General features: G+C 47.5%; 1 pseudogene; it reads left to right on the top strand.

Annotated features, from left to right (window-relative positions):
* The first annotated feature begins 32,779 nt into the window (after positions 1–32,779).
* On the top strand, positions 32,780–58,349 carry LOC138297143 (eyes absent homolog 3 pseudogene; annotated as a pseudogene).
* The last annotated feature ends 13,740 nt before the right edge of the window (positions 58,350–72,089 follow it).

The raw sequence follows: 72,089 nt of genomic DNA, 5'->3' as shown, positions 1-72,089 counted from the left end.
CCTCAAAGTTTGGCTAACCTGGCCCCTTTCACTCACTGATTCCAACCCTAGAGGAACAGGCACTGTATCTTCAAGAGCACTTGGATCTTTGTGTATATGGCTCACATGAACCCAATTCAGAAAACTAGCACACTTCACAGCTGTTGTAGTCACCAAGATAACCTGGAATGGCCCTTTCCAGTGCAGCTCTAAATATGACTTTGTAATGTGTTTTTTCACCAGAACCCAATCACCTGGAATCAAGTAATGACACTGTTCTTGTTCTGGCTGAACAGTTCCTTCTTCAACCTGGCGAGACAAAGAGTGAGCACAGCAGCTAGTCATTTGCAGTAGCCCGTTGCAATAATCCAGCACAAAGTCATCTGAAATGTTTGCAAGTGCATTTGCAGGCACAGCTGGCAACCTCATAGTACAACCCATGAGTATCTTGTGGTGGGAGAGTCCTGCCTTCCTGTCAGGTTGATACACATGCTCATCAGAACAAGTGGCAATGCATCCGGCCATTTCAAAGTTGTAGATGCACACACTGTAGCCATTCAAGACTTTAGAGTTCCATTCATCTGCTTGACCAATCCAGATGCTTCTGGTCTGTAACTGCAATGCAATCTTTGCACAATTTGTAATGCCACACACAACAATTTTATGATCTCATTATTAAAATGAGATCCTTGCCCTGATTCCAAAGAAGCCAGAAATCCAAACTGCTGTCTAAACTCCCTTAAAAGCAGCTTTGCAATGGTGAGTCTATCATTCCTGTGGGTTGGGTATGCTTCTACCCTATGTGAAAAAACACACACCTCCACCAACACATATCTCAATCGATTGCACACAGGCATCTCAATGAAATCAAGTTGCATTCTGCTGAAAGGACCTCCTGATTAACCTATGTGGCTTAAGTTAACCACAGTGTGTTTCCCTACATTCATTTATCAACATGTTACACATCTTTGACACACAGCTTCTGCAATCATTCTGAACCTGGCATTGTCCCAGGTTTGTCTGAAAGTCCTAATCTTGGCATCTCTGCCAAAGTGTGCTTGCCCATAGTAATACCTTTCTATTGACAGTAACAAACTATTTGGCAACATTGCTTTTCCTTCACTGGAAACCCAAACATCTTCTTCATCTCCTTGAACATAGCCTGCTCTACTCCAACCTCTGTGTTCCACTTGAGTCACCTCTTCCTGCAATCTCTTAACCTCTTTCCAGGTATCAATTGCTGCTATCAAGAAACTTTGGTTTGTCTCACTGGTGCTATTTCCGTTGCTCCATTCCTCAATAAAGAGTGTGCTATGGAGTGCATAGTATCTGGCCATTTGGTCAGCACAACCATTGCCTAACGGTATGTAATCACTTGATCTTTGGTGTGCTGCACATTTCACAACTGCAATTTTCATAGGCAACTGTATTGCTTTCAACAACTGATATACTCTGTCACCATTTCACATAGGTGATCAAGAAGAGGTTCTAAAACTTCGCTGGGACCATAACTGTATGGAATCATGAACGATACCAAAACCATATTGACTATCTGTGAAAATGGTCACTTTGAGCTGTTCAGAAACACAGCATGCAGTAGTAAGAGCCACCAATTCAAAGACATAGGGGGTCATTACGACCCTGGCGGACGGTGTAAAAGGTGCGGTAATACCGCAAACAGGCCGACGGACAAAAAAAGGGAATTATGACCCTGGCGGAAACCGCCAACAAAGACAGGCACTTTAACACACCGCCCGCCATGGCGGTACAGACAAGCAGCGCGGCGGACACCGCCAACAGACAGACGGGAGACAATGTACCGCCTACACAATTACAACCCGCCAATCCGCCACCTTTTCCGGGGCGGAATTACCGTGGATAAAAACACAGCGGAAACAGCTTTTGCTATGGGAAAACGCTCACCTTAACATATCCCACGAGGAACGACGACTCCATGGACCCCGAATCCAAATACTACCAGCCCTTGTCTTTCTGCTCCTTTACGACCAACAGCGAAGTAGGCGCAGAAGATACCGGTGAGTACTGCAACTACGACACGGGGAGGGGGGAGGAAAAAGTTAGGGGGACACCCACCAAACACCCCCACCCTCGCATATTACAACATACACACCAATGCAGTCAAAAATATCACAATAACAACCCACAATCCCCCCGGAAGAATCCAAAGACAAAGCGAATTTTGGTCAAACATTGTAATGTGCCAATATACATGTCATACAAAAATATACAGATATATATGTCTAAATCACTCATAATTATATATACAATACAAGAAGTAGTGCAGATATGTACACAACAATGTCCGTGCACCAACAGTCCAAAAATGCATGGGCGAGGCCCACAATAGATACCTGACCAAAATCGGAGAGAACACTGCCGGGGCATCAGATAGAAATAAAACAGGCACCTCAGGGGGAAGGGAAGGGGGGGCACCTCAGCCAGATGAATGAGAAGCCAGATCCACGACAGGGCTCCATGCCCATTGATGTATCCTGGGGAGTGCAAAGCCACAGTCTCTGAAGTCTCTACAGTGGGTGGGTTGCCCACTGTGCCATCCTGGGGAGTGCAAAGCCACAGTCTCTCAAGTCTGTACAGTGGGTGGCTTGCCCACTGTGCCCACTGTGCCATCCTGGGGAGTGCAAAGCCACAGTCTCTCAAGTCTCTACAGTGGGTGGGTTGCCCACTGTGCCATCCTGGGGAGTGCAAAGCCACAGTCTCTCAAGTCTGTACAGTGGGTGGCTTGCCCACTGTGCCCACTGTGCCATCCTGGGGAGTGCAAAGCCACAGTCTCTCAAGTCTAACAAGTGGGTGGGTTGCCCACTCGGCCATCCTAGGGAGTGCAAAGCCACAGTCTCTCAAGTAGATGCAGGTCTCCACTTGTTCTGGAGGGGGACTGGTGCCCAGACTGGATGCGTCTCCCCGTGAAAGTTCCTGTCCTGTCACTGTCCCAGCTGCACATGGGATAAGGATGCCTGAATGTGGCGGTCCATTCATTCCTACACGGTCCATGCCCTGTTCAGCGGTGCTTTACCATGGCGGTCTTTGCCCTGTTCAGCGGTGCTTTGCCATTGAGGCTCATGACTGTTCAGCGGTGCCTTGCCATGGCGGTCTTTGCCCTGTTCCGCGGTGCTTTACCATGGCGGTCTTTGCCCTGTTCAGCGGTGCTTTACCATGGCGGTCTTTGCCCTGTTCAGCGGTGCTTTACCATTGAGGTTCATGAATGTTCAGCAATGCTTTGCCATTGAGGATCATGACTGTTCAGCGGTGCTTTACCATGGCAGTCTTTGCCCTGTTCAGCGGTGCTTTACCATGGCGGTCTTTGCCCTGTTCAGCGGTGCTTTGCCATTGAGGTTCATGACTGTTCAGCGGTGCCTTGCCATGGCGGTCTTTGCCCTGTTCAGCGGTGCTTTACCATGGCGGTCTTTGCCCTGTTCAGCAGTGTTTTGCCATTGAGGTTCATGACTGTTCAGCGGTGCTTTACCATGGCGGTCTTTGCCCTCTTCAGCGGTGCTTTGCCATTGAGGATCATGACTGTTCAGCGGTGCTTTGCCATTGAGGTTCATGACTGTTCAGCGGTGCTTTACCATGGCGGTCTTTGCCCTGTTCAGCGGTGCTTTGCCATTGAGGATCATGACTGTTCAGCGGTGCTTTACCATGGCGGTCTTTGCCCTCTTCAGCGGTGCTTTGCCATTGAGGATCTTGACTGTTCAGCAGTGCTTTGCCATTGAGGTTCATGACTGTTCAGCGGTGCTTTACCATGGCGGTCCTGATACTGACATTGGTGTGTGGCATGACGATCTCTACACTGGGCATTGGTGTGTGGCATGACGATCTTCACACTGGACATTGGTGTGTGGCATGACGTTCCATCATTGGCCAGCGGGGCTGTGGCATCCTGTCCCCTCCTGGGCTGTGACTCTGGCGGTGGTCTCTGGACTAGTGACGATACTGGTGTCCTCCTGGGCTGTGACTCTGGCGGTGGTCTCTGAGCCAGTGACGATACTGGTGCCCTCCTGGGCTGTGACTCTGGCGGTGGTCTCTGGACCAGTGACGATAGTGGTGCCCTCCTGGGCTGTGACTCTGGCGGTGGTCTCTGGACCAGTGACGATACTTGTGCCCTCCTGGGCTGTGACTCTGGCGGTGGTCTCTGGACCAGTGACGATAGTGGTGCCCTCCTGGGCTGTGACTCTGGCGATGGTCTCTGGACCAGTGACGATAGTGGTGCCCTCTTGGGTGTGACTCTGGTGGTGGTCTCTGGACCAGTGACGACGGTGCTGGCGGTTGTGTCTGGACCGCCGGAAAAGATGGCACACTTCTCCGCCGTGACACTCACAACAGGCTGGGCATACTTCCTCTGGACCTTCCCCACCTTTTTTGGAGTTACAGCTGACTCACCAATCGCCTTCGATCCCCTTTCACTTGTTGTCCCACCAGGAGTCTTGACACGGTCCCGTCGTCCACTCTCCAATTTTGGAGCCTTTACAGGGGGTGGGCTGCCAGTGCCTTGGCTCCAGGTTCTACTGCCTGCCCTGGTGGACGGTGCACTCCAAAAACCTGGAAAACGCACGACTGGTACTGGAGGCTTTTTGGCTGAGGCGCTACGACGGGACTGATGAATTGGGGGTGGGGGCAAAAAGGTCAATTTGACAGAGGGACAGTTTCTGACGAACACGGGGAATGGTAGCTGGAGGGGGTCTGGGAGTGGAGGAAGAGGAGGTGGTTGTAGGAGGTGTCACTTTAGCTGTTTTGGGTGCAGGTGCAGGTACTGGAGGCTGTCGTGAGGTGGATGGATGTTGGGTGAGTGATTGCCGGTGTTTGGGTACTTTGGGAGGGGGCGTTACAGACACACTGGGAGAGGACACAGGGGACGTGTAAATGGCAGTGGAGGTGGTGAGTGCAGGTGAGCGGCTTGTGGTGCTGGGTGTCCTAGTGCGAGTCCTAGTGCCTGTAGATGTGGTGCATGCAGGTGTGTGTGTAGACGAGACTGGGAGGGAGGAGGGAGAAGAAGAGGAGGGGAACACAGTGGAGACAGTGGACGTTGCTGTATCCGTATGTGTGTGATGTTTGTGTGAGTGCCTGTGGTGTGTGTGGTGCCTATGTTTGCTTGAGCTACTTGTGTGTGTTGACTTGTGTGCATGCTGGTCTATAGGTGTGCTTGGGATGGGCTGGGGCACAGGGGATTGGGTCTGGGTGGAGGAAGTTGGAGGGGGGAGGCTAGACACAGGGACAATGGCTGCCATCAGTGCTGAGGCCAGAGATTGCAGGGTTCGCTGAAGGACAGCCTGACCAGAATGAATGCCCTCCAGGAATGCATTACTGTGTTGCAACTCTCGTTCTACACCCTGGATGGCATTCACAATGGTAGACTGCCCAACAGTGAGTGACCTGAGGAGGTCAATGGCCTCCTCACTGAGGGCAGCAGGGGTGACTGGGGCAGGGCCTGAGGTGCCTGGGGCGAAGGTGATGCCCACCCTCCTGGGTGAGCGGGCACGGGGCGAACGCTGAGGGGCTGCTGGGAGGGCGGTGCTGGTAGGGGAGGTGGCGGCTGTACCTGTAGAAGTGGGGGGCACAGATGGTGCCGCTACCACAAGGGAGCTCCCATCGTCGGACGAGTCCGTGTCGCTGGTTGCTGACCGGGTGGCCGACTTGAAGCTCCCCTCGCCCTCCGTCCCACTGGTGCATTCAGAGTCTGTGGTGTGGCCCTCCATGGCCATGTGGGATGCAGCTCCCTCGTGCTCCGGTGCCACTGTACCTCCACCTGATGATGCTGATGTACAAAAGGACAGGGAGAGCAGAAAAAGGGGGGGAGACAGAAGTAAGAGAGTTTTAGTGCATGGCATACCGCTACCGTTGGCGGACAAGACAGACGCAGCAGGCCCATGCATTACACCGTGCTCCTCGCCTCTGCACATGCAATTTCTGGAATATGGCCTACATGGCAATGGTGGACATCTCCGCACATGGATGCCACAGGGGCAACTATACCTCAACTTGGCACTCTTCTGAGGTGGGGTAGAGTGCCACATGGCCTACATTACGGAGGGGCCTTGCCTACCGATTTCGCCCTGGCCTAGGGACACCCACAGCCCACCTCCCCCACCCAGACACCTCCACTGCACGCAAAGTCCGCAGAATGAGGTGGTACTCACCCCCTTGTGCCTGCTGTGATGTCCTCAAGCGCCCATCCAACACCGGGTAGGCCACCGCCAGGATCCGGAACATCAGGGGGGTCATGCTGCGACGGGCACCCCTCCCACGTTGGGAGGCCATCCCCAGCTGAGCCTCCGCCGTCTTCTTGCTGCAGCGGCGAATGTCCTCCCATCTCTTCCGGCAGTGGGTGCCCCTTCTCTGGTGGGCCCCCAGGGTCCGGACCTCCTTGGCGATGGCACGCCAAATGTCCCTCTTCTGGTGGGCACTGACCTACATGACATGCACAAGGGAAGAGGAACAGTCATTACCAACTGCACCATCAATCTGAGTGCCCCCCTCCCTACTCTGACCATGTGGCCCATTTATTCCCATTCTTTACTGTGGTATGGACTCTGCCCCCTTCACTCTTCCCCCCCAGCCCTGTCCACCCAGGCCTAGCCCATACAACGTGCTCCCTGTGTACTAACCTGTTGGTCTGGAGGACCGTAGAGTAGCATGTACTGGGGGAGGACCCCATCCACAAGTTTCACCAACTCCTGTGCAGTGAAGGCAGGGGCCCTTTCCCCAGACGCAGCAGCCATCGTCGCTTCCAGACCGAGGTCACAGCAGCACTAGCAGTGTAGGTCCTCTCCTGTCGAAGGTCAGGTATCTAGTGATTTAACAGATAGAAAATGGCGGTGACGTCCGCGGAGGTGACGTCCGCAGCGGTGCGCATCATCACCGCCAGCGCACCTGTTCATTGGCTCCTGGGACCCATAGGTTCCAATGTTAACCAATGCAGCATTGTGCCGTGGTCTACGACCGCCTACCGAGACGGTGTGCAACGCCAGCGCTGTTACCCCACAATCCCATTGTCCCAGTTTAGAGGTCAGACAGCCGCCATTTCAGAGGCCCACATGGATTCATTTTCAACTGCGTCACACATACCGAGGCCAACACTCAACACACATACAGGAAGGGTTCATCGTCTGGTGTAGTCTTGTGTGTGACTTTGGGTACATACCTGGAGGAATATTGACTGGTTATTCGCTGTTGTCCTTCATAGGCACCGTCAGCTGGGACATGTGAGAAGATGGCGGAATCCTCCGGTGTACCGACTGCTGGTGGACCTGTTGACAATGGAAGAGAGACATTTAATCGTCACCTACAGGTTTGACCGTGCAACAATCCAGGAACTATGTACCCATTTGGAGCCAGACCTGATGTCACCAATCCGACGGGAATCCCCCCTGACGTGCAGGTGCTGTCAGTGCTCTATTTCCTTGCAAGTGGGTCATTTCAGACAACAGTGGCAATGGCATCAGGGATGTCCCAGCCTATGTTTTCCAACGTGTTGTCCAGAGTGTTGTCTGCCCTGCTGAAACACGTAAGGAGATACATAATTTTCCCTGAGGTAGAAGATTTGCCTACAGTGAAAGGTGACTTCTATGCCCTTGGACATATCCCCAACGTCATAGGTGCCATTGATGGGACCCATGTAGCTCTGCACCCCCCCATGGAGAATGTCCATGGCAGAGTCCAGTCTATTAGTCTCACAGGTACATTGCACATCTGGCCATTGGAAGTGGAGCTGGGGCAGTTCCGAATTGGACAGGGTAACAAAGTGGGACAGTGGGGGGACAATCAGGGTGGTCTTATTTCCTGGCGGGGGTCTTGCCATCTTGCTCTGTCCTGTTCCTGGATCTCAGGGCCCGCTTGCGTGGTGGTTGTCCGTCTGCAGGGTATGGGGTGCTGGTGTGGTGGTCCTGTGGCGGGGCGTCCTGTCCACTAGCGCCAGAGGAGGTGGTAGCCAGTTCATCGTCGTGGCTAGTGTCAGGGGCCCCTTGGAGTGCCACGGTGTCCCTCAAGGTCTTTTGAATGTCCGTCAGCACCCCTACGATGGTGCCCAGGGCGGAGCCTATGGTTCTGAGCTCCTCCCTGAACCCCAAATACTGCTCCTCCTGACCCTCTGGTGTGGTGACGTTCCTTCGGGTTCCTGCGGGGGTATAAGTATATGATTATTGCATGTGTGTGTGTAATGGTGTGCAATGGTTGGGTGTGCGTCAACCCCAGTGCAGGCATTCCTGTGTGTGGGGTTGTGTGCTGATGGTTGGGGGGTGTTCTGGGTATGTGCAGTCGGCATGCTTTAGTGATGAGTGTCCATGGTTAGTTGTGTCATGCAGGTCTTGGGGTTGGGATGTGTAGTTGGTGTTCTTAGTACATTAGTGAGGAGTTTGGGTGATAGGGGAGGGTGTGAGGGTGGGGGTGTGTGATAGCATGCAGGTAGGGTGGGGGATGTGATAGTTAAGATTTGACTTACCAGTGTCTGTTCCTCCGACGACTCCTCCGAGGCCCTCAGGATGCAAGATGGTCAAGACTTGCTCCTCCCATGTTGTTAATTGAGGGGGAGGAGGTGGGTGTCCGCCGCCAGTCCGCTGTACCGCGATGTGGTGCCTGGATACCGTTGAACGCACCTTCCCCCGTAGGTCGTTCCACCTCTTCCTGATGTCCTCCCTATTTCTTGGGTGCTGTCCCATTGCATTGACCCTGTCCACTATTCTTTGCCATAGCTCCATCTTCCTTGCAATTGATGTGTGCTGTACCTGTGAGCCAAATAGCTGTGGCTCTACCCGTAGGATTTCCTCCACCATGACCCTGAGCTCCTCCTCGGAGAAGCGGGGGTGTCTTTGGCGTGACATGGGGTGTTGTGTGTGATGTGTGGGGCGGTGTATGTGTTGATGAGTGTGGTGAGTGTAGTGGTATGTGGTGTTTTGTGCTTGGATGTTGTGTGGGTGATGGTGTTGTGTGCCTCTGTGTGATGGGGTTGTCTATTCTGTGCTCTCTCTCTCGCCTTCTCTCAGAATTTCTGGTTGTAGGGGTTTGTGGGTGATGTGGGTGTGTGTTTTATATTGTGTTGGGTATGTGGGAGTGGTGTGTGTATGTGTCTCAGGTGTGTGTATTTAGAAATGTCCAATGTGGCGGTGTTTTGGAGATGTGTGTGAATTTTGAGCGCAGCGGTGTGTACCGCCAATGGAATACCGCGGCTGAAATACCGCTGCGTGGATTCGTGGGTCGTAATAGCATGGGCGTGTTTCTGTTGGCGTGGATGTAGAGGATGTGTTTCCGCCAGTTTATCGCTGACCTTTGGTGTGCCGGTATTGTGTGGGTGTCTGAATTTCGGCGGATTCCGTGATGTGTGTCATAATAGCTGTGGCGGTCTACCGCCGCCGCCGCGGTGTATTGGCGGTCTTCTGCACGGCGGTAAGCGCCTTATACCGACACGGTCGTAATGACCCCCATAATCTTTCCAGGATTTAACGCTGTGCATCACTTAATGTTTACATTTGCTGATCTGAGGATTTGTTGCTCATATCATGTCAGACACGCATTAGTCAGATGTTGGGTCTTGGTTCGTGTCAAAAGGACTTCGACTGAGTGAGGGACAAATACGTTCAGGGGGTGGCCCATAACAGTACTTTTGCACTGGACTTCAAAAGTCCAGTGTTTTTGCACTTTTGCACTGCACTGACACCTGCATCTGCAACTGCTTTTAAACAGCCTGGCAAAGCAGCAGCTACGGGATCCAGTGAGGCAGAAAAGTGGGCCACTGCTCTGTCGACCCCTCTGTGTAACTACATCAAAACAGAGAGTGCACAACTATCGTGCTCATGACAAAACAAAGAAAAACTTCTATTGTAATCAGGCATTCCTAGAGCTGCGGCTCGGCACAGGCTTTCTCTCAGCTCGGAGAAGGCTTTCATGCAAAATCAGACACCTTTTTGTGTGTCAATTTCAACAATGGCTGGGACAACAATGAAAATGTTGAAATCCACTGGCGGCAGTAGCCAACCGTTCCCAGAAACATTCTGACTTCTCTTTTTGTTACAGGATTCATTTGCATGATTGTTGACATTCTCTCTTGGGACAACTTTCTTGTACCTTTCTCTAGGTGGTGAAGTATGTACTTCACCTCTCTCTCACAATACTGTTGTTTTGAAGGAGACACCTAATGGCCATTCTCACCAAGGTGGTTCAACAGGGCAATGGTATCTCTTCTACAGGCTTTACGTGTATTTGATGCGACCATCAAATCATCAATGTACTGAACTTGGACTGAATGAAATGGTATGTTCTTCTCAGGAACCAAATAAAATGGATGGTGACTCAGTATACCCCTGTAGAGTATGACCCAGGAATATACACAGCTTCCAAATTTAAAAGCAAAAAGATACTGGCTTTTTTCAAGAAGCCAAACAGAAAATAATGCTTGACACATGTCAATGACAGAGAACCATTCTGCTTCATCTGGGAAAAAATCACTGTAAGATTCGGTACAACTGGACAACATAGACCAACAATTTTGTTCACCTTACTCAATTCCTGGACTACGCAGTATTTTCTATCGGGCTTCCTCAGTCCTAAAATGGGGAACATACAGGGACTTCCCATGATCTCTTTCAGGACACCTTGTTCAACAAAATTTTCAATTAAGGGAGTAATCCCTGCAATCACTTTTGGGTACATATTATATTTGGTATCCATGGGAACACTGCATTTGGCTTCACTGTGATATTAACTGGCTCAACTTCTCTGATGAGTCCAATGTCTTATCCTGAAAAATCACAAACACTTACCATAACTGCCTCCTGTAACTCTTTGGGCAAATCCCTAACTGTTATAGTTGGGATTAAGGAAATTAGAGGATTCATTTCATCAATTTTGCTCGATGTCTCATCATCACTATTTGAATGGCTATTCCACTGTGGCTGCAACTAATAGAACAATTTAATTTACACAATATGTCATGCCGTAACAAGCTCACAGGACTTGAATTGCAAACCCCAAATTGGTGAAAAACATCAAATTACCCTATTTTAACTGGGATATGCTTGGTGATTGGATTACTTAACTGCCTACTTGCTACTCCTACAACCTGACCTCTCTTTTCCAATGGGGGCACATTGGGTACTTCTGAGGTTCTGACAGTGGAACGCGCTGCTCCAGTGTCAACCAGGAATGAAACTTCTTTTCCCATAACATTGGCATTTACATAGGGACCACACTGATCCACCTCTAAGGATGCACATTCTTAGTGGGGGAAACCGGCACCCTGTTGCAATACCTCCCACTTTTTGTCTGGTTTCTGGAGTCAACTTGGATTGTGGTGCACCGGGATCCTGCTAACCAGGTCCCCGTTGCCAGTGTTCTTTCCCGAAAATTGCATAGGTATTGATACAATTTGCAACACCTCAAGCTGCCACTATATGTCCCTAGTAAATGGTACGTAGGTGCCCAGGGCATGGGGTACTAAGGTTAGGCCCCTGAGAGCAGTAGCACATATTGCACAATCCTGATGGGCCATGCATCCAGATGCATCCAGCACTTCCATTGCAGGCTGAGTGTCCTGGTGCAATCCTAAAATGAAAACTCGACATGGCATACAGCCTGTGTACCCTGTCTACTACACACTGCATGCAATAGAGGTAAGTCACCCCTCTGGCAGGCCTTCCAGTCGTAAGGCAGGGTGCACTATACTATATTTGTGGGCATAGATGCATGTGCAATATGACTCTACTGTGTCCATGCCAAACCTGGGACATAGTAAGTGAACAGAGCAGCCATTTTAAATTCCTGTGCTGGACACTGGTCAGTATGAGTTTCACAGCTCCATGATGGCTACTCTGAACCCTGGGTTGTTTGGTATCAAACAACTCAGAATGATACATCCAATCTGGTACCAGTATTGGATTTTTTGCAAAATGTGCCCAGGGGCCACTTTAGAGATGACTCCTGCAAAGCTAACTAACACTGGCAAGGTTGCTGGCTGGTAACAACCAGCCTGCCACTACCAGACAAGATTATGGAACCCTGAAGTGAGAGCTCCTGTTCTCTGGGTCCCAGTGCAAAGCCCTATTCTGGGTGGAGGTGTCACACCTCCCTCCTCAGGAATGTGCACTGCCTGCTAGTGAGCTTCAAAGGGCCTACCGCCTTTGAGAACTCGACCCCAGGCCTGATGCTAGCAGGAGATGGCTGCCCCCATGGAAAACCCCCCCTTTTGGTGGGAGCAACGGTGGGAGAACACACAAAGGATAGGAGGAATGGCCACCACCAGCTTGCACCACCCCAAAGGTGTTGCATGCAAGGTGACACCTCAATTTCATTTTCCTCCATCTTGCATGGTAGGAAAAAAGACTATCAGGGATAGGGAAGTGACCTCTGCCCACAGGAAGTGGTCACATAGTGGGTGTAGCCACCCTAAGGTTAATGACCCATTGGTCACTACTGGGTACTCCCCTGAACGCTCAGTAAATACAGCATTTAGTGGGCACCCCTAGACCAGAGATTCAGATTCCAAGGATACAAGAAGACCAGCAACAAAGAAGACTCAAGGCTTGAGAACTGAAGTCCTGCTGCTTCAAGAAAAAAGCACCAAACTCTGCGTACTGCACCACCCAAGATTCAACAATCACCACTGAAGGGTTGCTCAGACATCAGACTGACTCTAAAAACCCCCAGAGGGCCTCCACACTTCTAAAGGCATCACTCTTATGCATCAAAGACCCAAAAGCAAGTGAAGTCCAGTTTACTGACTGGCTGCTGACCAAGGAACTGGACCAGACCAAATTTCACCCTGTGGACCCGGAGAATGACCCTGAAAGTGTACCAAGTTTGGTGGCACTGCAACCTTCAGGGGCTGAACCGTACAATAGCCAGCGATACTGGACCCCCAACATCGGACACCCAGAAGGCCAGATCACTCCAGACTGCAAAAGGACCAGGAGGAAGCCACAGGTGAGGGACTTCAGAACACAACAGGACCTCCCACCAGAGTGACCCTGCTGACCTGCAAGTACCCTCAAAGTGACCTGCCTCTGCACTGAAGATCTAACTGTGTCCTAAGGGTCCCGCACGCCTTGCAACTTTGACACTCCAAGGGGACCCGCTGGACTCACCTTCAAGTCCACCTCTGTAGTGCTTTTCCAAGGGGTCCCCCACAGTGACCTTGCACCAGTTCCAAAGTCTTTCTGCAGCTGCTCCCATCGAATTTGGAAGCCTCCCAAACTGTTCGACCAAGTTACCATAAAAAGTAGAGCATTAGGTGGTCTAGTTTTTACCTCTGTAAACCAACATGTGGTTGCCCTGACCCTCTGCACTATGTGCAATGTTTTGCACACTACATATAAGGCCAGCCTCCTACGCTTCCTCTTAAGGAACTGTCACTGTTATATGTTTCAGGGACTTCATCATTACTGAAATCAATTAACGGATATTGTGTGATTAACTGATTCCCATTTGTGTTTGCTCTCTCATTCATGTTTTGCTGAAGAACCATCACTTGCTGCTGTTGCACTGGGGCTTGAGGAACCTGTACTTGCTGAGGGACTTGAATATGTTAGAGGACCTGCATGTGTTGTAATCCTATAGGAACAGTCACCTTTTGAATCCAGGGTCTTTGGACTCTCTGCATTTGAACTTGACCATTGTCCACAGTCTGAGCAACACCATCATTTTGCACCAAATTATTAACATTACTATACGAACACTCCTGCTTCCAGTGCCCAAAACTACCGCAAGCATGACATGGACTCAGCTTCTTTATTGACTAAACATCATCCACATTACCACTCTGATCTATACAAACACCACGTCCTCTACCTCCAAACTGAGGCACATTGGTAACCTGCTGTTGCACACCTTGCATCCCACTAGTGTTCATCATCACTTGCAGACTCTGGGGTCGTGTCTGGGTACAATTAATTTGTATCACCATCATTTTCCCCTTCATCTTTTTCTGCTTCAATTTTATTGCATCATTACAGTACCAAGCATACTGCAGCACTTTATCAATTGGTTTATTTTGCCAGCAAATCAAATTATTCTGGATCATGCTGCTAATCTCAGGTTTTCATCTTTGCACAAATCTAAACATAAAATGACTCATGTCTTTCAGCTCAATAACTTCTGAGCCACTATGCTGTTTGAAAGCTTGCAACAATCTCTCATAATAAGCATGAATTGACTCCTTTGTGCCCTGTGCTATCCTGTCAATCTTTTGACAATCAACAACTTTTTGAGAAATGCTGGGCCTCATTTACTAGGGAATAGCACAGCGTAGTGCCGCAAGCAATTTTGCTGTGCTGAGCTGTGTCATTTCCAGAACGTAGGGATGCATAGTATTTACTAGAATACAACACATCCCTGATTTCTCCCCTGCACCGGTGCTAAACTAGCTGTCTAGTGCCAATGCAGGCAGTCTTGCACCAAGGTACAAGGGTGCCTGCATTGTGGGGATGACTATTTTTGTGCAAGAAGGAACAACTTTCTGAACAAAAACAATCAAGAGGTGTTTTCCTCTGTCCATTTGTGCTGCAGATTGCAGCACACATAGGAAGAGGAACAAACGCGGAGAAATAAAGATATTTCTCCCCGTTGTGTCACAACTACACCACCTCTGAGGTGGTGTAGGAATCTGACGCATTCCCAGACTTGTAAATCTGGGAATGCATCAAATATCCTAGTATTTTATGGGTTTTGCGTGGGAACACCCAAAGTAACAACCATGGAACACCCCTTTCACACAGTTTTATGCGTGAAAGGGGCCCACTATTTAAAAGGCCATTAAAAGCCATGCAAGATGGCTTTGCGCTGCCTTGTATATGTGGAATGGCACAAACAAGTATTCAAATCTTCCCATATGCATTTTGAAAGTTTCACAAACCTCTCTGTTTGCTTATACCACTCTACTGGTTTCTCCCTCAATCTTGGGTAATCATTTGTGAATGACAACATGTCACTTCTGTTCCATGGGACATGTACATACCCTCCACCTGGCTTCTCCCTCATTGGCAGCATCTTTACACTCTCCCCAGCTTGATTTGCTCCAGCCAGATATAAATTCTGCTTTGCTTTCTTCTGATCTTGTTTCTTTGCTCATCTACCTTCCCATTTATCTAATGCTCCCCATCTTTGAATATTCATGAATAATTATTTAATGTGCATTCTCATGGCAGGTGATATAATGCTTGCAATGTCCTTGGAAATAAATTCTAATCTGTAATTTTTCCTTAAGGGTTTTGATTTCTCTAAATCCACATCATATTTTTCAGCCAATTCCACTTTCTCATATGTCTATCCTGCACGATTTGTAGCAGCTCTGCACACGAAGGGCAATTCTTCTTCATTGTATGTATCCAATAATTACAGTTCAAGTGTTCCCTCAATGAATTTGTTCAATTCAAATTTTAATCTGGGCACATTCACTGTCCTGTCTCTCTCTGAAGTCTCTTCTGTTCTGACACTGATGTTTACCATACCAGTTGCCCCACTCAGACTGTCTAACCACTCAGTCAACTTCTGTGCTGAGAATCCCTGCAAACTGATGTTGTTGCTCTGTGCCATGTTCTGCTGGGTATTGCATGGTACTCTTATAATCTGTTCTGACAGGAACATGTGTATGACTGGAATTCCTGAAGGACATCTCACATCTACTATTGGACCTGCTCGATTTAACATCTGAATGGGATCTGCAATTTGCAGGGGGGTGAAAGCTGGGACAGACCTAGCTAGATTTTCCATTTCTGAATTAGTTGAATACACTGATCTTTGCATATTACACGGTCAAAGCCTTGCAGGCACAGGATTTGAAGTCTGGAAGCTACTCCCAGACTTACCTGGAACATACAGTGGGACAACTAGGCCTATGGTTATGGGGAGTGTCAATGCTTTGGGTCCTGTTAGATAAGCTTGATTTCATTGAATCATCATCCCTGCACTTTGACCTATTAATACTGTACTGAAAGTCTGCCCTGATTGATTTGAGGGAATATTTAGGGTTGTCGGTACTAGAGAATACATGTGCATTGTCCGTCTCTGATTAAAATTTTGCACGGGTACTGTCACATTCGATGTTGATTCCATCTGAATAATTTTTGTACTTAGCATTACCTAATACACAACTGGGCTCATAATTTGCTGTGCTGTGCTAACAACAGGAACTGCTGGATGAATTGCGGGTACCTGCATCACTGGACTGACAGGTGTAGTCAGAACTACCTGAATTGGACTCTGTGAAACTGGAGCTGTTGGCACACTCGAGGCTACATTCTGAATTACTTTCTCAACTAAATGATATGGCGGGGGACGATTCATAAAAGCTGATTTATACACTCATCTTCTGATTCACTGTCATGTGCCCCATTCCACATGGACCACAGCAGCTCTGTTATCACCTTCACACAGGTCATGTTTGTCCTGTACAGGCTTATTGTATAAAGGACAGTCCTACAGTGCAGGTGATTTGTTGATTCCTCGAAGGCCATGATATGTGACTCAGTAGCTTTGTCAGATAGCAGAAACTGTAAAATGCATGCATTCGTATTTTGGTTGCCATCTCTGTAGTATAGACACAAATGTCCAAAGAACTGTTATGTGGTACAGGTACATACCACAGAACCCAGCCCTAAAGTGGCATGAGTCTGCATGTGTTATTCCACATGTCCACAAATGTACAAGAAAGACACTTTCTGTACCCACCATGCCAGCCTCTTCATTGTTACTCATGTGTAATGGTGAAGTGTGTTCTATGGCAGTTGCCTATAGGGACTGTGTGCAGTGAGTCAGTCTCACAAACTGTGAATATTTTGGTCCAGCCAGGCTTAAGGAGTTTACCCTTCAGAAGCCACATAGGTGTATAGTGTTTAATTGTGGCTCACATCACAGTACAGGCTGCTGGAGCAAGGGCTACCTCATGTCAGTAAGCTTGCTTATTCATTGTAGGCCATGAGCAGAGTAGTGGGTTAGTCTGCAGATGCAAATACATATGTTTGTAGTCATGTCCCTGTACTTCTGGGCTTGTGTGTTTCACACTTGTGAAGTGTTAACAAATTGAAAAGTCCTAGCTTGGGGTTTCTGACAAGTATGTGACTCAACCATTTGTGAGAAAAAGTGTGGAAATAATCTGTTGTTTTGTCTTTTTTTTCCATGCCAGTCAGCGCCCATCAGAAAAAGGATCTATGGAGAGCCATCGCCAAGAAGGTGCGGACCCTGGGGGTCCATGGCCGGCGGAGTGTCCACTGTCCCAAGAGGTGGAGGACGTGAAACACTGGACCGGGAAAATCTCTGACGTCCAGCTGGGGATGTCCTCCCAACATAGGTGGGGTGCCCATTGGACCACAATCTCCCTAATGGCCTGCATTCTGGAGGTGGCCTATGTGGTAGAATGTCAACAATAGAATGTGAGGGAACTCATCTCTGGGACTGATGTCATATTTGACATCAGATTAGAGTGTTAGAGTTAGAGGTTCCAAGGGAGCTTTTGATGAGCTGACTGTGTTGTGTCCTCTCCTTTTGCTGTGGCTAAGATACTCCTATTAAAAGAACTTGCTTCCAGGAACATCAGGATATGCCTCTTTGTTACAGGCGTTTGAGGACAGCACAGTAGCCACAGAGGGTGAGTATAGAACAGCAGAAGTTCCCGCTCCACCACCGTGTAATTCTGCTCTGCGGGTAGAAATGTCTTTGAGAAATAAGCTACTGGATGGAAATGCCCAGACTCAGGATCTCATTGGGACAAGATACCACCCACTGCCATTTGGGAAGCATCTGCTTCCATGAAAAATGGCTGAGCCGGGTCGGGATGAGGGAGAATGGGTGCTTCAGTGAATGTGTTTTTAAGATGTTGGAAGGCTTTCTCAGCTTCTGCATCCCAGAGGAACTTAACCCCCTTTCGTAGGAGACGAGTTATGGGAGATACCACAGTAGAAAAGTGGGGTATAAACCTCCAATAAAAATTTGCGAAGCCCAAAAACTGTTGCACTTCCTTGATGGATTTTGGGGCTACCCAATCCAGGATGCCCTGTACCTTGGACCTATCCATGGAAATTCCATTGGGAGTGATCACATATCCCAGGAATTCTACAGTTGTAGTGTGTAAAACACAGTTTTCCAGGTTGGCGAAGAGATGATGCTCAAGAAGATGTTGTAAAACTGCTCTTACATGCCCTATATGTTCCTCAGTGGAAGACGAATAGATCAAAATGTCGTCTATGTATATCACTACACAGATATCCAGAAACTCCTACAGCACTTCATTGATGAAAAATTGAAACGCTTCTGGAGCGTTACACAACCCGAAAGGCTGTGTATAGCCAATCAGGAAAGCAGTTGAGTTTCCACATGTGGATGAGCCACCACACCCAATTAGAAGCACATGTCTACACCACACCCAATTAGAAGCACGTCTACACCTGCTCACATTAGCAAACAAGCATTGGTAAAACAAGCATTGATAAAACCAATTGTCTAACACAGCACATTATGTTTACTTAGAAACATGAAGGTTTAACCAAGAACAGAGATATGATTTAACCCTAATCCCTGGGGATGCTGACAGATAACGCAGGAGGCACCTTGGGTATTCCTGACATTGGCATGCATCATGGAGTGACCTGCAGATATGTTGGAAACACATGTGTTTAGGGACAAGCATTCATCCACAGACTTTTGGGTTTGTATAACCAAAATGGAGACAATATTGTAGCTTTCAATTGGGCAGCTACAAGCACTTGCAAATCTCTGGGCCTCTCCAACATTCATGTGAGATCCTGATTTTTCTGTGGGCAACTGTTGACACTTCAGATGGCATGCATGCATATGGTATGGTACATGTATGGGACATTTAGCTGGAGTTTTTTTTGCTGGGGCCTACTTGACACTATGATAATGTTTGGTAATCACAACTGTTGTTCAAGTGCGATCATAGACATCTGATTACCCTATTTCTCTTTGTCTTTGCAGCATCAGCCCTGGGAAGCGAAGGAGAGAAGGCACAGCCGAGTGGGGATGCATCTGGCCACGGGACCTCGGGTTAAGACACCACCGACACAGAGGGACCCAGTGGCCTGGAGGGTGAGGGAAGTGCCAAGGGGGAGACTGGGTCTTCATCCTCACCATCATCAGATTCTTCCTCCAGTGGCCACTGCCTAGTGGTGGCAGACCCATTGGGATGTATCCCTGTCCCATTTTTGTCCACCACCCGACTTCTATCACTACCCTTCCTGTTGCTCCACACCCAGTTGCCTATGCCTGCTCACCCAAGAGGGTGGGTGTCTCCTTTGCCGCAGGCACCTCCACTCCAGCCCCTGTTACCACTGCTGCCCTCAGTGAAGAGGCTATAGACCTCCTGCTGAGTATCTCTGTGAGTCACACAGCCATTGTGAATGCCATCTAGGGGTTGTCCACAAAACTGCATCAGACAAATACATTTCTGGAAGGCATTCATAGTGGAATGTTTGGCCTACAGAGATCTTTTCAGGCTCTGATCTCCACACTGACGACAGCCAGCCACCTCTCACCTTTTGTCTCCCTCCACCTCACTCTCCCCAATCCAAAACCCACACTCCCCTACCTCACACAGACCGATCCACACGCACCCACCTCAACACACAAGAGCAGCACACACAAACACAAAACACACCAGCACACAAATGTAGGAGGCTGGCCTGGTGTATAGTGGGTACCTAAAGTACTTACACCTTATACCAGGTCCAGTTATCCCTTATTAGTGAAATGTAGACAGTGTCTAGAAGCCAGGCTCTCCAGGGGTAGTGTGGATGAGCAACCAAGACCTAACTAGGAGACATGCAAAGCTCATGCAATATCACTGTAGTCAAACAGTACTCCCACACATGAAAGAAAATATCAGTGTTACAAAAATAAAGGTACTTCATTTTGGTGACACAAATACTGACAAGCATAGAGGCTATACTCCCTTAGGAGGTAAGTAATACACAAATTATATACCCTAATATGCAGAAATAGCTGTAAAAACAGTTAGAAAACAGTGCAAATAGTAAAAATCACAATAGTTAGAAATGGGCCTAGTGGGGCACAAACCATATACTTAGAAAGTGAAATGCGAAAGTCAGTTTCCCACCTAGACAAGTGTAGTTTGTAGAGGGGCAGTGGGGGTGTTAGAAAACACCAAAGGTGGGTAACAGAACCCACACCAGAGCCCAGGAAAGCAGGAGTAAATCACAGTAACGTTCCTAGAACACACAAGAACGCAGAAATAGCTGTAAAAACAGTTAGAAAACAGTGCAAATAGTAAAAATCACAATAGTTAGAAAAGGGCCTAGGGGGGCACAAACCATATACTTAGAAAGTGAAATGCGAAAGTCAGTTTCCCACCTAGGCAAGTGTAGTTTGTAGAGGGGCAGTGGGGGTGTTAGAAAACACCAAAGGGGGGTAACAGAACCCGCACCAGAGCCCAGGAAAGCAGGAGTAAATCACAGTAACTTTCCTAGAACACACAAGAACGCAAGAAAGAAGATTATGCAAGAACTAGAAGAGGCTGTAAGACACCAATGATGGATTCCTGGACCTGAAGACCTGTGGAAGAAGGGGACCAAGTCCAAGAAGCACTGAAGAGTCTATGGAGAACAGGAGCCCCTGCTAACCCAGATGAAGGTGCAAAAGAAGAACCACCGGTGAGGAACAACAGTCAGTACTGCACCCAAGAAGGCAGATGTGGGTTCCTGGTTGGTGCAGATGATGTCCCACGCCAGATGGATGATTGCAGTCTGGTTTGCGTCGCTGGATTTCACCAACAAGCCTTGGCACACGCAAAGCTCTTGGTTAGCAGAAAATGGTGCTGCCCGGGACCAGGAGGAACCTGGTGGACTCCACCCAAGAGGGGAGTCAGAGTGGGCTATCACCAACTCAGAGAGCCATCAGAAAACCTGTCAGCACACACAGGAGTCCCAGAGCACGGGGACAAAGAAGATGGAAAAGGAGGACCATGCAGCACTACACAAAGGGATCCCACGCCGCTGGAGAACCACGCAGGAAGCTGTGCGTCACAGATTAGAGTGCTGGGGGCCAGAGCTGCACAGTGCAAGAAGAACTTCATGGAAGGATGCCAACAAGCCTTGGCAACTGCAAAACACACTGTGCATGGGGGTACTGTCTTGCGTGGGGAGTCAGGCTCTTACCTCCACCAAAGCTGGACAGTAGTACGTCAAGACAGTCGGGACCACTGCAGTCCACCACCCGTGATGCTAGATCCACACACTTTACCAGGAGAAGCTACCTGTCAGGCTTTGGAGCTGGCATAGCCGCATGCCTTGGCGCGGTATCGATCTAGCCTCTCCTAAAAACCCCCCTAGGGTAGCGCGCACTTCCCATGACCTTTGCTGCACCAAATCGCACCTTTCCCGTCATTCCTGCGGTGAGGTGCATCTCTCTGGCGGCAGTGCTCGATGGTGGCTTCATTGCCCATATCCCCGATGTTCCCTTATCTTGGGACTACAATTCCCAGCAACCTTCAAGAGAGGCCATGTTTAGGGTGTGGCACCTCTATAAATTCCAACCACACCCAGGTTCCAGTGCTTACTATTTTGGAACCTTGCCTGGGCTTGAGCTGTGGTCGGAGTCCCTTTGAGGTCGAGCCTTCCTGTTTGCCTTTGTTTGTCAAGCCTCTGGGATTTCTTTGAGCGAGTGGTCGGACTTGCTAGGGTGAGTCCATTCCGACGGGGCTTCTCCCCACCGGTTTTTATTTGGTTTCAAAGGAAACCTCAATACTTTGTTTCCGCTCCTGTGTTTCCCGGAGCTTGGTGATTTACTGTTGCTATAGTTACCAGTTTGTTCTCGAGCTGGCTTTTCTTTCAGAGATTTCCTTTTGAAAAAACGTACTGTGTTAATTCTTGCATACTTTATTTTAAAGAAGACGCTCATTATTGAAAGACGAGCACGATTACACGCGCATGATATTGGAAAGCGCATATTTACATTTGTGTGTGCTATTATACATATGTTTAGTTATTTTAAAAGTTTTTGATTTTGACAACAGTTTATTTTGGGATTGTTTAGCTAAATGATTCTTCATTGCAACTACAGCTTCGTATTTTTTGCAGTAAGGCAGAAGATAAAGTAAACTATATTAATACTAAGCAGTATCTAATGTTAGCTCTAATTTTCTTGAGACTTTTGATAGCCTATTTCTGGTTTGTCCTTCCTAAAGCTTCTGGCAAAGACTATCTTTTCAAAAAACAACGGCGGCTCTCGTCACAAAGGTGACACAACTACAAGCCAAGATTGATGGTACAACAACCATGCAATAAGGAGCCACACCCCAGTCGCATGTTCCTCCTCTTCCTAGCAATATCTCAGTGCATGTTCCTACTCAAATTCCCCTTGCTGCTCCCAAGAGATTCTCAGGAGATTCCTCTAAGGTACAGATCTTCCTTACTCAAGTGGAGCTGCATTTCACACGTCGTCCGGCCGCTTTCCCAGACCCACAGTCTAGGATAGCCTTCCTTATCTCGTACCTAACTGGTGATGCTGCTACATGGGCAGTTCCATTAGTACACCAGGACAGTCGGCTATTATATAATTGGTGTCTGTTCATAAACGAGTTCGAAAAAGTGTTTGATCGACGGGCTGTTACCTTGTCAGCAGATAAAGAACTTTTAGAGCTACGACAAGGCAATAAAGATCTCATCTCCTACCTGTCTCACTTTCATCGCTTGGTGGTAGAAACATCTTGGCCTGAGGAGAAACGAGCCGCACTCTTATCAGGGGCTTAAAGAGGAATTAAAAGACATCCTAGCACAAATCGATCCTAAACCAAAGACTTGCAATGATTTGATAGACCTCACATTGAGACTAGACCATAGGCTTACTGAAAGAAGAGGGGACAAAAAAAACACCCTGAGCGTAGCTATTGGCGTTCTGAGCGATGTCGAAACCCATTATCCTCTACATCTTCCTCAGAAAATGCTGGTGAAGCTATGGAGATAGGAACCCTTCATCAACCCTTAACCAAGGAGGAAAAATAACTTTGTCGCCGTAAGGGACAATGGTGGTCATTACAACCCTGGCGGACGGTGTTAAAGCTGCGGAAATACCGCAAACAGGCCGGCATACAAAAAAAGGGAATTATGACCCTGGCGGAAACCGCCAACAAAGACAGCCACTTTAACACTCCGACCGCCACGGCGGTACAGACAAGCAGCGCGGTGGTTACCGCCAACAGACAGGCGGGAGACAATGTACCGCCCACACTATTACAACCCGCCAATCCTCCACCTTTTCCGGGGCGGATTCACCGTGGATAAAAACACGGCGGAAACAGCTTTTGCTATGGGAAAACGCTCACCTGAACATATCCCACGAGGAATCCATGGAGCCAGAATTACAAATACTCCCTGCCCTTGTCTTTCTGCTCCTCTACGAACAACAGCTATGTAGGCGCAGAAGACACCGGTGAGTACTGCACCTACGACACGGGGGAGGGGGGAGGCAAATGTTAGGGGGACACCCACCAAACACCCCCACCCCCACCCTCACATATCACAACATACACACCAATGCATTCACAAAAATAACAGTAACAACCCATAATCCCCCCGGAAGAATGAAAACACAATGCGAAATTCGGTCAAACATTATAATGTGCCACTATACATGTCATACAAAAATATACAGATATATATTAGAAAATCACTCATAATTATATACAATACAAGAAGTAGTGCAGATATGTACACAACAATGTCCATGCACCAACAGTCCAAAAATGCATGGGCGAGGCCCACAAACGACACCTGACCACAATTGGAGAGAACACTGCCGGGGCATCAGATAGACATACTACAGGCACCTCAGGGGGAAGGGGGGGCACCTCAGCCAGATGAATGCGAATGCAGATTTATGACGGGGCTCCATGCCCATTGATGTATCCTGGGGAGTGCAAAGCCACAGTCTCTCAAGTCTATACAGTGGGTGGTTTGCCCACTGTGCCATCCTGGGGAGTGCAAAGCCACAGTCTCTCAAGTCTATACAGTGGGTGGGTTGCCCGCTGTGCCATCCTGGGGAGTGCAAAGCCACAGTCTCTCAAGTCTATTCAGTGGGTGGTTTGCCCACTGTGCCATCCTGGGGAGTGCAAAGCCACAGTCTCTCAAGTCTATACAGTGGGTGGTTTGCCCGCTGTGCCATCCTGGGGAGTGCAAAGCCACAGTCTCTCAAGTCTATACAGTGGGTGGGTTGCCCGCTGTGCCATCCTGGGGAGTGCAAAGCCACAGTCTCTCAAGTCTATTCAGTGGGTGGTTTGCCCACTGTGCCATCCTGGGGAGTGCAAAGCCACAGTCTCTCAAGTCTATACAGTGGGTGGCTTGCCCACTAGGCCATCCTGGGGAGTGCAAAGCTACAGTCTCTCAAGTAGATGCAGTTCTCTACTGGTACTGGGTGGGACTGGTGCCCATACTGGATGAGTCTCCATGTGAAAGTTCATGTCCTGTCACTGTCCCAGCTGTACATGGGATAAGGATGCCTGATGTGGTGGGCCATTCATTCCTACACGGTGCTTGCCCTGTTCAGCGGTCTTCACCATGGCGGTCTTTGCCCTGTTCAGCGGTGCTTTGCCATGGCGGTCTTTGCCCTGTTCAGCGGTGCTTTGCAATGGCGGTCTTTGCCCTGTTCAGCGGTGCTTTGCCATGGCGGTTCTGGACTGTTCAGTGCTGCTTTGCCATGGCGGTCTTTGCCCTGTTCAGCGGTGCTTTGCCATGGCGGTTCTGGACTGTTCAGCGGTGCTTTGCTATGGCGGTCTTTGCCCTGTTCAATAGTGCTTTGCCATGGCGGTCTTTGCCCTGTTCAGCGGTGCTTTGCCATGGCGGTTCTGGACTGTTCAGCGGTGCTTTGCCATGGCGGTCTTTCTCCTGTTCAGCGGTGTTTTGCCATGGCGGTTCTGGACTGTTCAGCGGTGCTTTGCCATGGCGGACTTTGCCCTATTCAGCGGTGCTTTGCCATGGTGTTCTTTTCCCTTTTCAGCAGTGCTTTGCCATGGCGGTTCTGGACTGTTCAGCGGTGCTTTGCCATGGCGGTCTTTGCCCTGTTCAGCGGTGCTTTGCCATGGCGGTCTTTGCCCTGTTCAGCGGTGCTTTGCCATGGCGGTTCTGGACTGTTCAGCGGTGCTTTGCCATGGTGGTCTTTGCCCTGTTCAGCGGTGCTTTGCCATGGTGGTCTTTGCCCTGTTCAGTGGTGCTTTGCCATGGCGGTTCTGGACTGTTCAGCGGTGCTTTGCCTTGGCGGTCTTTGCCCTGTTCAGTGGTGCTTTGCCATGGCGGTCTTTGCCCTGTTCAGCGGTGCTTTTCCATGGCGGTTCTGGACTGTTCAGCGGTGCTTTGCCATGGCGGTCGTTGCCCTGTTCAGCGGTGCTTTGCCATGGCGGTCTTTGCGCTGTTCAGCGGTGCTTTGCCATGGCGGTTCTGGACTGTTCAGCGCTGCTTTGCCATGACGGTCTTTGCCCTGTTCAGCGGTGCTTTGCCATGGCGGTTCTGGACTGTTCAGCGGTGCTTTGCCATGGCGGTTCTGGTACGGACATTGGTGTGTGGCATGACGTTCCCTACACTGGGCATTGGTGTGTGGCATGACGATCTCTACACTGGGCATTGGTGTGTGGCATGACGTTCCATCATTGCCCAGCGGGCTGTGGCAGCCGGGGCCCTCCTGGGCTGTGACTCTGGCGGTGGATTCCGGACCAGTGACGATACTTGGGCCCTCCTGGGCTGTGACTCTGGTGGTGGACTCAGGACCAGTGACGATACTTGGGCCCTCCTGGGCTGTGACTCTGGCGGTGGTCTCTGGACCAGTGAAGATACTTGGGCCCTCCTGGGCTGTGACTCTGGCGGTGGACTCAGGACCAGTGACGATACTTGGGCCCTCCTGGGCTGTGACTCTGGCGGTGGTCTCTGGACCAGTGACGATACTTGGGCCCTCCTGGGCTGTGACTCTGGCGGTGGACTCAGGACCAAAGACGATACTTGGGCCCTCCTGGGCTATGACTATGGTGGTGGACTCAGGACCAGTGACGATACTTGGGCCCTCCTGGGCTGTGACTCTGGCGGTGGACTCTGGACCAGTGACTACGGTGCTGGCGGTTGTGTCTGGACCGCCGGAAATGATGGCGCACTTCTCCGCCGTGACACTCACAACAGGCTGGCAAGACTTCCTCTGGACCTTCCCCACCTTTAGTGGAGTCACAGCTGACTCTCCAATCCCCTTCGAACCCAGGTCAGTTGTTGTCCCACCAGGAGTCTTAACACGGTCCCGTCGTCCACTTTCCAATTTTAGAGCCTTTACAGGGGGTGGGCTGCCAGTGCCTTGGCTCCGGGTCCTACTGCCTGCCCTAGTGGCCGGTGAACTCCACAATCCCTGAACACGCACCACTGGTATTGGAGGCTTTTTGGCTGAGGCGCTACGACGGGACTGATGAATTGGAGGGGGGGGTGGGGGCAAAAAGGTCAATTTTACACAGGGACAGTTTCTGACGAACACTGGGATGGGTAGCTGGAGGGGGTCTGGGAGTGGAGGAAGAAGAGGTGGTTGTAGGAGGTGTTACCTTAGCTGTTTTGGGTGCAGGTGCAGGTACAGGAGGTTGTCGTGAGGTGGATGGATGTTGGGTGAGTGATTGCCGGCGTTTGTGTACTTTGGGAGGGGGCGTCACAGACACACTGGGAGAGGACACAGGGGACGTGTAAATGGCAGTGGAGGTGGTGAGTGCAGGTGAGTGGCTCGTGGTGCTGGGTGTCCTGGTGAGATTCCTGGTGCCTGTAGATGTGGTGCATGCAGGTGTGTGTGTAGACGAGACTGGGAGGGAGGAGGGAGAAGAGGAGGAGGGGGAGACAGTGGATGTTGCTGTGTCTGTATGGGTGTGATGCTTGTGTGAGTGCCTGTGGGATGTGTGGTGCCTATGTTTGCTTGAGCTACTTTTGGGTGTTGACTTGTGTGCATGCTGGTCTGTAGGTGTGCTTGGGATGGGCTGGGGTACAGGGGATTGGGTCTGGGTGGAGGAAGTTGGAGGGGGGAGGCTCGACACAGGGACAATGGCTGCCATCAGTGCTGAGGCCAGAGATTGCAGGGTTCGCTGAAGGACAGCCTGACCAGAATGAATGCCCTCCAGGAATGCATTACCGTGTTGTAACTCTCGTTCTACACCCTGGATGGCATTCACAATGGTAAACTGCCCAACAGTGAGTGACCTGAGGAGGTCAATGGCCTCCTCACTGAGGGCAGCAGGGGTGACTGGGGCAGGGGCTGAGGGGCCTGGGGCGAAGGTGATGCCCACCCTCCTGGGTGAGCGGGCACGGGGCGAACGCTGAGGGGCTGCTGGGAGGGTGGTGCTGGTAGGGGAGGTGGCGGCTGTACCTGTAGAAGTGGGGCGCACAGATGGTGCCGCCGCCACAGGGGAGCTCCCATTGGCGGACGAGTCCGTGTTGCTGGTTGGTGATCCGGTGGCCGACGTGAAGCTCCCCTCGCCCTCCGTCCCACTGGTGCATTCAGAGTCCGTGGTGTGGCCCTCCATGGCCATGTGGGATGCAGCTCCCTCGTGCTCCGGTGCCACTGTACCTCCGCCTGTTGATGCTGATGTACAAAAGGACAGGGAGAGCAGGAAAAGGGGGGGAGACAGATGAACGAGAGTTTTAGTGCATGGTATTCCGCTACCGTTGGCGGACAAGACAGACGCAGCAGCCCCCTGCATTACACCGTGCTCCTGCACTCTGCACACGCAATTTGTGGGTTATGGCCTACACGGCAATGGTGGACATCTGCGCACATGGATGCCACAGGGGCAAATATACCTCGACTTGGCACTCTGCTGAGGTGGGGTTGAGTGCCACATGGCCTACATTACGGAGGGGTCTTGCCTACCTAACTCGCCCTGGCCTAGGGACACCCACAGCCCACCTCCCCCACCCAGACACCTCCACTGCACGCAAAGTCCGCAGAATGAGGTTGTACTCACCCCCTTGTGTCTGCTGTGATGTCCTCAAGCACCCATCCAACTCCGGGTAGGCCACCGCCAGGATCCGGAACATCAGGGGGGTCATGGTGCGACGGGCACCCCTCCCACGTTGGGAGGCCATCACCAGCTGAGCCTCCGCCGTCCTCTTGCTGCAGCGGCGAATGTCCTCCCATCTCTTCTGGTAGTGGGTGCCCTGTCTGTGGTGGGCCCCCAGGGTCCGGACCTCCTTGGCGATGGCACGCCAGATGTCCCTCTTCTGGTGGGCGCTGACCTACATGACATGCACAAGGGAAGAGGAACAGTCATTACCAACTGCACCGTCAATGTGAGTGGCCCCCTCCCTACTCTGGCCATGTGGCCCATTCATTCCCATGCATTAATGTTCAATCAACTCTGCCCACTTCCCTCTTCCACCCAGCCCTCTCCACCCAGGCCTAGCCCATACAACGTGCTCCCTGTGTACTAACCTGTTGGTCTGTAGGACCGTAGAGTAGCGTGTACTGGGGGAGGACCCCATCCACAAGTTTCTCCAACTCCTCCGATGTAAAGGCAGGGGCCCTTTCCCCAGACGCAGCAGCCATCGTCGCTTCCGGACCGAGGTCACAGCAGCACTAGCAGTGTAGGTCCTCTCCTGTCAAAGGTCAGGTATCTAGTGAGTGAACAGATAGAAAATGGCGGTGATGTCCACGGCGGTGACGTCCGCGGCGGTGCGCATCATCACCGCCGGCGCACCTGTTCATTGGCTCCTGGGACCCATAGGGTCCACTGTTAACCAATGCAGCATTGCGCCGCGGTCTACGACCGCCTACCGCGACGGTGTGCAACGCCAGCGCAGTTACCCCACAATCCCATTGTCCCAGTTTAGAGGTCAGGCAGCCGCCATTTCAGGGGCCCACATGGCTTAATTTACCTCTGCGTCACACATAGCTAGGCCTACACTCAACACACATACAGGAAGGGTTTTGTGAGTGGTGTAGTCTTGTGTGTAACTGTGGGTACATACCTGGAGGAATAGTGACTGGTTCTTCGCTGTTGTCCTTCGTAGGCACCGTCAGCTGGGACATAGGAGAAGATGGCGGAATCCTCTGGTGTACCGACCGCTGGTGGACCTGTTGACAATGGAAGAAAGACATATCATCGTCACCTACCAGTTTGACCGTGCCACTATCCAGGAACTATGTACCCAGTTGGAGCCAGACCTGATGTCACCGATCCGCCATCCGACTGGAATCCCCCATGATGTGCAGGTGCTGTGAGTGCTCCTTTCCTTGCAAGTGGGTCTTTTCAGACAACAGTGGCCATGTCATCAGGGATGTCCCAGCCTATGTTTTCCAACGTGCTGTCCAGAGTGTTGTCTGCCCTGCTGAAACACGTAAGGAGATACATCATTTTCCCTCAGGTGGAGGATTTGCCTACAGTGAAAGGTGACTTCTATGCCCTTGGACATATCCCGAACGTCATACGTGCAATTGATGGGACCCATGTAGCTCTGGTCCCCCCCCACAGGAGTGAATAGGTGTACAGGAACAGGAAGAGTTATCATTCCATGAATGTCCAGATGGTCTGTTTGGCAGACCAGTACATCTCGCAGGTAAATGCTATGTTCCCTGGCTCAGTGCATGACGCCTACATCCTGCGGAATACTAGCATCCCTGATATGATGGGTCAACTCCAGAGGCACCGTGTATGGCTATTGGGGGACTCTGGTTACCCCAACCTTTCATGGCTATTGACCCCAGTGAGGAATCCCAGGACCAGGGCAGAGGAACGGTACAATGATGCCCATGGGCAGACTAGGAGGGTGATCGAACGCACCTTCGGCCTCCTGAAAGCCAGTTCAGGTGCCTCCATATGACAGGTGGTTCCCTATTCTACTCACCGAAGAAGGTGTGCGACATCATCATCGCTTGCTCCATGCTCCATAATTAGGCTTTGTGACGCCAGGTGCCTTTTCTGCAGGAGGATGATCCAGATGACGGTGTTGTAGCAGCTGTGGAGTCTGTGGAGCCTGTGGACAGTGATGAGGATGAAGCTGAGGAAGAAGAAAACAACAACAGGGAGTCAGTCATACAGCAATATTTCCAGTGACACACAGGTGAGAACATTTTCTGGTTTGACATTACATTACCTGTCACACGTCTACCTCTATCCTGTTTGTCTATTTCAATCACTATTTGTTAACTGAGTTGTACCCTTCCATTACGGTTTCACAGGTTTGGTAACCTACGTGTCAACTGCTTGCATCCTTCAAGGGCTTGTGATGTGTGACATAGGTATGTTAGCCTTACAATGGTACAGCCATTATGACACTGTTATTGATAATACAAAGTACAAAATCATAGACTGACTCCAGATTGTTTTGTGTTTCAAGGGTGTTTATTTAAGTGCTCAAAAAATGAAGGGGGGTTGTAAATTGGTGATGGGTGATGGTGGAGGAATGTCCATGGCAGAGTCCAGTCTAATAGTCTCACAGGTGCACTGCCCATCTGGGCATAGGAAGTGGAGCTGGGGCAGTTCGAATATGGACAGGGTAACAAAGTGGGACAGTGGGAGGACAATCAGGGTGGGCTTATTTCCTGGCGGGGGTCTTGCCATCTTGCTCTGTCCTGTTCCTGGATCTCAGGGACCGCTTGCGTGGTGGTTGTCCGTCTGCAGGGGGTGGGGTGCTGGTGTGGTGGTCCTGTGGCGGGGCGTCCTGTCCACTAGCGCCGGCGGAGGTGGTGGGCAGTTCATCGTCCTGGCTAGTGTCAGGGGCCCCTTGGAGTGCCACTGTGTCCCTCAAGGTCTGCTGTATGTCCTTCAGCACCCCTACGATGGTGCCCAGGGCGGAGCTGATGGTTCTGAGCTCCTCCCTGAACCCCAAATACTGCTCCTCCTGCAGCCGCAGGGTCTCCTGCAACTTGTCCAGGACTGTCGCCATCGTCTCTTGGGAGTGGTGGTACGCTACCATGATGGAGGAGAGGGCCTTGTGGAGAGTTGGTTCCCTTGGCCTGTCCTCCCTCTGTCGCACAGCAGCCCTCCCAGTTCCCCTATGTTCCTGTGCCTCCGTCCCCTGGACCGTGTGCCCACTACCACTGCCCCCAGGTCCCTGTTGTTGTTGGGAGGGTGGGTTACCCTGTGCTGGTGTTACCAGAGGGTGGAAGGTCGGTGTTGGGCTGTGCCTGTGCAAGGGGAACCGACTGTCCTGAGGCCCACGATGGTCCGGGCTGGTCATCAAGATCCAGCAGGGCAGAGATGCTCTCGTCACTGTGGGCCTCTTCTGGGGGTGGAGTGGTGTTGTCTGGACCCTCTGGTGTGGTGACGGTCCTTCGGGTTCCTGCAGGGGCATAAGAGCATGATTATTGCATGTGTGTGGGTAATGGTGTGCAATGGGTGCCTGTGCGTGAACCCCAGTGCAAGCATTCCTGTGTGGGCGCTTGTGTGATGATGGTTGGGGGGGTGTTCTGGGTATGTGCAGTGAGCATGCTTTGGTGAGGGGTGACCATGCTTAGTTGTGTCATGCAGGGCTTGGTGTTGGGATGGGTGGTTTGTGTTATGGGTACATTAGTGATGAGTTGAAGTGATAGGGGAGGGGGTGAGGGTGTGTGATAGCATGCAGGTAGGGTGGGGGATCTGATAGTTAAGATTTGACTTACCAGTGTCCCATCCTCCACCGACTCCTCCGAGGCCCTCAGGATGCAGGATGGTCAAGACTTGCTCCTCCCATGTTGTTAGTTGTGGAGGAGGAGGTGGGGGTCCGCCGCCAATCCGCTGTACCGCGATGTTGTGTCTGGAGACCGTGGAACGCACCTTCCCCCGTAGGTCGTTCCACCTCTTCCTGATGTCCTCCCGATTTCTTGGGTGCTGTCCACTGCGTTGACCCTGTCGACTATTCTGCGCCATAACTTCATCTTCCTGGCTATTGATGTGTGCTGTACCTGTGAGCCAAATAGCTGTGGCTCTACCCGTACGATTTCCTCCACCATGACCCTGAGCTCCTCCTCGGAGAAGCGGGGGTGTCTGTGCCACGGGGTGGTGTGGGTGATGTGTGGAGTGGTGTATGTGTTGATGAGTGTGGTGAGTGTAGTGGTGTGTGGTGTTTTGTGCATGGATGTTGTGTGGGTGATGGTGTTGTGTGCCTCTTTGTGATGGGGTTGTCAATTGCTGTGCTGTCTCTCTGGCCTTCTTTCACAATTTGTGGTCGTAGGGGTTTGTGGGTGATGTGGGTGTGTGTTTTATATTGGATTGGGTGTGTGGGAGTGTTGTTTGTATGTGTGTCAGGTGTGTATATTTCAAATTGTCCAATGTGGCGGTGTTTTGTTGATGTGTGTGTATTTTGACCGCGGCGGTGTGTACCGCCAATGGAATACCGCGGTTGAAAGACCGCCGCGTGGATTCGTGGGTCATAATAGCATGGGCGTGTTTCTGTTGGCGTGGAGGTGGAGGATTTGTTTCCGCATGTTTATCTCTGACCTTTGGTGTGGCGGTGTTGTGTGGGTGTCTGAATTTCAGCGGATTCCGAGATGTGTGTCATAATAGCTGTGGCGGTCTACCGCGGTGGTGTTTTGGCGGTCTTCTGCACGGCGGTAAGCGACTTTTACCGCCAATGTTGTAATGACCCCCAATGTGTCTACTATGGAAAAAAGGGACACTTTGTAACGGATTGTCTAGCCAAGCCAAAAAACAAAGTGGATACTAATACCATCCCAAAGAAACAAGTAGCCATGCTTGAAAATTCTGAGGAAAACTAGAAGGCCCAAGAAACAAGGAAGGGGACCTCTTGGGTACCTTAATGATCCCTTCCGTACACTCCAACTCTAGTCACCATGTTAGACATTTTTGGCTCTCCATACAGATCATGGTTCTAGGAAAATGGCAGAGAGTCCAGCTTTAATTGATTCAGGTGCAACTGGGAATTTTGTAGACTCACAAACTGTTAAATCATTAAGACTCACGTGCATAAGGAAAAAGCTAACGGAGATTGCGCAAGCTGTGGATGGAAGTGAGTTATCCGGAGGCCCTGTTACCATGCGCACCTCTCCCATTCACACGACTTGCCAGGATGTCGACGGTCATGAACACCAAGAGAGTCTCTCCTTTGATATCATCCAGGCACATCCGTACGTTTTTATATTTGGCATGCCATGGCTAATACTACATAATCCACACATAGATTGGCAAAAACAAACTGTTAGTTTTTCCTCATCATTTTGCCAAAAGAACTGTTTGCATACTGACCAAAAAGGCTCTTCACAATGTATAGCTACTGCAGCAGAAAAGGACATTACCTTGCCTCATATATACAATGAATATGTCAATGTCTTCAGCGAGCAAGCCGCAAGCACCTTACCTCCACATAGGCCGTACGACTGTCAAATAGATCTCCTACCTGGTGCTGCAATACCTAACTGTAGAATTTATGCTTTATCTGAGAAGGAGAACCTTTTTTTACGCAAATACCTTGATCAGTGTTTGGAGAATAATTTGATCTGTCCCTCATGTTCCCCAGCTGCCACTCTATGACTCCCGGGTCTACTTACCAACCAAAGACTTAAGGCAAACAGCCTTCCAATGGTTACACACCCATCCCGTGGCAGGTCACCCAGGCCCTCAAAAAACTATGGAACTATTGAAAAGATATTTCTGGTGGCCCACGTTCTCCAAAGATGTCAAACAATTTATACAATCCTGTGAAGTTTGTGCTCGGAGCAAGAGTGTACATAGCAAACCAAAAGGACTACTAATCCCCCTACCAACTCCAAGCTATCCTTCGGAACACATCACAATGGACTTCATCACTGGGCTCCCAGAAGTAAACCATGTAAACACAATTCTGGTAATCATTGACAGTCTCACAAAATACGTTCATTTCATAGCTTGCAAAGGACTCCCGACGTCTAGCACCCTAGCCAACCTCATTCTCCAAAACATTGTCCGTCTTCATGGACTCCCAAGCACAATTCTTTCAGATAGAGGCTCACAGTTCTCCGCCCGTTTTTGGCAGGCTTGGTGTCGAGCCTTACGGATAGGTTCTGCTCTATCCACCAGCTACCATCCACAAACTGATGGTCAAACTGAGAGGCTGAATCAGACACTGAAGCAGTATTTACGTTGTTACGCCTCTGACACTCCCACTGCATGGCCAGATCTCCTATGGCTCGCTGAGCTATCATACAACAATTCCTTTCACTCATCCATAAAAGAAACCCCTTTCTATGGTCTGTATGGTCGACACCCACAAGTGTTACCAGTCACTTTACCAGTTGCAACCCAAACTATGCCTGCGGTACAAGACGTTCTGTCCCGGATGCAAAAAATGCACACACGATTACAAGTCAATCTACGTCAAGCTAAGTACAATTATAAGCTACAATATGACAAAAAACATCAAGCTGGTCCTATCTACAAGGTGAAAGACAAAGTATGGTTGTCTACAAAAAAAATTACATTTAAAGACCACAATGTGTTTAACCCTAAATTCATCGGTCCTTACGAGGTCCTCCGCCAAATTAATCCTGTGATTTATAAGTTGAAATTACCTCCCTCTCCAAAAATACATCCAGTTTTTCATAAGTCTTTGTTAAAGCCTGCCACCTCATCAAGCACACCTCGGCCAGCGCCCCTACTGGTACAAGGACAATGGGAATATGAGGTGCGAGCCATCCTAGATTCTCGACTCCGTGGTTCCTCCTTATGGTACCTAGTAGCATGGAAAGGTTATGGACCCGAAGAACACTCCTGGGAGCCCGCCACACATGTTCATGTCCCCCGGTTGGTGCAATGTTTTCATCGTCTTCATCCAACTAAGCCCGGCCCTCAACCGCGCCCGGGAAGGGGGTGTACTGTCAGGCTTTGGAGCTGGCATAGCCTCAAGCCTTGGCGCGGTATCGATCTAGCCTCTCCTAAAAAAAAACCAGGGTAGCGCACCTGCCACGCCCTTTGCTGCACCAAATCGCACCTTTCCCATCATTCCTGCTGTAAGGTACATCTCTCTGGCGGCAGTGCTCGATGGTGGCTTCATTGCCCAATTCCCCGATGTTCCCTTATCTTGCGACTACAATTCCCAGCAACTTTCAGGAGAGGCCATGTTTAGGGTGTGGCACCTCTATAAATTCTAACCACACCCACGTTCCAGTGCTTACTATTTTGGAACCTTGCATGGGCTTGACCTGTGGTCGGATTCCCTTTGAGGTCGAGCTTTCCAGTTTGCCTTCGTTTGTCAAGCCTCTGGGATTTCTTTGAGCGAGTGGTCGGACTCGCTAGGGTGAGTCCGTTCTGACGGGGCTTCTCCCCGCCTGTGTTTATTTGGTTTCAAAGGAAACCTCAATACTTTGTTTCCGCTCCTGTGATTCCCAGAGCTTGGTGATTTACTGTTGCTATAGTTACCAGTTCGTTCTCGAGCTGGCTTTTCTTTCAGTTTTCTTTCAGAGATTTCCTTTTGAAAAAACGTAACGTGTTAATTCTTGCATACTTTATTTTAAAGAAGACGCTCATTATTGAAAGACGAGCACGATTACACGTGCATGATATTGAAAAGCGCATATTTACATTTGTGTGTGCTATTAAACATATGTTTAGTTACTTGAAATGTTTTTGATTTTGACAACAGTTTATTTTGGGATTGTTTAGCTAAATGATTCTTCATTGCAACTACAGCTTCATATTTTTTGCAGAAAGGCAGAAGATAAAGTAAACTATATTAATACTAAGCAGCATCTAATGTTAGCTCTAATTTTTTTTAGACTTTTAACGGCCTGTTTCTGGTTTGTCCTTCCTAAAGCTTCTGGCAAAGACTATCTTTTCTATGGATGTATGATATTAAATGAGTCCTTGAGTATCATCGCTTGTAGCTTCTTAGTTGACCTTAGGGAGCATTGCTCTATCTTTTACATGTTTATCCCACATGTTTTTCGTAAACTATTACAATATAAATAATTAACCAGCGTTTAATGTTATTATAGTTTTTCTCTTTGTATTTAATATTTTCCTTTTCAGATCTCCTTCCAAGCTGTTCCTCTCCTACTTCCTTTTCCCCCTGCCTGGCGTCTCCAATCTTCAGTGCTATTACGGCATCTGAATTTGTGTTGCCTGGAGGTAGGCCATTAACTAGCAACGCACAGATCCCGAAGAATTGGACTTTGACAGGACCCAAGCCACTGGTCGTCGCTGCAGAGGGGTGCCTGCTGAAGCAGGGAAGTGACTCCATCACTTCAAGGGAGATTCCTTCATTCTTCTGGTGCAGGCGGAAGACAGGCAGAACTCGGAGGATGCATGACCTGTAAACCGTTGCAGACGCTGGCAGGAGGTGAAGATACAATATCGCAGAAGTCGTCTTTGCTTCTTTGTTGCATTTTGTCGAGTTCCTGGAGGGTCCAGATGCAGTTTCTTCAGTAAGAAGGTGTAGTAAAGGATACAGAGGATTCCTGCTGGAGTCTTGCAATCTGAATCTGAAGAATAACCCAAGAGAGAGACCTTAAATAGCCTTAAAGGGTGATTGGTCAGCTAAATAGGTAAGCACTTATCAGGGGAGGGCTCTGACATCACCTGTTGGCATTGGTCACTCAGATGCTCCCAGAGTGCCATGCCAACTCGGAATCCAAGATTGCAAAACCCAGGGACACTCTGGAGGAGCGCTGATCACCACCCCTGGGGTAGTGATGGACAGGGGAGTGGTCACTCCCCTTTCCTTTGTACAGTTTCATGCCAGAGCAGGGCCTGGTGGTCCCTGAACCAGAGTAGACTGGATTATGCAAGGAGGGCATCGTCTGTACCCTTCAAAGCATTTCCAGGGGCTCTGGGAGGCTACCCCTCCCATGCCTGTAACACCTATTTCTGAAGGGAGAGGGCGTAACATCCCTCTCCCAAAAGAAATCCTTTGTTATGCCTTCCTGAGCTTGAACTGCTCAAGTAACAGGAGAGCAGAAACCTGTCTGTGAGGTGGCAGCAGTTGGGGCGGCCTGGAAAACCTCAGATGGCTGTAATGGCAGTACTGGGGGTCCTCCAAGGAGCCCCCACAGTGCATGGAATCATACAACCAATGCTTGCAGAAGCATTGGGGTATGATTCCAACATGTGTGATACCAAACATGGCTATATATTCGGAGTTACCATTGTGAAGCTGTACATAGTGACCTATGTCCAGTGCACCCGTAAAATTGAGTCCCCGCACTCACGAAGTCTGGGAAAATGGTCCTGGATGAGGTGGGGGCACCTCTGCTAGTGCAGGGGTGTCCTCACACACAGGTACTCTGCACCCAGTCTTCAGGGTTGGAAGGCCTGACATTTGGGTGACTTATAAGTGACCTGGTGCAGTGTAAATGGCAGTGAAACGGTGCATATACCACTTTACACAGGCTGCAATGAAAGTCCTGTAGAAGCCTTTGCATGGGCTCCCTACGGGTGTCAAAAGAAATGCTGCAGCCCATTGGAATCTCCCGGAACCCCAATGCCTGGGGTACCTAGGTACCATATATTAGGGACTTAGAAGGGGTGACCAGTATGCCAATGTTTGGTGAAATACTGGGTTACCAGTATGCAGTGACAATTTTTAGAGGAGAGAGAGCATAATCACTGGGGTCTGAAATCAGGCAGGAATTGGGGGTAACATGCCAAAAAGAGGGTACTTTCATAAAGCAAGCACTCAACAGACACTCCCACACACAATATCAGTCACCACTTCCCCGGGCACACCCACCTTCCCACACACCACATCAAGCATACCCACAGACACCCACCACAACAGTCAGTGACACACCTACCACACCCACCATTCCCACAGACACCACCCCAACAGACACACACACATCCACCACTCCCACATCCCAGCACCTCCACCTCCCAGCCACCAAGACACGCAAAACCCCACACTCACATATGCAACAGACACCACCCACACATAAGCATACTTCACGCACAGACCCAAGACATCCACAATGACACATCAGGCAACCACTCTTGACCTCCTAATCCCCAAACCCTTCTGCTGACCATCCTCATGTTCCTAAGCAAATGCCATTTCCCCCGTTTCCTACACCCCGTTCCAAACCCAAGAGGCCCACCTCCCAACCCATCATTTCCACCTCCAAATCCTCCCATGTCACACTTGTGCCACTGCAAGCACCCATACCCTCCTCCTCAAGAAGAAGCCCACCCCTCCTAAGACGCAGTCCACCCCTTCCAATCCCACCCATCCCAAATCCGACACTACCAAAGGTATTTGCTGACTGCATGGATATGTGGGTGTTATTGCAATAGTGTCTCATTGCATTGTGTTCTGTTTGGTACGTTAAGTATTTCATCTTGTGTTGTCCAAGTCCAATGTGAGCATGTATGATGTTAAAATTGTCCCCCTGATATTGTTTGTGCATACATGAAGTGTGTTCAAATATGCTACCTTGGTTTGCATTTGAGTGTGTATGTGTCCATTTAGCTGTGTGTACCTTGCATCTTCTTCAAGTAGATGTATGCCCCATGCTGTTGGAGTTGTATTGCTTTGTTGACTTGCACTTCCACATTGTGCAGATTAGCATGTCACTTGGGTCTAGTATTGTTTGTCCCTGAGACACCTGAAGGGCCAGTTCCTGTGCAACTGTTGTTTCAGGGGCATGTGCAAAGGGATGTGTCCCAGTACTGCCTCCTTCTTTGAGTGCTCCTGATGCTCCCTTCTCTATTGTGCAGGTATTGTTTGCATAGTGAGCTTTGTGTATTTGTCTCACTGTCTAACGTGCATCCTATTGTCCTTCCATTGTGTTGCAATGTGGGTGATGTGTGGGTCCATTGCAGTGCTGTTTAATGGGTGTGGTGTTTGTGTTCTGTGACACATCCATACATATGTGTGTTGAATGTGATGACAGTCCGAGGCAGAGGCCTTTGAGAAGGTTTATGAATTTATAGAACATTACGAGTTTTTGTGCATTTACTATCCAATAAACCCTGCTAAGGAACTGACAACAATAAGTATGTGGAGAGTGTGACTTGCTGTGGAAAGAAGATGCAACAGAATGTGCATAAAAATCCCCGTGAGAATGTAGCAGACGTGCCTACAGTGGCTAGGGCACCAGGACTACTAGCCTGGTAAGGTCAAAGGCGAGACCTCCAGGTCATGAGTGACAGTAGTGCTTTGTAACAAGTTCACTTCCCTTAGGAAAGTAAAGTGTCTGCCAACTTTCTTTTTCTTATTGGCTACTTTGCTGTTGCACTAGTGTTTTTACCTGTGTATCCTTCCCTTAGTTTTGTTTTTTTCCTCCTTGTTTAGTGCTCCTAGGGCCAGATTTACAAGGTTTACACTTTCAGTGATGCTCTGGTGGCGCTGTGCACTGCGCCGTTTTTACAAGGTGGCCTTAAGCCACTTTTTGTGGCTTAACGCCACCTTGTAAATAGGGTCAGTTTACACACCGCTCTTTGCGTGGAAGGGAGGTGTACTGTGGGTTTTCCACAGCAGCAGCCATTGCCTTTTGATGCTGCCCCAGATTTACGAGTTTTTGTAAATCTGTGGGAGCGCCAAAATTTAATGCCACCCCATTAGCATGGCGCAACAAGGAGAAATGTTTTCATTTCTCCTTGTTTTTTGCACTATCTGTGTGTGCTGCATTCTGCATTCTGCAGCACACATAAAAGGAGCAAATGGCCATTGAAGATTGTTTTAGTGCAGGAAGGTGTCCCTTCCAGCAGAAAAACAATCTCCCCCTCAAAGCAGCCATCCTTGCACTACGGTGCAAGGGTGGCTGCATTGTCACTCGGCAGCAACAGTGCAGGGGGAAACACAGTGATGCACCATATTATTGTGAATATGGTGCATCCCTGCATTCTAAAATTGATGGAGTGCGGCGCTGCCAAATTTGGCGCAGCATCATGCTCTGTCATTTTCGTGTAAATCTGGGCCCTAGATTCTTGACTAAGGGCCTGGTTTAGAGTTTTTCAGATGGGGTACTCCGTCACAATGGTAAAGGATACCCTGGCCGCCGAATTCTAAACCCCATAGTCCATAATGAGATTTTGGTTTCTTCAGACAGGATATCTGTCACGGTTGTGACGGAGTAACCCCTCCCCAAACTCTAAATCAGGCCCTAAGTACCTCAGTTTGCTGTTTGTCACATGCTGCATCATTCCTTCTTCCAGGATTGCTTTTTACTTAGAGCTTAGCATTTCATGTACTGGTTTCCTCTAGTTGGCTTAGGTATACTGTGGTCTGCCGTTCTGAATGCAGCAAGGATAGTAATGAAATTCACCTTTATTATTACATTGCTTTTGATTTTATGGCATAGTAAATCATAGTTTAACTCTCACTAGTATCATAAACACTTAGGCCCTCATTACGACCTCGGCGGTCTTCGAACCGCCGTGCTGAAGACCGCCAGTGCAGGCGGTTTTCCGTGCGGTGTATTATGCCTGCTGACAGCCCTCCGTCCTTTTTCGGACGGAAAGCCGCCAGCAGCCATACTGGCGGTCAGCGGGAAAGTGGAGGTTGCTCCACCACCCCGTCATCAGAACACCGCCCACCGAATCACGTCCCATGATTCGGTGTGCCGGTTTTCCGGTGACGGGGTGCTGGCGGCGGAGCAGCCCCCATGGATCCTGTCCCCTCCCGGAGGATCAACGGACAAGGTAAGTTGATCGTCGGTTAGGGGAGAGGGGCGGGGGGCATTGTGTGTTGTGTGCGTGCATGGGGGTGTGCGTGTGAGTATGTAGAGGGGGTGTGTGAGTGCGTGTATGCATGCGGGGGGTTTGTGTGTTTGAAAATGTGTGCGTGTCTGTCTGTATGTCTGTGAGTATGTGCGCGTGTATGTCTGTATGTATGTGTGCGTGTATGACTGTGTGTGTGTCTGTTGGTATGTTTATGGGTATGTGTGCGGGTATGTGTAATGGTGGTGTCTGTATGCATGTAGGGTGGGGGGTGTTTCAATGTTGGGGTTAGGGGTGGGGAGGGGATTCCTGCCACCTTTGGGGGGTGGCAGGGGGGTGGGGGGTTTGAGGGGAGAACTCAGGGGTGGGGATGGGGGAGACCCCTATCAGTGCCAGGGAAGGAATTCCCTGGCACTGATAGTGCCTACAGCCCTGGATTTCATGGCGGTTCCAAACCACCCGAAATCCATGGCAGCATGCAGGGTCGTGATACCGCCGGCGGTCTGGTGGCGGCTGCCGGGCTGGAGACCGAAGTCTCCAGCCCAGCAGTCAACACCGCCCTGGCGGTCGGAGTGGAGAAGTGGTGGATGACCATGGCGGTAACCGCAATGGTCATAATTCCATTTTTTCTGCCGGCCTGTTGCCGGTATTACCGCCACTTCTCCCCCGTCCGCCAGGGTCATAATGAGGGCCTTAATGTTAACCTGTAAGAACACTATTGTGAATCTCCGAAGTCTTAGAGACATACAGTAGATAGTACCATGTTGCTTCAGCTGTCTTTTTACTCACTCACTCACATAACCCCAATTCCATCTAATGTTTGGCCCTGCTATCCAGTACTACAGCCTGGGGTGGATTGTCAACCAACTCTGCCATTCGAGAGTTGCAGATCTTGGCAGGGGAACACTATGGGCCCAATTCAAGAAAACATATTTTGCAATAAGTAAAAGAATACTCCACTAATACTGCATCACATGATACAAAATACAATTCTCAGTCCTTTGGCCAGATATCTCTACACCTGCCCCTAGTATATTTCCTGTGCAGAGACCTTCGCCCCAGTGGCAGAGATCTCCACGTGCAAAGGTATACATTTTAGTAGTAAATTTGGGGGGACCTAGGGAAGTGGTAGGAAAATGTGTAATACTACACAATGGGTGGGGTAAGGGAAAATGAAGACAGGGTTTAAGGAGAACATATTAGTTCAAATCATACACATACAGTAAGACAATTGCAATTCACAAAATACACTTCTAAATTTACCACTACCCTAATAGTGTAAAAACAGGCTCAAACATATTCTAGCTTAGCCAGCGAGTAAGACATGCACAACACATGATGCACCACTAGCATTGCAACACACTCCTGTAGAAAACAATGGAGGTAGGGATTAAACCAATAACCTTGAGAAATTAATGTTAAATTAGTTTTACATTAAAATTACATATTTATCAACGTTTTAGTGACAAAAAATAGGGAAAATAATTGATTAATTTAAGGCTTATTTACATTTAACAATACGCTTAATTTTAAGAATTAACTGTAATATAAATGTAATTATATGAAGTAACGTACTGTAACTTTTTATTTAATTTTATTTTAGTTTTTTTAGTTCTAGGCTACTAATAATTATTTATATACGTTTACACATATTTTCTCATTAAAATAATGTCATTATATTTGTCCTTTTCAAACAATAAACTTTAATAATGTTATCTACATTTTCGTATACAGAGATCTCACTGTGAAGTCGCAAAATGGGTTGTAAAAGGCTCCACCCTCTCATGTTGTCTACGCCAAGGTGTAAATATCCACTCATGATTGGTGATCCGCAAAACATGTTGTGACTTACACCTCGCTGTAGAAGGAGAGCTACACGAGAGTAGATCTATTTATGTAAAGTTACGATTGTGAATAGGTCCCCATATACTTATGACAGCAGGCCACATTTCCACAGTCATACAGAAAATGTTCAAACAGAACATTTCTCAAAATTCTTATTTTGAGCATCAAAATTTGTAAATTCCGAATCCAGGCCACCGTTTTATGGTAGTACCTTTAATTTAGGACTGCAAACATTTTACAAATCACACACTAGGACTAATAATTTGGGTTTATTCATTACAGTGATATCACTATTATATATGTTAAACAGTACAATCTTTGCCCAAACGACATTTTCTCTCATTAATGCGTTTCTAATTATATTATATTCTCTGTAGACGAGGATAGAGTCTAGCGTGACAGATGCCCACGGATATGAACCACCAATTTTGACTGTCGTTTTTAAATTACGGAAACGTTTATCAAGCGTGTAACAAAGGCTATGTTCTGAACTCCGTGATTGCGTAAAGTTTGAACAACAATTAGCGATCTTACAAACACAGGAAAAGACCTCACTAGCTTTTTATGCACAATTGATAAGGGTCTGTTGTATTTCAAGCAGGTCATTAAAACACAGTAAGAGCATGAGAGCTTGAGGTGCATGTATGCTCCCAGAACAATTAGAGAAACATACTGTGTAATCAAAGGCCACCCACAGACTGGGCCTTCCTTAGCTCAGTCTTCTTCACTGAAAATAGAAGGAACTGCTCAGTCATAGTCGAATACCTTCTCTAGTTTTCACACCCACACCCTGAACAGTCCCAGTATCTGACATCGTGCACACGACTGACAGATTTTGTCACTTACAGGAAAGTAGAAAAATGCATTCTGTGACTCAAACGAGATTTCAAAACAAATATTACACTACCCAGATATATCTTTTGCAGGCCTGGTGTTCCTCCTCACCTGGTTTCGCTTTCCGAGGAGGCTGATGTACTAATTAACCACATGGCAAAAAGTACATCTCAGGAGGCAGGAGACTGTTTTGCGACCTCCTTTTGAATACCTGTCAACTTAGAGAGGAAGGCACGCAACGGACACCAACATTTCATCCCTGAATTTGCATTGCTTCAATGTGAACTTGTTTAACCCCTTAGCTGCTGGGCCTCCCCCACCCAGTGCTGAGCCCTGATTTGGCTATTTGGGGTAGTTTGCGAATAGGCCCCCATAACTTTTTGTCCACACAAGCTATCCAGCCAAATTTGCGTCCTTTTTTCCAACATCCTGGGGATTCGAAAGGTACGCAGAGTTTGTGGGTTCCCCTTGAGAAGACTGAGAAATTACCCAAAATACAGCTAAAATCTGTTTTTTGGGGGGAAAAATGGAAAAAGGTGCTGCAGAAGAAAGCATCTGTTTTTTTTCCCCTGCAAACGGGATAAACAAAGAGTCTGTAATGCTAAAAACGGCATCTTCCCAGCTTTCAGGAATAGGCAGACTTGAATCATAAAACCAAAATTTTTGACAGAGTTTTGGCATTTTACCAGGATATACCCCATTTTTACTTTTTTTTTTAGCTTTCTGTCTCCTTCCAGTGACAGAAATGGCAAACCAATAGTGGATCCTGGACAGTTAAACATTTCTAAAATGTAGCAAAATTCTGAATTCAGCAATGGGTCATTTGCGCAGATCCTTCAAAGTTTTCCCATGGAAAGTAACAGTTGAAATAAAAGAATATTGAAATTGAGTTTAAAAAAAAAGCCATTTCTGTCTACGTTTTCTTCTCTAACTTTTTCCAGCTATGGCAGATTTTTTAAATCAATATACCGTTATGTCTGCTGGAGCCTGCTGGTTGTGGGATGTATAGGGCTTGTAGATTCATCAAGAACCCAAGGTACACAGAGCCAATGAATGCTGCACCTTGCAATGGGGTTTCATTGTATACCGGGTATGCATCAATTCATTCAGTAAAATATAAGGAGTGAAAAATAGGTATCAAGGAAACCTATGTATTTTTTAAATGGGCACAAGATATGGAGTTTAGAAGCAGTGGTTATTTGCACATCTTTGAACTCCGGGTTACCCATACTAGCATGTGAGTTACAGGGCATTTACCAAAATGACTTATTTCTTACATACTGTTTTAAATTTGGAAGGCACAAATGCAGAGAAAGACAAATGAAAATTAACACTTGTTCTATACTGTGTTCCTCCAAGTACCTCACTTTTGTGGGTAGACCTAGTGCCCGCAACAGGAAACGCCCCAAAATGCAGCGTGGACACATTACATTTTTCGACTGAAAACTGACTCGTAGCTGTGGAGTTTGGCCTCTAGCTCAGCCAGCACCTAGGGAAACCTAGCAAACCTATACATTTTTGACAACTAGACAACTAGGGCAATGCAGAATGGGGTGACTTGTGGGGCTTTCACCTGGTTCTGTCATCCAGAAACCTTTGCAAACCTCATAAATTGTCTAAAAGCTACATTTTCCTCACCTTTCAGCGATGCAAAGTTCTGAATCTGAGAGGAGCCACAAATTTCCTTCCAATCAGCATTTCCAAAAGTCTCCTGATAGAAATGGTACCTCACTTGTGTGGGTAGGCCTAGTGCTCGTGACAGGAAACACCCCAAAACACAACGTAGACACATCACATTTTTCCAATGAAAACTGATGCTTTTTTAACAAAGTGCCTAGATGTCGATGTTAGCCTGTAGCTCAGCCGGCACCTAGGGAAACCTAGCAAACCTATAAGTTTTTTAAAACTAGATACCATGGGAAATCCAGAATGGGGTGACTTGTGGGGCCATCACTAGGTTCTGTCACCCAGAATCCTTTGTAAACCTTTAAAAAGTGTCTAAAAAAAACAATTTTCCTCACATTTCAGCGATGCAAAGTTCTGGACTCTGAGGGGAGACACAGACTTCCTTCTATCCAGCATTTCCTCAAGTCTCCCGATCAAAATGGTACCTCACGTGTGTGGGTAGGCCTAGTGTCCGTGACAGGAAACACCTCAAAGCACAACGTGGACGCATCACATTTTTCCAATGAAAACTGAGGCTTTTTTACAAAGTGCCTAGCTGTCGATGTTGGCCTCTAGCTCAGCCGGCACCTAAGGAAACCTTGCAAACCTATGCATATTTGTAAAACTAGGTACCTAGGGGAATCAAGAATGGGGTGATTTATGGGGCTCTCTCCAGGTTCTGTCACCCAGAAACCTTTGCAAACCTCAAAAAGTATCTATAAAAACACATTTTAAGTACTGAATCTGTGGGGAGCCACAAACTTCCTTCCACCCAAAATTTTCCTAAGTCTCCCGATAAAAATGGTACCTGAGTTTTGTGGGTAGTCTTAGTGGGTGGCTGTGTAGGAGGCTGGCCTGGCTTGTAGTGGGTACCAGAGGTACTTACACCTTGTGCCAGGTCCAGTTATCCCTTATTAGTGTAGAAGAGGTGTTTCTAGCAGCTTAGGCTGATAGAAGGTAGCTATGACAAAGCAGCTTAGGCTGAACTAGGAGACATGTAAAGCTCCTACTATACCACTTATATCATATGCACAATATCATAATAAAACACAATACAGAGTTCCTAAAAATAAAGGTACTTTATTTTTATGACAATATGCCAAAAGTATCTCAGTGAGTACCTTCAGTAAGAAGGTAATATATATACACAAGTTATATGTACACAAACTAAAATTAGGTAAATAATAGCAAGAAAAGTAATGCAAACAGTGTAGAATCACAATAGGTTGCAATAGGAGCACATAGGTGTAGGGGCAACACAAACCATATACTCCAAAAGTGGAATGCAAACCACGAATGGACCCCAGACCTATGTGAGCTTGTAGAGGGTCGCTGGGACTGTAAGAAAACAGTGAGGGTTAGAAAAATACCCCACCCCAAGACCCTGAAAAGTAGGAGTAAAGTGCACCTACTACCCCCAGGGAGCACAGAAGTCGTGATAGGGGGATTCTGAAGGAAGAACAAACACCAGCAGTGCACTGACAACGGATTTCCGGACCTGAGTACCTGTAAGACAAGGGGACCAAGTCCAATAGTCGCGACAGTGTTGAGAGTGGGCAGGAGCCCAGGAAATGCCAGCTGAAGGTGCAAGGAAGCTGCCACCGGTTGGAAGAAGCTTGGTGTTTTGCAAGAAAGAAGAGGACTAGGAACTTCTCCTTTGGAAGACGGATGTCCTACGTCGCGATGAAGCTTGCAGAGGTGTTCCCACGCAGAAAGACCGCAAACAAGCCTTGCTAGCTGGGTGCTGCTGTGGCCCAGGAGGGACCAGGATGTCGCCACTTGGAGGAGGAGACAGAGGGGGCGCTCAGCAACTTAGAGAGCCCTCACATAAGCAGGCAGCATCCGCAAAAGTACCCCAAAAGGCACTTAGAAGAAAAGTGAACCGGAGTCCACGTGAAGTCACAAAAGGGAGTCCCACGATGCCGGAGGACAACTCAGAAGGTTGTGCACTGCAGGATGGAGTGCTGGGGACCCAGGCTTGGCTGTGCACGAAGGAAATCCTGGAAGAGTGCACAGGAGCCGGAGCAGCTGCAAATCACGCGGTACACAGCTTTGCAGTCTAGCGTGGGGAGGCAAGGACTTACCTCCACCAAACTTGGACTGAAGAGTCACTGGACTGTGGGAGTCACTTGGACATAGTTGCTGTGCTCCAGGGACCACGCTCGTCAGGATGAGAGGGGACCCAGAGGACCAGTGTTGCAGTCTTTTGGTGCCTGCGTGAGCAGGGTGAAGATTCTGTCGACCCACGGGAGATTTCTTCGGAGCTTCTGGTGCAGGGTGAAGGCAGGCTACCCCCAGAGCATGCACCACCTGGAAACAGTCGAGAAAGCTGGCAGGATTAGGCGCTACAATGTTGCTGGTAGTCGTCTTGCTACTTTGTTGCGGTTTTGCAGGCGTCCTGGAGCAGCTAGCGGTCGATCCTTTGGTAGAAGGTGAAGAGTGAGATGCAGAGGAACTCTGGTGAGCTCTTGCATTCGTTATCTAAAGAATTCCATAAAGCAGAGACCCTAAATAGCCAGAAAAGGAGGTTTGGCTACCAAGGAAGGAGGATTGGCTACCAAGAGAGGTAAGAGCCTATCAGAAGGAGCCTCTGACGTCACCTGCTGGCATTGGCCACTCAGAGCAGTCCAGTGTGCCCCCAACACCTCTCTTTCCAAGATGGCAGAGGTCTGGGACACACTAGAGGAGCGGTCAGGGGAGTGGTCACTCCCCTTTCCTTTGTCCAGTTTCGCGCCAGAGCAGGGCTGGGGCATCCCTGAACCGGTGTAGACTGGCTTATGCAGAGATGGGCACCATCTGTGCCCATCAAAGCATTTCCAGAGGCTGGGGGAGGCTACTCCTCCCCAGCCCTTCACATCTATTTCCAAAGGGAGAGGGAGGAAATCCTTTGTTCTGCCTTCCTGGGCCAGGGCTGCCTGGACCCCAGGAGGGCAGAAACCTGTCTGAGGGGTCGGCAGCAGCAGCAGCTGCAGTGGAGACCCCAGAAAGGCAGTTTGGCAGTACCCAGGTTCTGTGCTTGAGACCCGGGGGATCATGGAATTGTCCCCCCAATACCAGAATGGTATTAGGGTGACAATTCCATGATCTTAGACATGTTACATGGCCATGTTCGGAGTTACCACTGTGAAGCTATACATAGGTAGTGACCTATGTATAGTGCACGCGTGTAATGGTGTCCCAGCACTCACAAAGTCCGGGGAATTTGCCCTGAACGATGTGGGGGCACCTTGGCGAGTGCCAGGGTGCCCACACACTAAGTAACTTTGCACCCAGCCTTCACCAGGTGAAGGTTAGACATATAGGTGACTTATAAGTTACTTATGTGCAGTGGTAAATGGCTGTGAAATAACGTGGACGTTATTTCACGCAGGCTGCAGTGGCAGTCCTGTGTAAGAATTGTCACAGCTCCCTATGGGTGGAAAAAGAAATGCTGCAGCCCCTAGGGATCTCCTGGAACCCCAATACCCTGGGTACCTCAGTACCATATACAAGGGAATTATATGGGTGTACCAGTATGCCATGTGAATTGGTAAATTTAGTCACTAGCCTGTTAGTGACAAATTTGGAAAGCAGAGAGAGCATAACCACTGAGGTTCTGGTTAGCAGAGCCTCAGTGAGACAGTTAGGCATCACACAGGAAACACATACAGAGCACATACATATGAGCACTGGGGCCCTGCCTGGCAGGGTCACAGTGACACATAGACTAAAACAACATATATACAGTGAAATATGGGGGTAACATGCCAGGCAAGATGGTACTTTCCTACAGGCTGCTACAGAATACGCCCCAAAACACAACGTGAACACAACAAACTTTTTTAATGAAAACTGCCTCTAGCTCAGCTGACACCTGTTATGGAGGTAAAATACTATAATCCGACTGTGGGGAAAACTGGGCTGATTGCAGAAGCCCCCTCATTTTTTGCCCCCATTTTAAGCTGATACTGCTAACCAGTTCAGGGCCAGTGCTCTGTTTAAAATGGTATATGCCAACTAGGCCTAATTATAATTGGCTCTGACAACCTACCTATGTGTCCCTAGAATATGGTAGGGCATGTAGGTTTAGGTTTAGGAACACCAGGGTAGATAGAGCGCCCCTGGGTGCACTGCTGTGGTCCTTGTTGCCATTGTGAAGGCAGGCCTGCCTTGCTGGCTGCCTTTAAGTTACAATTAACCCCAAACTCAACTTTCGAATTAAAAGTACTTCTCAAGTCTCAAACTACCTTATTTTTTCATATACGTCACACCTAAGGTCTGCCTTTGGTGCCCCCAAGGTGGATGCAGTGCAAATATAAGGAGGGACTTTATAAAAGATGTTGTATAAGCCCAAGTGAGTGAAAAACAGCAAAACTGTTTTCCCCATCATAGTCAATGGGCTTCATAGGCTAACATTGGGAGACTTTAGTTTAACATAACAAAGTCTTATTTCCAATAGAGATGAGCTAAATATAGCAAGTGTGGTACCAAATTAAATGTTATAATAAAACCAACCACTTGCCATTGTTGAATTGAATAACTAGCCCATTGAAAGAGTTCTAGAACTTTTTCTGAAAGTTACCAAATTCAGCCATGTAGTGGCCTTTCCTGATTTGTCAGCCTTTGGCAGCCTGAGCCAGGCTACCTTAATGAGGTGTGAAGTGGCCTGGACTGAGACAAAGGAAGCATCTGGTTGGCGGAGAACTGCTACAGCAAATGGCAGAGCCAGATGGAGGAAGAGTAGCCAAACTGGTCTTCAAAAGAGGGAAAGCCACCTGGGACAGAAATTAGACCTCTCCCATTTCCTGCTCCGCCAGACAGATGGAAGCCCCACTGATTAGAATAGGAGAGGGGCAGGAAGGGGTTTGTTAAGGGAAACTTAGCCACACCAGTGGGTGGACTCAGCTAGGTCTAACCTTTAAGGATTCATTTTTGCCATCTTGGATTTTTAGAGAATTTTGCTTTCTGGGATTGATTTTTGCCACACTTCACAGGAAGAGGTCACCCCAGAGGGTGGTGGACTGCACCCCATTGGACGGGAGCACCACTCTGCTTCCCACCCCAGAAGCAAGGATAAATATGGCAGAACAGCCTGACAATTCAGCTCCATGCTGGAGAAGAAGGACTGCCCTGCTGGACCACTGATTTGCACCTGAAGAACTGTACTTACAAGGACTGCACTAGCTGCACACTTTGAGCTTCACCAAAAAAAGGACTTTACCTTGCTTCTGCAACTCCAAGAGTGGACTTCCTACTAGCAAGAGGTACAAAGGAGCTGACCAGAGTCCCCTGCATCAAGTCCTTCGAGAAAAGCCCAGCTGACCTACTTCCAGTGGCTATTTGAGGATTCTGACCAGGTGTATTCTGGTAATTGTAGTCCCTACTCCTAAGGAGCAACTCAGATCTTCTGGAACTTTGGATCAAGTTTGTAGACACTTCAAGAATCCAAAAAGGACCTCTGGAAGAAGATCAATAATTTTGGAGAAGTTTTGAGCAACTGTTGTAGAAAGCTCCATATGTGGAAAAGGTGCATTGAGGAGGTTGTAGTCCCAGACCCCAAAGAGCAAACCAGCTCCTCTGACCCTTTGGCTGGTGCTGTGGACCACTTTCAAGAAACACTTCTGAAAGTAAGTGTAAAAGTGTTACATCGTGGGTGGCCTAAGCTCTGGACTTTGTCCCTGTCTGGTGCAACCATTTTTAAAGTTTGAATGCTATTTGCTTCTAAGCGCTAGTTTTACATTTAATCTTTACAAATTCAAATCTCTGGTTCCTTAAATTTGATTTTTGTTGTTTTGGTGTCATTCTAAAGATACAAATATTTCCAATTATTATAAATTGGTGTTGGATTTTTATTGTGTGCTGTGGTTTACTTATTTACTATTTTGTTGATATTAAGGTGGTCATTATGACCGTGGCGGTATTATAACCGCAGGGCCAAAACGACTGGAGCACCACCAACAGGCTGGCGGTGCCTCCCGGTGTATTTTGACCACGGCGGTAGCGCCGCGGTCGCACCGCCGGGGCCGGCGGTTTACCGCCACAATGGCCCCGGCGGATGTAATCCGCCAGGGCAGCGCTGCTTGCAGCGCTGCCCAGGGGATTACGAGTCCCTGACCGCCAGCCTTTTTCTGGCGGTCTGAACCGCCAGGAAAAGGCTGGCGGTACAGGGAGTCGTGGGGCCCCTGGGGGCCCCTGCAGTGCCCATGCCACTGGCATGGGCACTGCAGGGTCCCCCTGACAGGGCCCCATGCGGCTTTTCACTGTCTGCTGTGCAGACAGTGAAAAGCGCGACGGGTGCAACTGCACCCTTTGCACGGCCGCAACACCGCCGGCTCCATTTGGAGCTGGCTCCTATGTTGCGGCCGTGATCCCCGCTGGGCCAGTGAGCGGAAACCAGGTTTCTGCCCGCCGGCCCAGCGGGGATCTCCAAATGGCCGCGGCGGGGGTGCGGCCGCATTGGCGGGCGCATGGCGGTCAGATCTTGGCGGGCGGCTGATGCCGCCCGCCAAGGTCGTAATGACCCCCTAAATGTTTTACCTACTTGTCTCCTAAGTTCATCCTAACTGCTCCTGGGCCAAGCTGCCTACGGTTGAGCAAGGATTAATTTACTGAGACCTTGACTGGATCTACTGGGGGTTTGTGGCCACCCTTTTGTAATCAGAAAATCTAGATTATTTTACGGCACACCTGCAGACAGTACCTAAAACTCACCCATTATTTACCATTACTTACCATTGGTTCGCTTGAACTTCACTCTTGGTTTCTTGCTTCATATTGGTCAGTCCCTCCTGTTCTCTTTGTGTTCTCCTCCTGTTTCCTCCTGGGGCTTTGAGTGCTTGTCCCTGCCATGAAGTATGGACCAAGTACAGCTTTCTGTCTCGGCCAGTGGCCTTCCACAATTTTGCTTTGTCAATTTTTTAACCCCCTAGCTGCTGGTCCTCCCCCCTCCCAGTACTGAGCCCTTTTTTGGCTTTTTGGGGTAGTTTGCGCTTAGGCCTTCATAACTTTTTGTCCACATAAGCTATCTATGCCAAATTTGCGTCCTTTTTTTTCCAACATACTAGGGATTTTAAAGGTATCCATAGTTTGTAGGTTCCCTTGGAGGAGACCAAGAAATTAGCCAAAATACAGCGAAAATTTAGTTTTTTCAAAAAAATTGGAGAAAAGGGCTGCAGAAGAAGGCTTGTGTTTTTTTTCTCTGAAAATGCCATCAACAAAAGATTTGCGATGCTAAAATCACCATCTTCCCAGCTTTTAGGATAGGCAGACTTGAATCAGAAAACCCAATTTTTCAACACAATTTTGGAATTTCACTGGGACATACCCCATTTTTACTATTTTTTGTGTTTTCAGCCTCCTTTCAGTGAGTGACAGGAATGGGTGTGAAACCATTGCTAGATCCCAGACAGCTAAACATTTCTGAAAAGTAGACGAATTTCTGAATTCACCAAGGGGTCATTTGTGTAGATCCTACAAGGTTTCCCTACAGACAATAACAGCTGAAATAAAATAAAAAAATGAAATTGAGCTGAAAAAAACAGTCATTTTTCTCCACGTTTCACTCCGTAACGTTTTCCTGCGATGTCATCTTAGAGATGCCCCCTGTATTTTACCCAATTGTTCAGTGCAGGACTGACTGATCTGTGCCAGCCTGCTGCAGAGAGACGATTTTCTGACCCCATGTGGTGAAGGCCTTTGTGCTCTCTGAGGACAGAAACAAAAGCCTGCTCTGGGTGGAGGTGCTTCACACCTCCCCCCTGCAGGAACTGTAACACCTAGCAGTGAGCCTCAAAGGCTCAGGCTTCGTGTTACACTGCCCCAGTGCACTCCAGCTAGTGGAGATGCCCGCCCCCTGGACACAGCCCCCACTTTTGGCGGCAAGTCCAGGGGAGATAATGAGAAAAACAAGGAGGAGTCACCCACCAGTCAGGTCAGCCCCTAAGGTGCCCTGAGCTGAGGTGACCCTTGCCTTTAGAAATCCTCCATCTTGATTTTGGAGTATTCCCCCAATAGGAATAGGGATGTGCCCCCCTCCCCTCAGGGAGGAGGCACAAAGAGGGTGTAGTCACCCTCAAGAATAGTAGCCATTGGCAACTGCCCTCCCAGACCTAAACACACCCCTAAATTCAGTATTTAGGGGCTACCCAGAACCTAGGAAATTAGATTCCTGCAACCTAAGATGAAGAAGGACTGCTGACGTGAAGCCCTGCAGAGAAGACGGAGACACCAACTGCTTTGGCCCAAGCCCTACCGGCCTGTCTCCCCACTTCGCGAAAAACTGCAACAGCGATGCGTCCCCCAGGGTCCAGCGACCTCTGAAGCCTCAGAGGACTACCCTGCATCTAAAAGGACCAAGAACTCCTGAGGACAGCGGCCCTCTTCCACAAAGACTGCAACTTTGCAACAAAGAAGCAACTTTTAAAGACCACACGTTTCCCGCCGGAAGCGTAAGACTTCCCACTCTGCACCCGACGCCCCCGGCTCGACCTGCGGAGAACCAACACTACAAGGAGGACTCCCCGGCAACTGCAACCCTGTGAGTAGCCAGAGTTGACCCCCCTCCCCCCCCCAGCGACGCCTGAAGAGGGAATCCAGAGGCTCCCCCTGACCGCTACTGCCTGCTTCTAAGAACCGGACGCCTGGTAAAGACAATGCACCCTCAGCCCCCAGGACCTGATGGATCCGACCTCCAGTGCAGAAGCGATCCCAAGGTGGCCTCTCCCTTGCCCAGGTGGTGGCTACCCAGAGGAGCCCCCCCCCTTGCCTGCCTGCTTTGCTGAAGAGACCCCTGGGTCTCCCATTGAACTCCATTGCAAACACAACGCCTGTTTGCACCCTGCACCCGGCCGCCCCCGTGCAGCTGAGGGTGAACTTTGTGTGCTGACTTGTGTCCCCCCCCGGTGCCCTACAAAACCCCCCTGGTCTGCCCTCCGAAGTAGCAGGTACCTACCTGGAACCGGGGCACCCCTTTCTCCATTGAAGCCTATGCGTTTTGGGCACCACTTTGAACTCTGCACCTGACCGGCCCTGAGCTGCTGGTGTGGTAACTTTGGAGTTGCTCTGAACCCCCAACGGTGGGCTACTTTGGACCCAACTTGATTCAAAGTTCCTATGATACCTAAGTGAAGTACCTTTCATTTGAAGTATTGATTGTAAATCTTGAACCTGTGGTTCTTAAAATAAACTAAGAAAATATATTTTTCTATACAAAAACCTATTGGCCTGGAATTGTCTTTGAGTGTGTGTTCCTCAAGTATTGCCTGTGTGTATGTACAACAAATGCTTAACACTACCCTCTGATAAGCCTACTGCTCGACCACACTACCACAAAATAGAGCATTAGATTAGACTTTTTGCCACTATCTTACCTCTAAGGGGAACCCTTGAACTCTGTGCATGCTATTTCTTACTTTTAAATAGTACATACAGAGCCAACTTCCTACAGGGATATATAGGGCTTGTAAGTTCATCAAGATCCCCTGGTACCCAGAGCCAATAAATGAGCTGCACCTTGCAATGGGTTTTCATTCTATACCGGGTATACAGCAATTCATTTGCTGAAATGTAAAGAGTGAAAAATAGGTTTCAAGAAAGCCTTTGTACTTCTAAAATGGGCATAAGATAAGATGTTGAGAAGCAGTGGTTATTTGCACATCTCTGAACTCCGGCGTGCCCACACTAGCATGTGAATTACAGGCCATTTCTCAAACAGACGTCTTTTTTACACACTGTTTTACATTTGGAAGAATAAAAGGTAGAAAAAGAACAAGGGGCAATAACACTTGTTTTGCTATTCTGTGTTCCCCCAAGTCTCTCGATAAAAATGGTATCTCACTTGCGTGGGTAGGCCTCATGCTCGCGACAGGAAACGCAACATGGACACATCACATTTTTACATTGAAATCTGACGTGTTTTCTGCAAAGTGCCTAGCTTTAGGTTTTGGCCTCTAGCTCAGCCGGCACCTAGGGAAACCTACCAACCCTGCACATTTTTTAAAACTAGACACATATGGGAATCCAAGATGGGATGACTTATCACATTTCGGTGACAGGAAGGAATCTGAAAGGAGCCACAAATATCCTTCCACCCAGCGTTCCCCCAAGTCTCTCGATAAAAATGGTACCTCACTTGTGTGGGTAGGCCTTATGCCTGCGACAGGAAATGCCCTAAAACACAACATGGACACATCACATTTTCCCAAAGAAAACAGAGACGTTTTTTGCAAAGTGCCTAGCTGTGGATTTTTGCCTCTAGCTCAGCCAGCACCGAGGGGAACCTACCAACCCTCTGCATTTTTGAAAGCTTGACACCTAGGGGAATCCCAGATGGGGTGACCTGTGGGGCTTTAACCAGGTTCTGTTACCCAGAATCCTTTGCAAACCTCAAATTTTGCCAAAAAAACACTTTTTCCTCACATTTCGGTGACACAAAGTTCCGGAATCTGAAAGGAGCCACGAATTTCCTTCCACCAGTGTTTCCCCAAGTCTTCCAATAACAATGGTACCTCACTTGTGTGGGTAAGCCTAGTGCCGGCGACAGGAAATGACCCCAAAACACAACGTGGACATAGCACATTTTCCCAAAGAAAACAGAGCTGGTTTTTGCAAAGTGCCTAGCTGTGGATTGTGGTCTCTAGCTCAGGGGTGGCTTGTGGAGCTCCCACCAGGTTCTGTTACCCAGAATCCTTTGCAAACCTCAAAATGTGGCCAAAAAACACTTTTTCCTCACATTTCGGAGACAGAAAGTTCTGGAATCAGAGACAAGTCACTACTTTCCTTCCACCCAGCATTCCACCAAGTCTCCCGATAAAAATGGTACCTCACTTGTGTGGGTAGGCCTAGTGCCCGCGAGAGGAATAGATACCACAATGGTCAATGTTGGTCCTTACATGAGGGCAACTGTTGACCCTGGGGTGATCCATTTCTGATGCAGGCACTAGGTGCAGGCACTCAAATTGGGTAGTGTTTTTATCAGGACAGGAGGGGAAACACTGGATGGTAGGAATTTTGTGGATCCCAGCATATTCCTGTAGCTTGTGTGACAGAAATGCAAAAACAATAGAGTTTTTATTCAACATTTCAGCTTTTCATTGTATTCTGGGTAAGAAAACTTTGGGGAATCCACACAAGGCACACCTTTGTGGACTCCCTGGATATCTAGTTTCCAAAAATGTCTGGGTTTAGTATGTTTCCCTATATGGCTGCCGAGCCCAGGACCAAAAACATAGGTGCCTGCCTTACAAAACCAGTTTGTTTTGTGATAGATAATTTTGATGTCTTCGCAATATGATTTGGGTTGTGGAATTTGGGGCTGAACTAAATTGGGGAGCTCCCAAGAGAGCACTCTTTCTGTGCTTGCTGCCACATGCACCTTCTCTCTGGGACGGGCTAACCCGCTATTGTCCCGTTGCACAGACTGTGCTTGCGAAGGGACAGCAGGACTGTCCTCATCATCTCCTCATAATCACTAGAAGAGGAGTTATCAAATGGGACTCCTCCAAATGAAAAATCACTCCGAGAGTCTGCGCCACTGTCCTATGCCTCAGATGCTGTCTCAGTATCTGCTGTCTCAGTTTCTGACCCTACGTCAGAGCTGTCCTCAATAAACCAAGTGAGGGCTTGAGCAGCAGTCATCCAACAAGATGCAATCTTTGCTACTAGCTAAACTGTTGCTCTAACACATTATCCTATGTAGACAGTCACAACATTTCTGGTGGGTGTGTGTGTGTGATACATGCAACAGCAGAGGTCACCTTACGTTCGCTTCTTCCCTCAATCAGCACGTTCTTTCAAGACACTCAAAAAAATACATACTATCACTTCACCTTGTCACATACTAATTGTCACAGTCTTTAGCACCTCTAGCGCCCAGTCCAACAATCATTATTGGTGCTCCCACTCTCATGACCTCCTCCTCGGATTCTCTCACTACCACCCAGCAAAGGTGCGCTTCATCTCTCCATAATCCCCCCGCACATACATTTCATTTGTATTATAGCGCAGGTAATGGCTGACTTTACTAATGTACTCAGCTATTTACATAAAACACAGATTTGATCTTTGCAGTAGGCCTATAAACCTTCTGCGCTACTGTATGGCATCAAAACTGCCACTAGACAAAGTCTTATCCTTTTGTACCAGAAACATAATCACAAGACTTACTTGACTTTTTTATTGCTGCCTAAAAGCTACAGTTGAAATGAGTCAGTGGAAGTATTGCTTTGAAGATGCAAGCTGCAACTGCAAGACAACTGGTGGCGAACATATAGATATATAGATCACTTTTATATGTGGGTCCGATTTTCCTGGGGGACGATCTCAAAAGTGATCTATCTATATATATATATAGATAGATATATCTATCTACATAGATAGATTATTATCTATATATATGTGTGTGTATATATATATATATAGATATATATATATATATATATATCTATATATATATATATATATATATATTGGAATGTCCCCCTTGAGAACATATCAAGACTTCCATCTGGAGATTCTGCTTTGTGTTTGCCTCAAACGGACGCAGCACCCAGCAAGGATTTGGATGAACTATCTAAGAAAGCTTTTCCAGTGAAAAACAGAGGAGAGGTTAAGAAAGCAGATGCATCTTCATCACAGGACAGTAAATTAGAAGACCCTAATGTAGTCGTAGGCTCTGGTTTGGCAATGGAGGAGATGATTTTTGAAGTGGCGGACACACATTTGTTTTTCAATGACTTAGAGGAGTGTGACCAGGTTAATGTAGAAGATGTTGCCTCTGACGACAATGGACAAGATTTAAGCAACTACAATGTTTCTTCTGATGAGTTCAGTGGCACAGGGAGCACCAGTGGCCATGGGTGCAACCGCCGGAGTTCCAGGAGGAGTGGATTGGATGAGGAAACTTGCATTCCGATACAGGAGAGTGAAGGAGATCTATGACTGCTATAAAAGCAATGCAGCTGGGCTCCTTAGGGAAAGCTTGCAGAGATTGAGGTCCGATATAGAAACCTTGACGGATGCATGGCTAGGAACTGCTTTAAAATCATTGCTTCTAATACAGTCCAGGAAAAACTGTGTAAAAGTCTTGGTCACAACAACACAACTTGTGCCAGCATTGGCTAAAGTTTTACTCTATGGATTAGGAGAAGTGTTTCCGATAGAAAACATTTACAGTGCCACAAAAATAGGTAAAGAGAGCTGCTTTGAAAGGGTTGTCACCAGATTTGGAAAGAAAGTTACATATGTAGTGATTGGGGACGGAAGGGATGAAGAAATTGCAGCTAAACAGCACAATATGCCGTTCTGGAGAATAGCGAACCATGGAGATTTGGACTCCCTGTACCAAGCACTGGAGCTAGACTTCTTGTGTGTGTGTGTGGGGGGGGGGGGGCAGATGCCCAACTCTATGTATGAGCACAAGGACAGTTTACGAAGACTGAAACAGATTGGTTTCTGGAACAATGCATTGTGGCTAGAAAGCCCTTTTGACACACCTTGCTAGAAATCTGTTTTACGGACATTGCTGCGGACTATAGTACTGCAGTAAATACTTTGAGGAAAAACAAAGAATGGCATTTCCGTTGTTCAGAGTATCCACACAATTATGGAAAAGACTTAAAACAATGACCTAGAATCATCTCACTGCTGACAATACCGCATCCAGAGAACTCACTACACTCTAGACTTATTCAGCCTCTAACATTCTTCACTTGTACTGGTGCACAGTAACAAGAGAAAAGGTTAACCTTTAATCTACGCACCAATCCCAAACATGCAATCAAGTTTATTGGCAAATGCTCATATAATTGTGTTTTTTTACATTAGTTAGTTTGAGTGTTCATGCCAAACAAATCCTCTTTAGCCCCGGTCGGTTTAATTCCAGTGCTCATGTCATAAACAGGATGGATCGTACTGAAAAAGAGACAAGTGCTTTCCACACTTGCAAAGGAGATGGTGCAACTCTCTGTAGAAGAGGAATAAGGCCCCAGTCCGTTGAGCTGGCAATCAACTACTGGACAACAAACCTTAAGAGTTCAAAGCAAAGCACATCTACTTGTTAACAGTGCTTTTTTGCCCATCACATTGAATCTGACCATACTTGTAAACTGCTTTGACAAAAGTAAGAATGTATGTAAACTGAGTATGCCAACAAAGGTAAACATTTTAGTTTAGCCAGCAACCTAACTGTGCTGAAGTGATCCAGCATAATGGTTGAATCTCCCAGATACCCTTTTTCCACGGTCCAGGTAGTGCTCCTTTGATCATGCATTTTAGACTGTCCCATTGAACCAGTGATATTCTGGAATGGCCTTTGTGGACTTGTTCTCACACACACTACCTCTCAACGTCTTGCGCAACAGGTCAGTTTAAAATCTTGAGGCCGTTTCTGTGAAATGCAATTGTTTACTCCTGTGAATAAAATCCCATTTTAACCAAAAAAGTGGGGTCTGGAAATCTGTCTGAATAAATGAAGCTGTCATGGAGCCCCCAGGAGTGCAGTGCCTTTTTTGTGTGATGATTAATAAGGGTTATGGTCTAAAACCCTCCACGTGCACCAGCAGTTGAGTGCCTCGCTATTTTAGACCATTTGGGTTGGATATATATATATATATATATACATAAATATATATATATATATTCTAGCCGTATGGTTTCCTTGGGGGCCATAGTGACAAATACAATTACTAAAAAAAAATATTGCCCCCACAGGGGGGTCGCCCTGCTCACGGGACGACCCCCTGTCAATTTTTTTTAATTTTGCCCCTGGGGGAGGGGGCGAGATCGGGTGCGATCATGTCCCCCAGGGGGCACCTACCTTTAAAAAAATATATATGCCCCCAGTGGGAGCAGTCCGTTTGCCGAGGGGGCAGATCCACCCCCAAGTGAAATCCCTGATGTCTAGTGGGGTTTCCTGTCCCTCGATCGCAGCTGTGCAGGAAACCTGTTCTTTTCAAAGGGGAGAGTCTCCCCTTTCAAACGTGGCCTTCCCGAACGTCGGAAAGGCCATTTGGGGCAGTTTTCCCCATCGGAGCAGGAATCGGCCACATGGGAAAACAAAACAGTGACGTCACAAATGGGCGAGTGGTGGGTCAGGGGGACACACTGAAGATCTTCCATGTCTCCCAGGGTATTTGCAAATAAATATTTTTGAACCCCCCCTTCCTTGTGTCGGCTGGTTGTGACCCACACCAGGGAGGTAGTGTGGGCGTCAGCCAATGGCGATGCCCCACACTCTAGGGGTTAAAGTAAAGAAAAACAAAACACTATGAAGCAGCTAAACAATGCTAGTGTCATAGCACATGTTTTTTTTTACATTAAACCATGTCACACAGCCTCTGGCACGGCTGTGTAACATGTCTGAAGCTGATGTTTCTTGCATAGGCATACAAAATTGGCTTTGCCATTGCATGTTTGTTAAGTTCTTAAGACTTGTCATCATTTTACTGTAATTAATATTGACTCCAGAAGGTATCACTCAGGTTGACTATTACAGTTATTTCCTGCCTGCCACTCCTTCTTCCTGGGGAAGAGTGAGAGGGGGTCTGCCATCCCTATTCAAAGTATCCTTAGAGTCTAAAGGTTTTGTGGCCCTGTTTTCACATCCAGGCATTCATGATTTCTGGGTAGTTTGGTCCAGAAACTTACATTGTTTTCCCCCTAAATGTTTATAATGAAGTTTATTCACCAGTTAAGCAGTGCAATGTTGGTGTATTATTTAATGTTGTTAGGGTAAAAAGAGTCAGGACGTTGGCTAGCACAAAACACTATGACCTACTTATTGAGTAGGTACTTTAATGCAAAACGTGGCTCCAGAACTAAGATTCTCAATTCTTCAGCTGACCGTCCTAAGGTCTTATTCTACTCTCCTTCAGACACCACGGGCATTAAATTACATAAATACCTGACCATTTGCAACCTATGGAATCTAGCTGATTTTTTATCAAATCTGTACTTCAATTCATACCTTCACTGGGTTTGCTCATGGGACCACAACTGATTGCACCAGCAAAATGTCATCTTATGCACAATCTTGGACAATTGGCCAGTGGATTCGGTAACCATATGCCCAGTTTCCTGCCACTGAATCCACCATTTAATCCAATGAGGAACCCCAAGATTTTCCTAACAGCCTATTACTGAGCAATAAGGGGCTTAGGCTATGTTGGAGGCTGGTAGACGCAGCATATCTCTTTATCATCATTAGGGCAAATATCTCATTAGTTCACACATGCCTGGCATATGAAATTCAATATAACCACACAATCATTGAAGCTCTTTACAGATATTGTTTTTAGCTGTAAGAATGCTTTGCATTCCCCAATGAGAACTCATAACCCCTTCCATCCCAGCTGGTTTGACAACGTCTGCAGGGTAGCCAACAGTTGTTTGCAGATTGCCCCTAATAGCTACCCTAGGGACCAAGAGAACATCTGGAATTGTAGAGCCACTTACAAAACTGCCCTAAAAATAGGATATTGAAGATAAAAGAGGGAGCATAGGAGAAATTGGTCAGCTTGTGTTATTAATTCACAGACTGTGAAAGCAGGAATCAACATTAGCCCTGCCACTTATACTAAAGTTAATGACCGGGTTCAACATTTTAGGTCAATATACCATCTGGAGGGTCATACTGTACTGGACAACCTCTGGCTGATTCAAACCTATCCTCTATCAAGTGTGTTTGAGTATCTGAGGTGACTTCTGTGATCCTTGAGAGCAAATCCGGCAAGGCCCCCAGCCCAGATGGGGTCCCTAAGGACCTTTACATTCCTAATCTGGATTTATAGTCCCACGTTATCACCAATGTCAATAATTCCGTTTGAAACTGAAAAATACCTTCTTCTTGGTATGCAGTTCTAATGGAAATAGTTTTCAAAAAAGGTAATACGCAAGAGGCACATTGCTACAAACCAATTTCTCTGGTCGACCACTAATGGAGAAATCATTTTTTAGCACCTTGCCTCTTGTTAATTAACAAGTCATTGGCCGGCTTATTTTACAGAGGAGCAAGTGCTAGGCTGAGGACAACAATGCCCCATCAGAGGCCCAATACAGACTCAGAAAAGGCCAGGGAACCTTGGAACAATCTCTCAATCTACATCTTGTAGCTAGTAAATACACCATTGCAAGGCAGGGCGAGTTTTTAAAAATCTTTTATTGGCTTTTGCAGTGCTTTTGATCAAGTGACTCACTCAAATATCTGGGTATTCTGATCAGGTATGAGGATGGATAAGACTCTACTCAATTTTCTCCATGTTTTACACAACAATAACTCAGTTTCAGTGATTTTTGGTGGAGGGTGGGTGCTCAGATTCATTTTCACTTGGGAGGTGGTTCACCAGGAGATTGTCTTTGCCCCACACCCAACACTAATTTGATTGCATTTTAACAAGTGTGATGCTTTTTAATTACACATTCCAAGGATGTGCCTTTTAAAAAAAAACACATTTAGGCCCTCATTCTGACCTTGGCGGGCGGCGGAGGCCGCCCGCCAAAGTCCCGCCGTCAGGTTACCGTTCCGCGGTCGAAAGACCGCGGCGGTAATTCTGACTTTCCCGCTGGGCTGGCGGGCGGTCGCCTTCAGACCGCCAGCCAGCCCAGCGGGAAAGAGGCTTCCACGATGAAGCCGGCTCGGAATCGAGCCGGCGGAGTGGAAGCTGTGCGACGGGTGCAGTTGCACCCGTCGCGTATTTCACTGTCTGCGCAGCAGACAGTGAAATACATGTAGGGGCCCTCTTACGGGGGCCCCTGCAATGCCCATGCCAGTGGCATGGGCACTGCAGGGGCCCCCAGGGGCCCCGCGACCCCCCCTACCGCCATCCGGATCTCGGCGGTCCGACCGCCGGGATCTGGATGGCGGTAGTGGGGGTCGGAATCCCCGCGGCGGTGCAGCAAGCTGCGCCGCCGCGGAGGATTCAATGGGGCCGCGGTACACTGGCGAGACCCCGCCAGTGGTGCCGGTCCGACCGCGGCTTTACCGCCGCGGTCGGAATCCCCATTGGAGCACCGCCGGCCTGTCGGCGGTGCTCCCGCGGTCCTCCGCCCTGGCGGTCAAAGACCGCCAGGGTCAGAATGAGGGCCTTAGTCTTCATATCACCTTGGATAAGCACCTTCTTGGTCCGATCTACCTTGAGTTCTTATATCAGGATTGGTTGTTAGCAATACATGACCCTACGTGCCAAGGACCATAGTCTTCAACCAGTTTCCAAATCGCCCCATTCTCCACCTCCCTCTTGCACCAGTTATTCTTGTCTAGACCCCTGAAATATTTGACTGAGTTCCACCAATCCTGCCTAGCCGTGAGCACAGATTGACACCACACTTTACAAATCTCCCTCCTTGCCAGGAGTACCAAATAGAAGATTAGCAGTCTTTGTAGTCTTGAGAGGGCTCCTGCTCCGGACCCTCTGTGTTCCACCCCAAACATAATCAAAGTGGGTCTTACCTTCACATCTCGACTGAGGATGCCTGAGATGGTCTTCCCCACCTCCAACCAAAACCTTTCCAGAATAGGACAGCTGGCAAACATATGAACATCGGCTGCAGTGCTTACATTTGGAGTCCCCTATGTCTCTCTCTCCTCTTATCTTAGCCAGCCTTGCCAGAATCCAGTAGACTCTGTGTAAAGTAAATAAAAATGCTTCTTCCTTAAGGTAGCAGATTTAACAACACAATAAAGCGTGCTCATAGATACTTGCCATAACTCATCCAGCTCCATGCTTGGCAAATATCCATCCCAAACCAGGTAGAGGGGCCTCATATTTTCTTCTGCGGCTGCCAGAATATACCGGTACCAACATGATACCTCCTTCTTCCTTGTTCTGGGAGCCTGAAGGTCCTTTTCCATGGAACTCGGCTCAACAGCGATCCACCCCGGTTCTTGAGCCAGGCATTTATCTGCAGAACCTTAAATCTAGAAGGATATATCTATGGTTAAATCAAGATCCGTACCTGCTCTGTTGTACACCAATACCACTGTTTTAATGTCAGAACACCAAATGAGCTCAAAGCATGATCAATTTGTTCATGTCCTTTTGGACAACGTAGACCTGGAAATTAAGTTTAGTAAAATGTATTACACTGTGGCTTTTAAAATCAGTAGCTGTTGAATATTTAAAGGAAAATTGCAATTCCTTGGGGACTTCATAAATTATATATCTAGTGCACAATCTTAGGAAGATGGTTCCTCTATTGTAGGAAAGTAGCCTCTTTCTAGCTTGGTTACTCCCACTTTTGGCCTGTTTGTCAGTGTGTTTGACTGTGTCTGCTGGGATCCTGCGAACCAGGACCCCCAGTGTTTATGCTTTCTCCCTTAAATTTGGTTGTCACATACTTATAAGTCCCTAGTTTTCTGGTACTAGATACCCAAAGCATTGAGGTTCCAGGGGATCCCTATAGGCTGCCGCATATATTTTGCCACCCATAGGGAGCCCATGCAAAGGCTTATGCAGGACTGCCATTGGACCATACGTGAAAAGGTGCATGCACCCTTTCACTGCCATTTCAACTGCACCAGGTCACTTATAAGTCACTCCTATAGCAGGCCCTCCAGCCCTGAGAGCAGGGTGCAAAGTACCTTCTGTGTGAGGGCAGCCCTGCACTAGCAGAGGTGCCCCTAAGGCCTCCAGGACCATTTTCCCAGACTTTGTGAGTGTGTAGCTACATAATGGTAACTCCAAACATAGGCCCTCATTTGGAACATGGCGGTTCGGCCCACCATGCCGGTAGTGGCGGCTGAAGCCACCAGCTGGCATGGCGGGCCAAACCGCCATATAATGAACAGGGTGATGGCCGTCAGTGGCAGCCATCACCCACCTCCAGGCTCCCGCCGTCAGGCACACTGGCGGCAGGATGAAACACCATCCGCCAGGGTAGCAGCGCTACCCTGCGGATAATGTTTCATTTCCCACCAGCCTTTTCCTGGCGGGATGTCCTGCCAGGAAAAGGCTGGTGGAGGGGGTGCCCCGGGGCACCCCTGGGGGCCCCTGTACTGCCCATGCAATTTGCATGGGCAGTGCAGGGGCCCCGGTGCAGTGCCCCGTCACGCAGGTCACTTCCCGATTTTTGGCCAGTGATATGCGGGACGGGTGCAAAGGCATTGACCGCCCGCCGGCTCTCAGAAAGGTTCATATTCTGGGCGGCGGGTTTCCTGGGTCGCTGACAGTCAGTGTTTTGACTGCCAGCATGAACATAGAGGTTGTTTCCGCCGTGTTCATAATGACCCCCATAGGCATGTTTGGTATCAAACATGCAGGAATCATACCCCCATGATTTTGCAAGCATTGGTTGTATGATTCCATGCACTCTGGGAGCTGCCATTACAGCCTTCTGATGTTTTCCAGGCAGCCCCAGCTGCTGCCACCTCACAGACAGGTTTCTGCCCTCCTGTAGGTTGCAAATCTCAAGCCCAGGAAGGCAGAACAAAGGATTTTGTTTGGGAGAGGGGTGTTACACCCTCTCCCTTTGGAAATACATGTTAAGGCTTGGGAGGGGTAGCCTCCCCAAGCCACTGGAAATGCTTTGAAGGGCACATTTGTTGCTCTCCTTGCATAATCCAGTCTACACCGGTTCAAGGACCCCAGTCCCTGCTCTGGCGCGAAACTGGACAAAGGAAAGGGGAGTGACCACTCCCCTGTCCATCACCACCACAGGGGTGGTGCTCAAAGCTACTCCAGAGGGTCCCTGGGTTTTGCCATCCTGGATTCCAAGTTGGCAGGGAACTCTGGGAGCATCTGAGTGGCCAGTGCCAGCACGTGATGTCAAAGCCCTCCCCTGATAGGTACCTACCTGCTTAGCTGACCAATCCCCCTTTCAGGGCTATTTAGGGTCTCTCCTCTGGGTGGTTCTTCAGATTCGGATTGCAAGACTCCAGCAGGAAACCTCTGAATCTTTCACTTCAACTTCTCACTGAAGAAACTGCATCTGGGCCCTCCAGGGACTCTTCAAACTGCAACAAAGAAGCAAGACGCCTCCTGCAAGATTGTATCTTCAGCTCCTACCAGCAACTGCAATTGTTTCCTGGTCGGGCATCCTGTGAGGACAGTCCATCTTCAGCCTGTATCAGAAGAGTGACAGAATCTCCCTTGGGGTGAAGGAGTCACTCCCCTGCTTCAGCAAGCACCTACTGCAAATGACGACTGGCTGCACGGATCCCCTCTTCTGCTGAGCTGCGTGGATCCTGCATAAAGGGGGGTGGACTGAAGTGGTCCAGACGGTCCTGATGTCTCACTAAACAACTTTAGTGGAGGTAAGAGCATGGCCCCCCACACAAAACAGTACCACCATGCACTGCATGTTTTGCAGTTGCCAGAGCTTGTTGGCATAATTCCACGAAGTTCTTCATGCATCTTGCAGCTCAGGTCCCCAGCACTCTATCCTGTGATGCACTTCTTCCTGAGTGGTTCTCCGACGGCTGCGTGGACCTCCTTTTGCACCTTCTTTGTCCCCATGCTGTGGGACTCCTGTGCGTGCTACCTGGTCTTCTGTGGGCTCTCTGAGTTGATGAGAGCTCCCTCTGACTCTGCCTCCGGGGTAGAGCCCACCTGGTCCTTTCTAGTGCAGGGCAGCACCATTTTCCACTAACAGCGACCTTTGCATGTGCCAAGGCTTGTTGGAGGACCCCAGCGACACAAACCAGACTGCAATCCTCCTTCTGACATGGTCTAAAGCTTTTCGGGGGTAATTTTATGTTGGGTAATTGGCTCTCTTCACTATTCCAACTCAATATTACCTCACAAGTGGTGCCTGCTCTCTAGGAAACCCCCTGTGACCCAGACAAATAACTTAAATATATTACCATACTAAAAATGAGCGGCACTCCACCATAATCTTATCTCAAAGCAAAAATTATTTTCTGTTCAATAACAATTAATGTCCATAAATCACATGTTTTCCATAAGTTCGATATTAGTAATCTTTATTCCTCCTTGAAATTCTTGTATCCAAATTGTTCAGAACATTGTCCCAGTCATCCAAATTGTTCACAACTTTGTCCCAGTCTGTATCCAAATTGTTCACAAAATTGTCCCAGTCATCCAAATTGTTCACAACTTTGTCCCAGTCAACACGTGTTTCGTCTAGGGTGTACCCTTTGACTTCATGAGGACTTTCTACAACAAATAATACTTAATCAGTGTTACATCAAAACCAATATGTTCACTTAATTAAACCATCACCAATCTATGTGATAAAAATATTGATAAAATAGTTGTGCGTGAAAACCATGAATTTAAAGTCGTGATTTGAAATATATTAATCATCATCAAGATCCAAAGTACCCACTCATATGACTTTTTTTATACACCCCCTATTCTAATAACTTACAACCTTATTTCACATATATCCTCTACCTTTTATCCACCAAATTATCCATCCGTAAAAGACATGCTTTATCATATGCATTTCAAAATGTAAATAAACTTCACAAAGCTTCAAATCCCATATATTTTTACCTCATTTTATAGTGAACCCTCTCAAATGTATGACTGTATGCTTAATTGGTGATCAATCTGGAAAGACACATATTTAATATATTATTGTAACCATAATTCACCCCTAATTCCTACACCACTGCGTGAGGTCACCCATAAGGCTTACCTTACTTTCATTGTTTATATTAACTTTCAATTGCTCCTATTGTAACGGAGCATATCCTAAAAAAGAATGTGCGAATTATTACCAAAGGCCCCCTCTCCATTTACCCCGTATTTCCCTATTTTGTTCCCTTTTCAGGAACCTCTTACCTGAATATCCGTAATCGCGCCGCATGTGTTACGGCGTATTCTATCAAAGGAAAAATGCGTGCTGTTTCCATGTTTATATGCCCGCCCCCTAGAGCCGTTAACATAGAGGACGGACTTCCCCTTGCATCGCGTCCGTACGCGCTCATTGTAGCGTACAATTTCTAAATGATCACAGTAGTATAAATCATGCCTAAAAGCACAAGGAATTTAAAATCCTACATTTAAAAAAAAAAAATGTTCATTTCTAACCTACTAAGAAAAAGGAAGATCATTCCTTAATAATACACAAACTCAATCCATACTCATTTACTTTTAAAAAAGAAATATTTTAAAGAGAAATAAATCCCATTTTCTGCCTTAGCTTAATGGCTTATCCGATTTGTTCAATACCCATTTCTTGACTACCATACTCTGATCCTATTCTTATTCTATTGTGAATAACAGTGCCATTATTTTTATTTTGTGCCCTTTTCTTAAGTTATATTAGAAAATCATTTTAAGGTATCCATATCAAGGGCGCAATGGCTCAATTTGGTGCCACTGTTTCCTTTTTACCTAAATATTAAGTATTGATTCCTATCTTAATATTTTAGTGTTATGGATAGTCTCTGTTATACATTGACAATATCTTCCCATCTTTCTCCCAAAAAGTAGTCCAACTCATAATTAGAATTTAAACCACGCTCCACCGCTCCTAGGCGCATGTCCACATTGATTCATTCCTTCTCAATGCCAATTCTCGATTACCACCTCTTGGGTCCATTTTACATTGTTCAAATCCAAAGAACCTAAAGTCTTTATGTTTTCCCTGTGCCTCACAGGATCTCATATGTAAAGTAATGGGATAACGTTCTTCTTCTTGCATTATAGCTCTCCAATGTTCTGCTATCCTCACCTTAAGGGGACGGAAAGTACTCCCCACATATATCTTATCACCTCTACAAATTATCATATATATAACATATTTGGTATTGCAATTTATGTGAGTTTTTATAATAAATGTCTTTTTATCGAACCCTTGAAATTCCTTCTTTGCATCCCACGCCCACCTGCACATTGCACAATTGCCACATTTATAAAAACCTAAACCATGTACATTTAGCCAATTTGGCTTAGTTTTCTCTTTCAGATAACTCGGGCTAAGAATATTGTTCAATGTAATCCCTCTTCTGTAAATTACATCAGGTTTGTTTCTAATATGTTTTGTTAACATCTCATCTTGCAATAGGATTGACCAATGTCTTCTCATAATTTTGAGTAATAGATCTGAATTCTCGGTATAGTCCAATATTATCCTAACCTTTTTATCACCTCTATTGTCTCTATTGCCTGCTTTAACATGTTGTGATAGTGTGTGTGACCGTGGTATCTTTAATGCTTTCAAATTAGATCTTTTGACAATATCCAATGAGTAACCCCTATCTATGAATCTTTCACCCATATCCTTAGTACATTTATTAAAATCCTCATTTCTACTACAATTACGCCTGGCCCTGACCATTTCTCCAAATGGTATCGCATTTATCTGTGTCCTGGGATGTGTACTAGTAGCATGTAACAAAGTGTCACAAGCTGTTGATTTACTATATAATCTACTCTCAATTCTATTGTCCTTTATATATAATTCCACATCTAGAAAATCAACAGACTTGGTACTATACTTATAGGTGAACTTAATATTGACTTCATTATTATTGAGATAACTACAAAATTCTTTTAAAGTTTCTTCACTACCTGTCCATATCATTAGACAATTGTCTATATACTTTCCCCAATACAGGATGTGTGTCTGCCACTCTGCTGTTTCTCTTCGAACCATCCCATAAATATATTTGCATATGAGGGAGAAAATCTCGACCCCATAGCTACTCCTTGTTTTTGTTTGTACCATTCTTTCTTAAAAAGAAAATAGTTATGATTAAGGATAAGATCAGTCATTTGTACAATCATCTCAGTATGCTCCATCAAACTCGCTGATCTCCTATTTAACATATGCTTCATTGCTTCAATACCTAACTCATGTTTAATACTAGTGTACCGAGAAACCACATCTAAAGTTACCATGATCATGTTGGGTTCCCATTGAATATCTGAAAGCAAACTTAGTACATGTTTCGTATCCCTTATATACGAGGGGAGATTCATTACAAACGGTTGTAAAAATATATCTACACATTCTAATAGTCTTTCCGTTGGGCCTCCTATACCTGATACTATTGGTCTTCCAGGTGGAAATTCACATTCTTTATGGATTTTGGATAAAGTGTACAAACATGGAAATCTAGGACGATTTACTTGTAAATATAAATATTCATCATCATCCAACAAGTTGTTATCATACCAAGTTTTAAGCAATCTATTTATCCTACTTGCCAACAATGGCATAGGATTGCATGATACTTTCTCATAACAGTTTTCATCATGAAGTTGTACATATACTGCCTTCTCATAATCTTCCCGATTCATAATTACTATATTTCCACCCTTGTCCGCACGCTTTATCATTATTTCATCATCGTTCTTCAAAGAGTTTAACGCCTAATGCTCTTTGAAAGTAAGGTTATGTCTCCATGTACGTTTACAATCTGATCCATATTTCTCCAAATCTTTCAATGCCAGTTTATAAAATACATCAATATTATTATCCATAATATGTCTGGGTGTCCAGGTTGATTTCTTCTTCAAACCACGCGTAATATGTAAATCAGGTATGACATTCAATTCCTGCAACACTGAAGAAATAGTTGTTGGAAACTCCTCATAATCAGTGATAGACATTAGGACCATAGTATCATGTATATTCTGTATTGATAGTTCACTTTGTATTGTTTTGTTTTGAGTAACTCTTTTTTCCAATACTGATTCTTTATTAATCTCAAAATATCTCTTAAGTTTTAACTTCCTAATAAACTTATATAAATAACTTTTAGCTCTACATAGATCACCTTTATTGGTAGGGCAAAAACCCAACCCTTTCTTTAATAATGTCAACATAACATTTGTCAAAACCTTGCTGGATAAGTTCACCATATTATCCTTTTCCTTAGGGATAAGGATCATGTTTTTTTGTCCCGTGATCTCGTTCTCATACCTCAGTATGGGTCTCCTGCCCTTCCTTCTCCTTCCTCTTCTTGTTTTCCTTCCCGACTTCTTTTCTGGTTTGTTTCCCAATTGCCTTGTTTTATCCTTTTCAACTCCTGTAAAAAAGCACCTCCCCGTGTTCCTAAGTTCAATGACTGGGCCTCAATTTCACTAGAACTCGTCCCTACACTACTACGTGAAGTAGTTGCTGAATCTATTGAAGTTGTAGATTGCACTCTAGGTACTGTACTTTTAATTAAATGATCATATTTACTTGAAAATGTAAATACTCTACCATTAAGGTAGTCTTGTTCATCCCTTTTCAACTTTCTTGCTTTTCTATTTTTGATCTCATCCTGAAATTTCCTTAATAAATCCTCCAAAATAGCATAATTCTTGTCTGTTGCCTCTTTTAGGTTCACATCCTTAATTTCACTCTCTAATGCTAATATATCAGATTGAAGCTTTGAAACCTTTCTATCCGCATTTTCTATTAATATGTCCATGAGTTTCATGGAATTAGAAATCAGTTCTTCTTCCCATCTTACGAGTAAATCAGCATCTAGATCATCATATGTGGGGAAAATGTGTGATCTTAAACCCCTCGGTATTCTATTCAACTTTTTATATTGCTTGAGTGTTACACTTTCCCACCATCTGGACATTTCATTTCTCTTTAATTTCTCCAATTTAATGAATTTATCTCTTAAACCTTCTTTACCCACATGGTCTCCACTCCTCGTTGCTTGTCGTACCGTATGTCCACTATCTAGATTTCTAAACAGTTCCTCTGCTAGTTTTTCCCTCTCCATTGTACTCATTGTACTTCAATACTAAAAGTAATATTGTGTAACTGAGTTGGGAGCAGCCTACTCCCTTACAAAATAATCTAAAGCTTTTCGGGGGTAATTTTATATTCTGGGAACGTTACTGTGTTTTCTTCCTCCTTTCCTGGGCACTGGGGTGGGATATAGTACTTACCTTTGGGGTTTTCTAGTACTCCCACTGATCCCCTACACAGTACACTTGCCTAGGTGGGAATCCGACATTCACATTCCACTTTCTTAGTATATGGTTTGTGTTCCCCCTAGGCTCATTTCTAACTATTGTGATTTTTACTAATTGCACTGCTTTCTAACTGTTTTTACACCTATTTTTGCATACAAGTGTATATAATTTGCGTATTACTTACCTCCTAAGGGAGTATAGTCTCTATGTTATGTTTACCATTTGTGTCACCAAAATAAAGTACCTTTATTTTTGTAACTCTGAGTGTTGTCTTTCATGTTTGTGAGTACTGTGTGACTACAGTGGTATTGCATGAGCTTTGCATGTCTCCTAGATAAGCCTTGGCTGCTCGCCCACTGCTACCTCTAGAGAGCCTGACTTCTAGACACTGCCTACATTTCACTAATAAG

The sequence above is a fragment of the Pleurodeles waltl genome, chromosome 5 (assembly GCF_031143425.1).
Source record: "Pleurodeles waltl isolate 20211129_DDA chromosome 5, aPleWal1.hap1.20221129, whole genome shotgun sequence".
Classification (NCBI taxonomy): Eukaryota; Metazoa; Chordata; class Amphibia; order Caudata; family Salamandridae; genus Pleurodeles; species Pleurodeles waltl.
This window is presented reverse-complemented; position numbering and strand designations above follow the sequence as displayed.